At 38.8% G+C, this 69,997-nt stretch overlaps 1 protein-coding gene across 1 annotated transcript; it reads left to right on the forward strand.

Annotated features, from left to right (window-relative positions):
• The first annotated feature begins 25,996 nt into the window (after nucleotides 1–25,996).
• LOC126751069 (aspartate and glycine-rich protein-like) lies at nucleotides 25,997–37,625 on the forward strand. The gene is made up of 2 exons (XM_050460994.1): nucleotides 25,997–26,033; nucleotides 37,174–37,625. Exons 1-2 carry the CDS (start codon nucleotides 25,997–25,999, stop codon nucleotides 37,623–37,625), a joined length of 489 nt encoding a protein of 162 aa, XP_050316951.1.
• Nucleotides 37,626–69,997: the final 32,372 nt, after the last annotated feature.

A 69,997-nucleotide genomic window follows, 5' to 3' on the forward strand; every position in this document is an offset into this window, starting at 1 on the left:
TTGAGTAAGGGTTTTCTGATTGTTGTTGTATGTGGAAGCCATAAATTTCAAAGTTGAGCGTTTTTATGAGTTTCTCATGATTTTCAAATATTTTTTTTTGTATTTATTTATGTGCAAATTTGTTTCGTTTCATACATTCCATCAGCGCCGTTTATTTACCGTTTTCGAAATCGATTGACGCACTTTCAAAGGGGAAAGTAGCGCTCAGTAGCACGGAAAAGTGCTCATAAGAGGTTAATAAAAATCTAAAAAAAAAATTAAATGCGATTACTTGTTGTTTCTACAGCTACAATTTTGACGATTTGGCATCATTGCAGAAATCATTCGTTGAAATATCGTTAACGGACCCAAAAAGAGTTTTTCTGAATAAATTTTCCTTTTTTTTTTTGCCATGCAGTATGCAAATTAGCGTTCTGTTATTTCCTAAGTTGGTTTTTTTATTCTCAATGCCTAAAGCATTTAAGTTTTAGTTATTCAATTTATACATCAATTGCACTGGTTGGTTTGGTACCATGAGTCTAGAGCTGGCTGAGGAGAAAACAGAAGTCAGAAAGTTTATGCAAAGGATGGTGTACCCACTGACTGTTCCCAGACATATATTCGTGGATATATAGACAATATGGGGACCTGGATTTCCACCTAACCCAAATACTCAGTAAGCATGGGTGCTTTCGAAGCTACCTGTACAAATATTGTTATGACTTTAATATTGTCCGTTGTACAGAGTGTATAGATTTTCTAGTAAAGTAAAGTAAGGGAAAAGCTGTAAACCGCACTAGGAGGTAGTCTAACAGTGAAAAATTTGTATTTTGAAATTAACATTTGATGCATACAGTACACCATGTCGTATGAGCAACACAGAACTTATAAGGCACTTGTATGAAGACATAATTTGATGCATAAATTTCATGAATGGAATGTTTTACTGAAAAACTCAATCAGGACGCTTTGGTAAAAAAAATGTTGTATTAAAATATTCTGATTTCAAGGTCGAAAGTTTAAGTGCTTACAAGAAAAATTTATTACAAAGACCAAAAAATGCCGTGCAAAAAACATGGAAAAAGCAGTACGACTTAAGCACGGTACAAATGGAGAATAAAGCAGTTTTTCACATAAGATTATTTTTTGGAGCAAAACTGAAAATTTAATGGTATGTGCAAGAACTAAATATTGAGATAACGGACAGCCTAATAAGTATATATGAAACACATTTGTCACAACACCTGCGCTTAGAACTATATGTCTAACATGCAGACTACCGCAGACTACTGAAAGTTACTTTCATTTTTTTCTTATTCCCTAAGAGCTGCGAGCTTTAAAAGGCAACGAAAAAGCAAAATTAGGCATTCGAAATGAAGATGAAAAGCCAGAGCATATTTCTGTCAAGTGTCTATCAAGCTTTGACCTTTACTGCATATTTTCGCCTGCAAAAATTCATTGACACCACAAATGTCAGCGCAAGGAGACGCGAAAGACACATGCCGCAGATTTCATAGAACAAAGCGAAAGTTAGCTGTTTAAGCACTCTATCGCAAATGAAAACTGAGCGCTCATAAAAGTTCAGCAAAGAGAAGTGAATGAGACTTATACTTAGTGCCACGCCATACTTATTTTAGTTGCAAGCATTTACAGTTAATTTATATACACATACACGCCTGCATTTATTTGCATCTTGTGGATAAAGACTTGCAACACTATTTTGCAACTTTTTAATTAAATGCTGCCAAGTGCTGAGCACACCCCTACACATGTGTACCTTGGGTATACAAACCGAGGAATCTAATTACGAATAAACGCATCTGTTGCGCTAGTGCATGTGCTTACATTCTTTTTTTGAACTAACTTCGTCGCTTGCCGCGAGTAAGAGAGAGAAGCTCGCATTTGGTGTACTATTTGTGTGTTTGCTTTGCTTGTCTAATGGAAAAACTTGAAGTAGCTGCAAAGCTCATCAACACCACAAAGTGTGAATGCTTAAAAACTTGTCCAAAGTGTTTCGCATCTTGTTAAATAAATTAAGAGCGCACAGTCTGCGTGTAATGATTACTTTGCAGTAATTAAGCGTGGAATTTACGCATTTTTTTCACACTCTTATATAAAACCTTTGCGTGGACAGCGCGCAGATTAAAAATTCCTGAAAAGCTAAAAAATCAATATACAGGGTGCGGCATTTTTATGGCATATCGCTATGGGAATCTGAAATCGAAATTGAGATGAGATTAAAAATTCAGAAAAGCTAAAAATCAATATACAGGGTGCGGCATTTTTTATGGCATATCAGAGTGTTAAGAAAATATTACAACCGAATTTCATTGAAATCGGTCTATTGAACTTTAAAAATAAAATTTTTAAAAAAGCCTGGGTAAGTAAAATTTAGTGTTTCTGACGTTTTTTAAACGGTTTTTAGTGATTTTTCAACATAACCTTTGTATGGGAGGTGGGCGTGGTTATTATCCGATTTCTTCCATTTTTGAACTGTATATGGAAATGCCTGAAAAAAACGGCTCTGTAGAGTTTGGTTGACATAGCTATAGAAGTTTCTGAATATTACAAAAAATTATTTGGGCCATACTTTTCCAAAAAGACGTCCAAATATGCCCCTCCCTAATGCGATCCTTTGTGCCAAATTTCACTTTAATATCTTTATTTATGGCTTAGTTATGACACTTTATAGGTTTTCGGTTTCCGCCATTTTGTGGCCACGCCGAAGTGGGCCGATTTTGCCCATCTTCGAACTTAACCTTCTTGTGGGATTGGAAACGTGTACCAAGTTTCATCATGATATCTCAATTTTTGATTATGCCTTAACGGACAACAGACGGACGGAATCAGACATTTTAACTCTACTCGTCGCCCTGATCACTTTGGTATACATAACCCTATATCTGACTCTTTTAGCTTTAGGACTTACAAACAACCGTTATGTGAACAAAACTATAATACTCTCGTTAGCAACATTGTTGCGAGAGTATAAAAATTAAGAACTTGAAACAAACTTTTCAGGCATTCAAACTGCTGTAGAGATGACTACTGCACGAATACTGCTCACGAACTAATTAATTATTTGAGACTAGTGTTCCTTGTGCTTTTCAAATAAGCCGCCAGAAAGCGGTCAGGTGAAGGAAAATCTGTGGAATCGCATATTTTTGACAAATGAATTTTGTGTTCCAAGTAAGGTTCAGATCCTGTTTATGCCTAAACAACCCAACCAGTTTGTAAATAATGTGTTTTATTGTTACCCATATATGGACATAAAAATTTCGTTGTGAGAGATGCACCTCACTCTGGTCGAGCTAACGTTGAAAAGTCGATGAAGTTATGGAAAATATTGACCAGGACCGGCACATAAGCAGCCATGACATCGCAAATGAACTTAACAGTCATCATCAAATGGTTTTGAACTATTTAAAAAAAGCTGGCTACAACAAGAAGCTCGATGTTTGGGCACACATGAATTGTTTGTGAAAAATTTAACGGACCGAATTATCATCTGCGATTCTTTGCTGAAATGAAATGAAATCGATTCATTTCAGAAGCTAGTGGTAATAGGAGACAAAAACTGGATCAAATACAACAATCATGTGGGAAAAAGATCACGATCCAAGCGTGGTGAAGCTCAGAAAATGGTCGCAAAGCCACGATTGACGCCTTGAAGGGTTATGCTGAGTGTTTGGTGGGATTGGAAAGGAATCCTCCACTATGAGCTGCTCCTGCCTGGTCGAACGATTGATTCTACATTTTACTGTAAACAACTGATGAGATTGAAGCAAACAATCGAAAAAAAACGGCCACACACATTTTGACGACTCAACAAAAACTAGGAGAGCTTAGCTGGGAAGTTTTAATGCATCCGCCATATAGCCCTGATCTTACATCATCGGACTACCATTTGTTACGGTCAATGCAGAACTCCCTTAATGGAGTAAAAGTTGGCTTCAAGAGAAGCCAGAAAAGTTTTACACTGATTGAATAATGTCTCTAGCGGAAAAATGGCAAAAAGTGGTCAACCAAAATGGTATAGATTTGGTTCAATAAAGTTCATTGTAAAAAAAAAAATAAGTTGAAGTTTGATTAGAAATACGAAAAGACTTTTTCGACTACCCAATATTTTTTCCCAAACATTTTGATTTTACAACTTTTTCTACGAGCGGAATACGATTTACGAAGCGGAAGATACGATATTAATGACATCTGACAAAATACGAAAAAACTTTTTCGACTACCCAATATTTTAATTTTGCAACTTTTTCTCCTAGCGGAAAAGAGTCACACCAATTTACATATAAATTTACGTTTAATTTTCAAGCATATTTTTATAAAACAACTGACCTTCGCGTATCATACTTATCATCGCGAATGTGCTGTCTCGACTTATTTCGCTGTTGATGTAGTGAGACCTCACATATATATAGTGTATGCAAATATATTTAATATATGTAATTTGCATCAGGGCAAATATATGTAGTGTTAAAATCTTCGGTAATTTCATTTACATAATCAAATTGGCAACCTTTTGATTTCCCGGACGCCACGAGCCAGTTTCCCATTATTTCAATTAACTCAATTTCCCTTTCGAAATAAAACAAACGTACATATATTATTACATGTGTATATATATATATACCATATATATATAATAAAAAAATATATACATATATACTATGTATATTGTACAAATTATCTGTGAAAGCAAGATATACAAACCAGCTTTTAACACGCAATAGCTCTTACCAACATTCGTCAGGCCTTTCACGCTTATGTAATTAACCGAATTAATACCAAAGGTGCAAACAAAATATATTGAAATTATATGTAAATACTTCACACGGGTCCTGCGTCGCCATGTGCGCTAACAAGCCGGACAGCGAGTTCTGACCTTTTTAATGTAAAATTTCACAGCGACTCAAATTTTAAGCGGCTTAGATCAGGGAAGCGAGTTTTCAGAAATTTCCTTCCCAGTATTTCAACCTTTTCGCAATTCAGCAAATTGCATTAATATATTTACGCTAACAATTTAAGGCGCTTATGACTTTTTTTGAAGTATATGATACCACAATAATAACCTTGTAGCATTGACAGAACATTCGAGTTGCGGTGATCAGCCATTGAAGAGCACAAACAAATTTATGCCTTGATAACAAGCTTAAGTAGAATATGACTCCACACTACTTGCACACGAGCCGAATTTAATCGTGCTCTGAAGATGTAATTTGCGCCAATTTAGCATTTAGGAATTATCTTACGTATGGCTGCTACGCTTGAGAAGAAGCTGGAAACACAAGTCATTGCCGCTCAGGGTTAGCGGCTGCAAGCATGTAGCTCAGTATTCAGTTGAACGAACTAACTATCCTGTATTTGGTTGTAGATTTCCAGCTAAATATACTGAGCTAATTCTTCAAATTGTGATTGAGCTCCCACTTGACCATTCATAGCGCACATGGTATTATCGCTGCCTCGGCTGCGTCTTGAGAGACTCCTGACTTCGTTAACCCGCATGCTTTTTCGTTGATGAAAATGCTCCTAAGACCAAGAACCCAAAATATGGACAAGTGAATTTGACCTGTCTGTAAACTTAAAGCCTTCTTACATTTTTTTACTATGCTGGAATCGATCTTTGTCGACGACAAGGCCACTGGTTCTCGCTAACTGTGTAACCGTAGGTGACCGCCTTGTTTAACCTCCCGTAGTTGTTCAGTAGCGCTTCAGTTTGTTTAGAATTTCCGCATGAAAGTTTAGTATACAGAAAGATTGAGAAATATTAATATTCTGGCAGTAAACGCCTGTCTCTACACCGCAGTCCATTTTAGATACAACTGTATAGATTGATGATGCGTGATGAATTTGGAGGATTTTGCTTTATTGATGATACTCCGAATCTCGAAAGGAAATGATACGCAGTCTTTTGGCATTTTGCGCAACCGTCGGGTAACACATCGTTTGGCTTCGTCTAATGAAGGGTGCAGCAGCACTTCTTCGGTTTCGAAAAGGCATGGCCATTAAACTGAACTCGGCCATGACAAAGCCTTAACAGTATCGAAACCTTACTCACGCCGGTGGAAAGGTTGAAAGACTACAAGTACCCTATGCATTTGGTCTACTTGTGTTGATGTAGCATTTGCTGAGTCTCCAAATAAGATGCCTTATTCGGGAATCACAGGGATCTGCATGGCGTAAGGTGTCGCGCTCATTAGCTAAAACAGCTGCTTCGATTGGGAAATTGGTGTGAAGTTTCGCGATTCTTCCAGCCGGTATGAAGCGAAGGTACGGTTGTCCACAGAAATATAGGCGGGAAGTTTCTCGATCGAAATAATTATCGGCAGATGGTCTAATACTAGAGTTAACAATCGTCTATGCCGCCATGTGTGAGAGACAAGTAAAGTATATACTTCAAACATTTTTTTCTTTGATATGCAGCAGAAGCAGATACTAATATTCTTGGCTAAAAACCTCCATACGCGCTAGACATGGTTCCATGTGACGTTTCCTCATTTCCAAAATAAAAAGAATCTTAATGAGCCGCATTTTTCATGATAGACGAAAATCGCTGAAATGGCTAAGGCTATGCCAAAAATCGAGTTTAAGAAGAATTTCGGGCTGGTTTCTTTATGATCCATTACTTAAATATACTCTTTTCACCAGCAAGGCGTTGACTTTACTTAGTTTAGCATAAAAATAGCTGCACTCAAATATATTAATGGCAGCAATTTGCATTAAGCGCATCGGAATACATATGCATTGGAAAGTAATTAGCTCATTCATCAGCGGCGCCAAAGTAATCCATTACGATTAATTACATATATTACGAATCGCAACACGGTCCACAACTGCGACAATTTTATATGCAAACCATATATAATGCAGAACAGTAAATTAAAATTAGTCTGACAACGCCGTCTACAAGACAAACACTGCATATACATGCCGCATTAAGCCCACACATAAATCCTTTGAAAAATCGTCAAAGCCTTGCAACACGACACATTTTAATATTGACTTAGGCCGCATATGTGCCTGCTTAGGGGCAACCAATTTTACAGTTTGCGCTGTGTTAGTTCTGCCACTTTTTATACCCTGAACAGAGTAAATTAAGTTTGCAACAAAGTTTGTAATACACAGTAGGAAACGTTGCAGACTCTATAAAGAAAATATATATATATATATACCTATAAATGATCAGTATATCGAGCTGAATACATTTAGTTATTTTCGCCTGCCTCTCGGTATTTAATAGTGCTTCTAATTTTGAGATATCGATCTGCAATTTTGGACACATTCTTTTCTGTTCAAAGAGTTGTTTATTTGTTGAAACTGCGGATATCGGATCACTATAGCATATAACTGTCATACAAACTAAACGATCGGAATAAAGTGCTTGTATTGAAAGCAATTTTATTTAACGAGATATCGTCACGAAATTTGGCATATATTATTTTCTAAGGCAATACTGTGTTCTCCCAAGAAATTGTTCAGATCGCATGACAATAGCATATAGCTGTCATACAAACTGAACGATCAAAATCAAGTTGTTGTATGGAAAACTTTTTTATTTGACGATATATCTTCACAAGATTTAGCGCTGATTATTTTCTAAGGAAAGATTACAAACACCGAACATATTGTTCAGATCGCATGACCACAGCATATACATACATAGCTGCGTAGTAGCTATACAAAGTGACCGCACAAAATCAAGATACACTCATTTTATACATCTTTATTTTAAAAAACTGCGTAGGGTATTACAACTTAGATGTAACCGAAGTTGAGCTTTTTTCTTGTTTTATTATTATTCCCCTGTTTTCTTACCTATCCACTTAAGTATTCGCCTTCATTATGGCGTGTAGTCGCAGCGCTACGCTTTCCCAGCTTCATAAATTAAAATCATAAATTACAAAACACTTGCAAGTCAAACATGTAGTACATGTGGCACCGACACGACCGCCGCCGTGCATGTGTGCCCATATAAACAAAAACTTAAGCGGCAACAGAAACTTTATGCCCCTACCTGACTATATGCCACATTCCGTCGTGTACGTGTTTGCGGCTCACCTGGCAGCCTCCACTAGCGCCAGCGTTGCCTTGAGCATGTAAAGCCCCACATCAGTAAGTGACACCAAATGCTGGCTATAAAATAATTTATCATAATATTTGTGGTTTTCATTAACTAACCAAGTCAGCGAATTTTTGGCGTTCATGTGAGAAATTTAGCGCTTTTTATGAACTGATAAGATTGATATTCACTACAAGGTGCTGTTGTTTTTTAGTTTAGCCATACCAATCAGTTAATGTTAGTTGATTTATGAGCTTTGTTTGCTTAAATTTTCAGTGTGTCCAAAGTTTTAATAGTTTTAAGCTGGTGGCCAATAAAAGTAAACAAGAAATCAGTTGAGAAAACACGAAGTATTGTAAGAATATATATTCATGCAGCCATTATAATGGGTAGTCGAAAAAGTATTTTCGTATTATTTCTAATCAAACTTCAACTATTTTTTTTTTATATTTATAATGAACACTAATGAACAAGATATGTACCATTTTTGCCAACCATGATTTACTATTTTTCTGCTAGAGACATTATACCATCAGTTTAAAGTTTCATCAGTGCACATCGAAATTTCCAGAAGGTAAGCGAGGGAACCATTGTTGTGCTACACGAACTGATACAGCATCGTCTCCGTAAATTTTACAAATTTCATTGGTGGTTTGCGTGGCATTCTTCCTTTTTTTTATACAAAAATTTCGAAATTCAGCGAATTTCTTCAATATTTTCACTCATTTTTGAACAGCTGTAACTTGAACTTCCCAGAATTTAATTTTTTTTTATTAAATGAAGTTGAAAATCTCATCTTTCCAAAACCATATAGTATGACGCAATGTGATTGTTAGCACTGGAGATATACGACTACAACTTGCTCTATTAACAAAATACGAAAAGACTTTTTCGACTACCCAATATATTTATACATCTATAATACTTCAGCTGTAGGCCAAATGTATACTACATGTGCTCCAGGAAGGTTCTGCGACCCACTTAGGCTACTTCTACTATATGCGATTTTTATAGAACCCTATATTTTTTATAAGTAAGACCCTGGAGGACTTTGTGCTGAATCATTAAATATCCATGACACAAGCCCATCCATTTGTTTTCACATTTACAAATTCCATTGTTTATTGACTTGACACAACCAAATGGTTTGCAGAGAGAAAATTCGCCTGAATTTTAGCAGTTTTGCAGAAATCAAGAACTTTCATAAAAAAAGTAGTTCCAAAGTTTTTCTATGTAAATTCACGACAACTCTCTGCTTTTGTTCGTGCGGCTCTTTTATAAATTATTCCGTGCTAGTCAACAATGTTTACACCTCTTTTCGTGTCTAACCATGCTCATATACACCTACACATGCCTACGTATACTAGTTTTTGTACACAACCCTTTGCATAGGTCAACTTCAGACGAACAATAATTCTAAGAGAAAAGCAAGAAAATGTCTTAGAGTAAATTCCGTACACACACTTATACTTGTACTTACTCCTTGGCCTAAAAGCTGCTTTTTGTTGCGCCATATCAGGTCAATTGTAAAGTCCCCGGTCTCCTAAAGTTAAACACATTTTGTTTTTGAAAACTTATTTTTTTTTTGTATTGAGCGTAGTTCCCTTCCTAGGCTTTTGTTCCCATTTCATTGGTAGGGTTTTCTACGTGGCGGTTCCCAAGTCCAGCGCGCAACCCTGGGGAGGGTATGTTTCGTCTTCTCACTTTAGCCCGCTTTCAAACGGATGTTTTTTGGTTACCCAGAGGATACTTGGTCTAAGACCGAAAGTCATGAGCTGCCATTAAATAATCGTTTGGCAATAGAACCTGTTCACCTTGTTGTAATAATGCTGGAAAGGTACCGTCCATTCCCGCAGACTTGAATTTCTCTATAAAGCCATAGTCCACTTGATCAAGTCCGCAACGATTATGCAATGTAAGCGAGATGGCTTGTGTTTGACAATGGGAATTGTTTCCGGGAAGTTCGCCTTTAGAGGTGATGTATCTCTTTCTTCCGCGCTAATCGTATACGTCCCATAGTGTCTAATATGTTTTATGCAGTCTAGCTGCTTCTGGTGTGGAGGTGCCGTTTTCACACAATATCTTAAAGCTTGCCTGTTTTCCAGACCTAACTTCCTTGTTATATAAGTTTAGGTTGCTTTTATATTCCTCCCAGACCACCGTATGTTTCTCCTTATTAGGGAACCTGGTTAAGGGGGAAGGAGGAAACGGAGAAGAGTGAGCCAATTATCCATCTCCGTTTCCTCCTTCTGTTTTGAGCACCTTCAGTGTTCGCCCGAAATGACTGCCCCGAATACGAGCAGCTGAGCCTGAGCTGAGCCGGTGATACTTGCTACCTTCTCAGCGGCCGCAGTCGACTTCGTGAGGGTATATCATCATCGTTCTCCTTGGCATGCTCCTCAAACAGCGCCCGCTCGTCTGGCGAGAGAGCTTAAGAAAGCTAAGCTTCTGTTAAGTTCCTTTACATCCCTTAACTGCAGCTACGACCATAGTCGTTACATAGGCCCGTTGCTTTGTTGGAATCCTTTTTTGTTTTGTTGGGCTTGCTCAGTCATCTGCATCTTAAGACCCTTGGCGCACACGGTTAGCTGTCGGGTCTACGTCAAAAACAAAAGTTGCTTCACTCAAAATGGAATAATTCAAAGAAGTGATCCGTCAGCTGTCAGGTTTGCACACTTTTTAAAAGTTGGGGTTAACTAAAAATCATAATTCTAGTTGCATAATCTGACACAAAGATGATCGGGGACTTGTCAATTGACCTGTTAAGTCATTCTCTTCTAGGCACTTGCTTACCATGAAGAGGCGCAGTTCTTCGCTATGATTTTCTTTCGCTCCCTTTAGTTTTTGTCTATTATTCGAGCTTACTTTGCCAGCTTCTTAAGCTGTTTTCCGAAATTTTAATAAATACTACCAAAAAACTTTTGGCTTTACAGAAAAGCACATAACACATACACCTACACACGCGTTTGTAGAACACAACTTGCGGCAGGTAGCAATGAGCAGCGTCTATCTGCCACCTGAAAGTACGCCCGCCCGGCTCCGCACTGTTTATGCTTTACAACGCAATATTTGTAGCGCACACACGTGCTGTTACTTATCTACTGATTATGCGTGCGCCGCAGCAACGCCCCACTGCCAGAGCGCTCTATGACCGCCGCACGTAGCGGCTGGAGCAAGTTTGTTGGCTTTTGTGCGTGCTGGCGTGTTTACGGTATACGCAGACGATGCCATTCAGCATAGCACGGAAACCCTTTTGCGCATGGAGATGGCACTTGAGCTGCGACTATCCTAGACTTTACGAGCTAACTACATTTTCGGGTCGTCTGTTCATAATTTGGTCGTTGTGCCAGCAGCCAGAGGGTGTGCGTGTGTGTCTATACAGGTTGTTGATTGTTGCGGCTTATATGTGAGTGTGTGTGCGTGTTTAGGGAGAAGTTAAGATTTATAGCACATTATTTGCAGGAGCATTGTTTGCACGCAATTATGCAGGAGGTGGCCTGAGGTTACTTGCCATCAGCAAACAATGTCATCAGCGAACAGCCGCTTGTTTAATTAATAATAAGGGCAAGGTGTGAAAATACTGCTAATACCCTTTTGGCTGAAAATTTCGGCTTACAATATTGCGGTTTCTTTATGGAAATACTTTAAACATGATTTTGGTTTTTTGTTCTGCTTGCAGTAAATGTGAAATGTGGGGGTGTCATCGAAGTGGTTAAAGTGCAAATAATAAATAAAAAAAAGATAAATTAAAAAAATTGTAATCAAATTCTTCGTCATCAACCTTAAATCATTATTAATAGCATTCTTTCACACGTTGTATTTTAATTTATCGGCAGCAGCTCAGCTTGATATTCTATCGCCGAGTAGTTGCCTTTCCGCAATGACAAACCCGTGCAGCCATTAATTTGGCTCAGAGCTGATGCCTACTTTATGGTTATAATAAATGCGCTATATTTAGAAATTTATTACCAAAGGTCTGACAAAATAAACTAGCTGCCACAACAGAATTTGTCAGAAAAGTGGAAAATTTCTCAAATATTAATAAAGCTTTAGCAAATTGGCTAATAGAAAAATTTATGTAAATATATTTATCATAAGAGCTGTAAGTAAATAATAAGTACGGGATACATTGTTGGAAGCTTGAAAAGTGTATGGCACGTCCGCTTCAGACGCTTGTTAGTAATTTATTAGCGAAATACACGATAGACCGTCACTAAAGCAAAAAAATGCGCACGCAAAGACGCACAAAAAAAAACACGCACACACATACAAACACACAAAGAGACAGCCCTGTGGTCATATCTGCTTCATCATAAAAAATGTAAAACAAGCAGCGACAATAAACGGCCTTTGAGCGAGGAGGCGTATGCTACCACTACTTCAGACTATTGTCCTGCATGCCGACTCGCACGCTCAGAGACACACTCGGAAACCTTTAGCAGTTAAAAGCTGTGTAGATATTTCATATCCGTAAATAAATATGCCCTTAAAACAAATTGCTCCAGCATAAGCAAGGAATTTATTAACGCATATTAACATTGAGCACATCTACACACACACACACACGACAAGCAGCATGTAAACATCAGCGTCTGGCTCATCAGTAAGTTTCGGCTTTGCACACATTTTCGGACTAGCAACGCAAAGTAAATATTTCTTCTAAGCCCAAATCTGCTTACACTTACACTAGCATGCCATATACTGCATATACTCACCAGAATATATTCGTTTGTATATATATAAATATGTGAGCGTCTGATAAATCTAATTTATTGCATATAAACATGTTCATGTTTTCACTCGATTAGTTTGCCAGGGAACGAGATTGGTGCGTGCAGCAAAACTAAACATGGCGCAAGGCTAAAACTATAGTGAGTGTCGCATTGCTAATATTCAACTAACTGTACTGCATATATTAGAAAATAGTTTTCAACTGGCAGAGTTTAAATATTTGAAACTAAGATACCTACTCGTATAATACAATTGTGCAGACTAAAAATTGGAAAAGGTCTTATAGAGAAGAAATATAAAATGAGCGCATAGAGTAGAACTAAATCAATACAAGCGTATTTTCGAAATTACAAAAAAAAAAAAATTAGTTTTTTTCCATATTTTAAGAGTTTATGAACTATACTATGAAGAAAAATTAGTAAGACTTTGTTCATAATTTGAAAATTCTTAATTTATTCTTCAAAATCGACGTCGTCTTTCACAAAGAATCCGCCTTAGCTCCAACCCACTTCGCGCTTTCACTTTTCTAAGTTCTTAAGCTTTAAATAAACAGTTTTAACCCGCATTGAAATGTAGCTGTGGCACTTTGAAACTAAATTTATTATACAACAAGTAAGGAAGCGCTAAGTTCGGGTGTCACCGAACATTTTATACTCTCGCATGATAAAGTGATAATCGATATTTCATTATACGTCATTTACATATTTTTCAAATACCGTATTTGTGTAAAGTTTTATTCCGCTATCATCATTGGTTCCTAATGTATAGGTATTATACAGAGAAGGCATCAGATGGAATTCAAAATAGCGTTATATTGGAAGAAGGCGTGGTTTCCGATTTCACCCATATTTCGTACATGTCATCAGGGTGTTAAGGGAATATTATATACCGAATTTTATTGAAATCGGTCTTGTAGTTCCTGAGATATGGTTTTTGGTCCATAAGTGGGCGAGGCCACGCCTATTTTCAATTTTTAAAAAAAGCCTGTATGCAGCTTCCTTCTGCCATTTCTTCAGTAAAATTTAGTGTTTCTGACGTTCTTTGTTAGTCGGTTAACGCACTTTTAGTGATTTTCAACATAACCTTTGTATGGGAGGTGGGCGTGGTTATTATCCGATTTCTTCCATTTTCGAACTGTATATGGGAATGCCTGAAGAAAACGACTCTGTAGAGTTTGGTTGACATAGCTATAATATTTTCCGAGATATGTACAAAAAACCTAGTAGGGGGCGGGGCCACGCCCACTTTTCCAAAAAAAAATACTTCCAAATATGCCCCTCCCTAATGCGATCCTTTGTGTCAAATTTCACTTTAATATCTTTATTTATGGCTTAGTTATGACACTTTATAGGTTTTCGGTTTCCGCCATTTTGTGGGCGTGGCAGTAAGCCGATTTTGCCCATCTTCGAACTTAACCTTCTTATGGAGCCAAGAAATACGTGTACCAAGTTTCATCATGATATCTCAATTTTTACTCAAGTTACAGCTTGCACGGACGGACGGACAGACGGACGGATGGACAGCCAGACATTCGGATTTCAACTCTACTCGTCACCATGATCACTTTGGTATACATAACCCTATATCTGACTCTTTTAGTTTTAGGACTTACAAACAACCGTTATGTGAATAAAACTATAATACTCTCCTTAGCAACTTTGTTGCGAGAGTATAAAAATGTCAGCTTTTAGCAGGAAAGGCTTCAAATTTAATTACTATAAATTTTTAGTTGCGTATACGCAGCGTGGCACTTATTTGCAGCACATTAAATTACATTAAGCAACATCAAACAATAATTTCATTTATAATCAGATGCTTCTTGATGTTTTCCTCCCAAAACTAAAAACAAAGACAACAACTTAAAATCAGTCAATGAATTCAAAAGCTTTTTGGGTGCATAACAACACAATGAATTGTCTTCCTCAGCAGACGCCGTATTTCAAATAAGACGCTACGCCCATAATAACCTTCATTTCGAATATTTCTCTTTTACTTGGCGAAAAATTACAAATGACATACAAAACAACAAACAGAACAAAAGTATAGCTAAGAGGCGATTACATAAAAATGCTCTCTTCTGTGAAGGTTTCATATTATTTCTATAGTACAAGTTGTACGGATCACTACAATAGCACTTATTCGTATTTAATACTCCGTGTGGGGTATATTAAACATGTCACGAAGTTTTTAGTGCCCAGAAGAAAACTTCGGAGACCCTATAAAGGGTATGTATAAATGCTTAACGTTATATATAAATGGTGACGAGCTGAATCAAATTTTCTTATGTACGTCAGTTCGTTCATTTGTATATACTCGAACTGGCACATTCGTTTGCGATTTCCATCTGAAATTTCGCACACGTTCTTTCCTCCTTAAGAAGCCGATAATTTTGTTGGAACAGCCGACATCGGATCACTATAGCATATAGCTGCCATACAAGCTTATCGTTCAAAATCAGGTTTTGTATGGAAAACTTTTTAATTTGATAAAACATCTTGACGAAACGTAGCATGGATAATTGCCTAAGGCAGCTCTATAATCACCAAAGAAATTGTTGAGATCGGACCACTATAGCATATAGCTGTCATACAAATTGAACAATAAAAATCATGTCCTTATATGAAAAACTGTTTTATTTGACCAACTATTTTCACAAAATTTGGTTTGGATTATTGGCTTAGTTAATGTTATAATCTGCGAAAATATTTTACAAATCGGATCATTTTAGTATATAGCTGCCACACACTGTATTATAGCTTCATTGTCGCAGATAACTCGTTTTCATAGAAAAAGAGTTACCTGACATTTGAAGAAAAGAAAAAAGTCTTAGACAGACATGACATTTCGTAATCTCAAATAGCAGCGAATAATTACTAACTATCAAATTGAAGATTAATTGTGGTACAGCTTCTAAAGATATGCACGAATACTTGCTGAGTGCCATTGCACCCATTCCAAAGCGAATTCTTCACAACATTTCAATTAACTTCTGCTACGCTCTCAACCATTTTAATTTCAATTCAAAATATTTTGCGCGTATCTTGCCGAATCCCCCGCCGCGGACCGGGCGCCTAATGCACTTCAACGTCGAGAGGGAATTGCGCAGCTGTAATGCCGGCATGCGCGCTGATCAGCGCTGTTGTTTGCTTACTAATTACCAATGGTTTATGCTAATAAACAGTTATGCCGGTTTGAAAAACTGCAAACAATGCCAGGTTGAAAAAAAAAATCGCCACAGCGGAAAGGGAAGGGAAGTAAGAAAAAACGTAAACAGAGTCTACGTAAATATGGTCGATAGAATACGAGAGCACAGCAGCGGTGGAAGAAAACAGCAAACAAAGCATACTTCAGAATGTTTCAAACGTCCGGTCAGCAGGATTAATTTCCGGACCAACGGCTCAAGCGCACAATACGTTAGCTTTGGAGCCAGCCATAGAGGATTGTAGCATTGAAATTATTTGTACTAAACACAAGAACCTAGCGCGATGAGCCCCCAACAATGCTTATAATAATGGGAGCTGAAGAAGCCAGTGGAGTGAAGGTACTGATACTTAGACGTTTGTATGTCTCCACTTTATTATGTATTCACTTAAACTTTATTTAATACTTAGGATGAGCTGCGTGAGAAAGTTTTTTTAATATCATCAAATGTTTTGCATCTAATTTCACCGCCTTTGGCCCGCATGCGGAATGTGCCCGCATACGCTCGTACATACCCCTGCTCCGTTTCTCACTATCAACGCGATATCATTCTCCAGTAAGTGGAAGTGGAACAGCGCACTTAAGAAGCTTCTTTTTTATTTCCATTCCGTTGTTTAGCGCGGCTCGCGCTTAAGCATTTTAAATTGGTATAAAATGTTTTTATAAATTCCAATAAAACTTATTTGTAAGTTCGCTGCTGTGGACTTCGCATGTCTAGGGTGCCTAGGAGTCTCTGCGACGTCGCTTTAACCTCACTTTGAAATGCAAAATAAAGTTTTACGCAGTTTCACTTTTTGCTCGTTAGATTTATATGTTGTAGCGCGGAAAACACACTTGAGGGCGTGTGCTCAAGTTTTAAAGTTATTTTGTTTTGCATTTTCATGCTTTGCACACTTGAATTGGTTCGTTGTCTCTCAAATTACGTTAATTCTCACCGAGTGAGCTGTTGCAGTGCTTGCAATTTAGGAATTTAATAATAGATTACGGTATTTATAAATATATTCTTAGCTTACTCGGAGGGGCTTTCAGCAAAGCTTTAAGCCATGAACTTAGGTAGTAGTAAGCCTCACAAAAGCTTAGTTTCAGTGTCTGAAGTTTAGCCCAGATATGAAATACACTCTGAAAATTATTGTGTTCTACATATTTAGATTGCAACCAACTTGGCTGGAATGATTGGATTTAAATATCGCGAGAATATATCAGGAGTATATTGGGAAGGGATTTGCTATCTTAATGCAATATATTATCCATTGGTCGGCTGGAACTTTAGGTTAGGTTACCTTTAATGGCTGATCCTCAAAGTAACTGATCCTAGTACTAGTACCACTAAACACAATTCTTTGGGTATCCATAAAATAAAATAAAAAATAATAAAAAAAACTTCTGTACTAATTTTCGAATCGAAGCTTGAAAGAAGAATTGGTGGGGAAGTCTTTTTCAGACAGAAGTTGCTGCTATTAACGTAGCAGGTGATTTACTGCTCCGGAGCAGCTTCTTTCTGGGTGCTGAGCATTCATGCGGCAACAGAGCAGCGACTTAAGTATTAAGCTAGCAAACTCTGCGCACATAGTTGGTCAAGGAGCATCTATCCTCACTAGAAATAGCATGATACATTGTCATCAGACTCCTTTGGGTGCCTAATAGTAGCGAAATAGCTGAAAATTGCAATGCCAATCAGCTAGCAATATGGGGAACCCATATCTCGCTCACATCAAAGTGGAAAGTAGTCGGATCTCCTTTGTCATTTCGCAATCAAACACTGGAGCTGTGGATTTCGCATGCACCTAGCAGCCGTTGGTCGATGAGCTGATCTTATGCAACTGCGTGCCTCTTCTGGTATACTTTCATGCTGTAAGGTCCAGTCGAATGCAAGTTTTCAAAATTGTACCTTCGGAAACTGACTCGACACGAAATCGCTTTGTCGATGATGAGGGTCTTCACGACACATTTTTATACGTTTTCTAGGTACCACAACTACCTATAACGCCGGTCAGTACACTGTTCAGGTGAAATCCTTATTTAAAGATCGATCATTTAACCTAATCTAATCTAACCCCAGTATTCAGATCTTATAAAACGGCAATGCGACTTGACATCAATACAAATCCTCTACGGCGTCCTATTTCTAATCTCACCAGATCAACGTGATTTCCGAAAGTACGATCTCCCAAGGATTCAAGCCTTGATCTTGCAAAAGCTGGACAGTCAAAAAAACAGTGTTGCGCTGTTTCTACTTCGTCTTCTTCCATCTCGTAAACAACTTCTACAATTGGCATCCAGTGAAATTCTTATCCTTATCGCGTGAATACCGATAACCGGATAACTTATGTGGATCCCTACAACTAGACTAAGGCAAAACGTACAGAGGGCGAAGAGAAAAGAGAAGCATTAAATCTGGGATTAATAGACAGGTCCTGACAATATACATACTATTCCTAGCTTGAACCCATGCTAAAGAAGCTGACAGCCTCCCTCTTCCAGCAATTTTTTCCCACCCACAACTTCTTCGCTGATATGTAAGCAGAGAAAATAACACCCGATTCAGAAGATCCGGTATAAAGTCAAAGCGTGTGCGGAGCCTGCGGCTCATAGCAACTTTCCCTTTATATGTAAAAATTATATTAAGCGCCAGAAATATGATTACCCATAAAAGTGCAATTCAGACAATAAAAAATAAAAAAATATGTTTTCATAGTTCAACATATGAGTGGTATTAGTTTAAGTACTTGAAATTTTTCGCTCAAACTTTTCAGCCGCAGCTTTGCCAAAGTTTAATAGTATTTAATGGGCAGTGAAAGGGAGAGCTTGTGAACACAAGCATTCCAGGGCACACATACGCCCCACAAAAGAACGCAAACTTTCCCCACTTGAACTCACTAAACCCCATTAACCTGCCGCACAGCAATAAGGCACAAAAAAAAAAAAGGTTCATGAGTTTCCAAAAACACATTGTGCATAGGTGAATGGCAACGCCATGCAAGCTCAGCAGGTTTAAATTAAAACTCGAAAAAAATTGCCAGCAAATGAGTATTAAATTTGCGCCTAAACCCCAAATTGGTCGAAACTTTACTCGTTTTGAAGTTGACTAACCCAAAAAGTGTGTGCAGTTCGTCTCGGCTTTTGGTGATACACGACTGTTTCTTTTTTAATTGGAACGCAAATCCCACAACCATGCATGCAATTGCACACATACAATTACGCCTACACCAACACATACACACAGAGAGGAATAGAGAGAGAGAGCACTAAATGCAGACTGAATTTGTATGGCGATTGTGGCCAAATTAGCCACTTAACCCTTGCCACATGTAAAAGCAAATGTTTGCCTTAAGGCCACTGAACTTCAATACAAACACAAGCAAATTTCGGTTCATGCCGCACTCAATGCGGCTTGTGGTGGTGAAGTGATTCAAACGGCATTTGGACAGCCAGTCGCCGACTTATCATTAATGCAATCAACAAAGTTTGTATTCAATTCAAATAAGGCAGACACACGCACGCCAAAGCCGTTCACAAACAAATGAAATCACAGCAAATGCCCTTACGTTTCTTATTGGCATTAATTCTGTCTGCTATTCGAATTAGTTCGTTGCGACCGGCGGCCGTAGGCCGTCCATCGGATGAGACACTACTCCGCACCTGTGCTAGCTTTAGATGAAATTTTAAAGCACAGTCAGTCGCAATTAGCAAATTGTTTAATAAAGGTATAATAATCGGAGATAATTGCAGCGGCGACGGTGGAGTGTAGGCCAAACGTCTGGTTTTGTTTGGACTATTTTGAAAAAATATTCATTCAAATATTAATTTACTGTGTAAATTCATAAGCTATTCAGTCATTTGCTCTGGGCTATCCAGCTAATCGCAGAGTAAACGCCGCCGGCCCATATAAATATTATCTGATTGAGCCGTTTTTATGCCAGAGCTATTCGCAGACAAATTGTCCACACTATTTGAAATTCGCATAATAAATACGATATGATTTAAACAGGTTCACATTAGGCCCTTGCACGGCTCATAAATTTTGTTTATTCAACAAGGCTGCCACATACAATTTAACTACGTGTTTGCTCTCTGCTCTCCTATGTTTTTCGTGTGGACGCTTTTCTTATTCTATGCCCACTGTTGGGCCGAAATTGCCTGCCAGTGAGTGGAAAGCCACGCATATATCATCGGGTATCAGTACAAACATTGTGTGACAACAACGCCGTAAATAGCTTATGCCAAAGGTGGCGAGGTCACCACAATGGATTGGCCAAATTTGATGTAGCGCGGTTGATGCGGCCATAAATTTCAGAAATCGCTTATTTTGCTTTACAACCACTGCATGGCATAGACTTAGCGCGTCTCCCGCTGAGCTTCATAACATTTTGCTCGTGAGTCAAGCAACCCTTTATGTAACTGAAAATTTGAATAAAGCGAATTATTATGAGAACAATAAATCGCATGCGGTTATTGTACCAACAAATTTAGGTGTAATTTGATGCCAATAAAAAGGTTTTATTTTGCTGTGTTTGCTAAAACGGACGGCTCCTTTTTGTACACTTTGTAGTTAATTTAATTCAGAAGAACATAAAGGCAGGCATTATACTCAAACTTTTCATATAAGTATAGCATACGGGGCATGCCAAGTGTTCTGGTTCGGTACTCTAAGCCTTGGCCCACAGCAGAACCCAGAAAAGAGGAGTTGAGTCCATGAAATACTTAGCGCAAGTTCAATCGAATGGAAAAAGAGAGGAAAGGTTGGAGCATGCTACGGATCGCGACCGCAACTCTCATCTGAAATTCGCGACCCGGATCGAGGAAGTGATTGCGGCCAAAAGACAGTTGTCAACTAAAAGGACTGATGATGAAGCTTTAAGGTCTGGAAGTGGGCCGGAGCAGCATTCCGATCATTCTAAAACCGAAGGTACTCGCACAATGAAACCGACTTCTTCAAAGCCGATTGAAGATTTGAGAATGGTGAAGGTCACAAACTACGATAAGAAGGTTAGTAGCTAGAATGACATGCTCCAAACGGACAAGTCGATTGAGGACATTTTGTACGGAAGTTTTTGGAAAATGGCGTGGGACGTAGGTAGAATGTATTTTCGCTTCATACGTAAACACAGTGAAGAGCGAGATATTCGGTATAATCTAGGTGAGTTGTTAGAGGTCACCTTGAAGTTTCAAGAAGCCTGTTCTCAGTGAAGGTTCTTCAGATAAAACTGCATAAGGTTGCACCAAGGTTGTCTCTCCAGATACAGCATTTTATCAGGAACCATGGATTACTCGAGAAACCGTGGTGGTTATAAAGGAGAGAAAAGACTTCCTCCTTCTGTTACATGTCTCACAGCTCAGTCTGGCAAAAACTGTATTGTTCAAAAGAAAGTGTCTAGATGATAACACCATGCTCTTTTCCATACAGTTTTGCCAATTTGGGTCCGAGAAGATAAGTAACCTCACTACATGTAAGCCTTTTGAATATTGTCTAGTCAGAAAGTCTACCATGATGGCGATATCAGCCTTGATAATTGCAATAGCAGGCTCTTCCGTTCCAGTTTGGCCCAATAGGATCACGCAGCCACATAAATTCTGGTTGTTGACCAGCCTCTGCCAAGCTCACGAAAAGTCCATAGATCCAACTCTAGAACGCAGGAGGACATCAGAAGACCAACTCTTCGCCAATCTGATGAAATTGAGTTAGGTTGCCCCTCTAGCAAACTCATTGGTCTTGTAGTTTCCAGTGATTCTAAGCTAGCTAGTTTAATATTATTGATAAAGATCTCAAACACTCCACGACAAGTCTTAGGTACAATGGCAGCGAGTGTTCATCTAAAATTCTCCGAAGCCAAAAGTATAAATTGTTTTAGAATGGACTTCTAACTTACTGGAATGGACTTGATAGCAAAGTTCACCACACCACAGTAGCCACCCAAAAAATTGTAAACAATGCCTCAGGACATACGGCTCGGAAAAATTGATAGTTAACAATGTTTCGGCGGCATTGTCTATTCTGCGAACATATGCAGATTCCGAGCCCACTTGTGCCGAGCCGTTATAGAAAATACAGATATTCCTAAAAACGATATACAATGCAACTTCCGAAAGGACTGACAAACGGATCAAGGCGAAATGGAATGCCTTAAGGACACATTGGATCGCCGAGATCCCATGTAAGAATTCCGAAGAAAAACACGTATGGTTCTTACTCACATGGTCTCGAAAGGGCTGCAGGACGGTTGTTGGACTAATGACTGCTCATAATCTGGTAGCATCACAAGCGAGCCGTGTGGCAGAAGTAACGACAGTATATGCAGAAAGTGCTGGAAAATAGGCATGATAAAGACGCTGGAACACGTCCTCTGCTTCTGTCCAGCCTTATCTAGAACAATTCTTAGCTATTTAGGAGCTTTACAGTTAAAGGAACTAGATAAAGTCTCAAAATTAGTTATAAAGTAGCTCTTAAAGATCGCTAAAAACAAAGTTCAAATTAAAATGAATCTCCATTTGGCATTCTTAAGGATAAGACCATGCATGGTGTGACAACCGACCAGGTTATATCTAAAATAACCTAACCTCTGTTACATAATGGGCCTTGTGAAAAGAAAAACTACATTTCACTGACTTCTTCTTTCTTTTCAATCGCTTATCTAAGAAATGACTAGCAGTACATGAGTCATCATATACTAAAATGTAATTAGAACTTTGCTATGATATGGCAATATCATTTTCTACAAAGTTGCTTTCTTAGAAATTTACGAACGTTCCCATCGAAATTAAAAAAAAAAAACAAGAAAAAAGCTAACTTCGGTTGCACCGTTATTGTAATACCCTTCAGCCCAAAATACACTTTAGGTCACCTTGCAATCCTTATCTATTTATCTTAATACCCTTCACAAATACAAAAGATTCCTTACTTAAATTGGTTCTGATCGGGTAGTTTCTATGACAGCTGTATGTTATAGGGTTCCGATCTCAACAATTTCCTCGCACAATTGCAATATTCCATGCTTAATTTCTTGAAGATATCTTGTCAAATGAAAAGGCTTCCCTTAGAAGCACTTGATTCGATCGTTCAGTTCTTATGGCAGCTATATGCCACAGTGATCCGATCTAAACAATTTCTTCGGATATGTCATTACTGCCTTAGGCAATATTCATGATAAATTCCATTAAGAAATCTTATCAAACCCATACAAGTACTTGATACCAATCGTTCAGTTTGTAAGGCAGCTATATGCTATGGTCGTCCAATATCGGCAGTTTTGACAACTGAGCAGCTTCTTGGAGAAAAAAAGGACGTATGCAAAATTTCACAACGATATCTCAAGAACTGCGGGACTAGTGCGCTTATATAAAGACGGACAGACCAACATACGTAAGGACAGATAGACGGTTATATATAGTATATACTTTATAAGATCTCCGACGTTTCCTATTTGCTGTGGCAAACTTAATATACCCTGTTCAGGGTATAAAAAGTAATGCAATTCAAATTGCTCCCACCAAACACCTGGCCAAGTTTCAACTTGCAGTGTGACGTCTGTCACCACAAACATTAGCTCACGCCTTGTAGTAGACTTAATAACGGCAAGAACATTACAAAAACAAGAGCATATTATTCTCATTAAACTTTAAGTACTGCGACTTCACCACAACACCACCACATCCACATACATACATGTGCGGTTAGCACCCAACGCTGAACTCGCTTAAGCGATTATAAAGTTGCAGTGGCAAAAGTTGAAACATAAGATCGATATTATTTAAATAATGTCGTCTGTAAAGACTTTAGAACGCAAAACTTAAGTAACTGGGTGTGTGTGTGTGTGTGTGTGAGTATGTGTACACCTGTGTGTGACTTGCCGTCGTTTGCTACTTAGTTGTCATTGCTGTAAAATAATATTGTTGGTGTTGTTGTTGTTGTTGTTGTGGTTGTTGCTGCTGTTGTCGCGTTAACTTCATTTACCTTTTGCGCATCGCCTTTCACTTCGTCGTGATTTTACCGCAACGACTAAACTTAGCCAGCAGGTGCTTGATTATTTACACAAACACACACACACACACATTTACACAAACATACATGTATGCGAGGCAGCACGTCATTGCTGCTGCACACCGCTGGCAGGAACCCTAATGAAATTTACTGTTAGCAATTACTTTTTTCACTTTTCACTTAACCCTCACTCGACGGCATATTGTTCACACTGCTTTTTGTGTTGTTGCTGTTCTTGTTGCCTGCGGTGGTGTTACCTCGGTCTTTCAATGATTTTTATTTAACATCAGGATAAAGTTTTGCCGCAGGACGAATGTAGTGCGAAGTGAAAAAATTCCACACTGACAGCTATATACTGAGACAACAACAAGAACCGAGCCAACAACAACAAGAATGACAGATATGTGTTTGTAAAGCTATGGGAAGTCCAACACAAGTACTTAGCTTTGTAATAGCTACCGCATCAAACGTATCACAGCAAGAGTGATGGACACATTGGCAACTGCAAACGTGCATTTAAATGACTATAAACGACGGTGTCCTGGTGTCCTTCGGCTAACTCACAACGTCCACTGTGCCAGTGGCAGTCTCTGTGATAGGTGTGACCAGGAAATTGAGTGCGATGGTCGTTGTGGTGCTGCATGGAGTAGTCGTATTGTTGTTGCATTATTCAACGTAGAATGTTCTTATGGATGACAACTACGGAATTGACGCTCTTGTCATACTGCAGCGTGGACACTTCCGCGCTGTATAAGAAAGTTCCTTCAACCAATATTTTTTTAAGAAAACTTATTAACTATTTGGTGATGGCACCAGCAGTTAGTGGGTATCGATTTTTACTTATACAAAACATGATTAACTTAAAATTGAAATTTGTCACATACTTTTGGTTGTACGACAATGTCCTATTGCTTGACACATACTCGTACTTTGGCGTTTTTGAGTTTTATATGAAAATACCGTATTTTCTGACTATTAAGATACAACCTTAGCTTTCATATGAAGGTGCAATTTCATGATTGAGAAATTTACCAACATTTTCAGGACACCTGCTTCACCGGAATGCTTTTGTCGCTACTGACATTACGTTTCTACGCTAAGTTTCGAGCTGGTTTGCCCCAGTTTTAATTGGTCATCTGTGTTTCATTAGTCCATACCAAAACCATTCTAAACCACGGCATTATGCATTCATATAGAAACTCAAGTAGAAAAGTATTCAATTACCAACGCTGTCGGCTATTATGAGCACCAAGACTCGCCTCTGCCAAAACAGCAAAGCAAAGTCCGTCACGAACGCCAAGCGCTGGCAGCAACGAAGCATTAAATCACATCGTATGAAACTACACTTATTCACAATGTTGTAGAGAGCGCGCATGAGAGCCGAATTTTATTGGCTTTGATGGCATCGCTGTAGAAGTGTTATTGTTTACGATCACAGCACTTTTTTGCTCGCCTCTCGTCTAATTTTACGTCAACTCATCAACGAAATGGTCCGGCACGATTGCGCTGCATAAAGCGATGATGATGACAGCAAAGCGACAACAGCGGCACCATAAAACTGGCGGCAAGCAGCAGAACTAGCAGCATTGGCCATGGCAACCGAAGCACCATAAATATTAGCAAGCTCAAAATCATGCGCCACCACAGCAACAGAATACCTATAAATTTCATTGCGTACACTTTATGAGGCAATACACACAGACCCACAGTCGCACATCGACCAACTCATATACATACATAAGTATTTGTGGTATTTGCGCTAGAAATTGATGCAGCAGTGGCGCAGCGCGACAACAAAAGCCGGCAACAACAGAAATGCAGCTTGGCGCGAGCGGCAACAACTTATCGAGTTGAAGGGCAGACGAAAATTGCCATCAATTGATGGATATAGCTTGGTAGCGGCGCATAAATGACGCAGACGTATTCGAGGTGGCAACAACGAACAGCATGCGTGCCAGCAAACACTCTTGGGTGGCAATAAAAGTCGTCTGGGAATAATCAATTGCCGAAGCATGGTGCTTTTTAGCGCGCTTAAGCACAGAATGAATGTCGCAGTGCCTTGTGCGGAACGCATGGCGGGTAAGCAAAACGCGTTAGTTCACCCGCCTGAGCATCAGTGACATCGGCTGTAATTAAAAAGTTTTTAAACTGCATAATTGATGCGCTTAGAATGGTGGAAAGCAGAGGAACTTTGCAATGAGCTTACATTAGCTTAAAAACTACGAAACTTTAGTATTTAAGAGGTGTTTCGTCATAAGTTTTGAGCTGTGGAGTCATTAAAATAAATCAATTTTAGGAGGCTGCTAAATAAAAAAGTTTTTTTTTTTTGATAATCCATTCTATCAGCTCCAACAGTTAATCTTTAAACGCATCTTTCTCAAAACAACATTTTTTCAATGCTTGAGATAATCTCTCACAACACATTTTGTATACAGTTTTTCATGCTTGGATTACAAGCCTAGCCTTGAAGGTCGCTTTTTTGCTTCATTACCTTCGATAGAGGCAAGAGAGGGAAGGGCTCGTTGTGGAAGAGGTCGGTGAGCTTTTTTCCAGATGAGTGGAGGAGTACACTGTCGAAAACTTTCCATCAGCTCCAGTTTTAGACTTCCTGATCACTATAGCGTCTTCCAAGCGGAGATGGCTGTCATAAAGTTAGAAGTAGATATACTGCTTCGGAACGCAGCCTCCTTCAGCGTGATTACTCTCCACACTGATAATGTTTATCCTTGAGTCATTGCGCTCAAGACTGGTGAAAGTCCTTTGTCTCCAGCGTCGAACTGCGGAATGAGAAAGAATAGGAGCAGCGTTGTTGTTCACTTCTTGTTGTTCACTTCCGCATTGTTGGACCTCAGACCGACTCAGCAATCATTGGTCAGCTACAAGCAACTGCACAGTCGTAAGGCTCTTCTAACCCAAAGTAACTGCTTCAATGGTTGTAGGAGTTCTAACTGGACTGTCCGATCAAAATGAACATGCAGTAAGAATGAATATCTTACCGGTTGCCAGCTGATTAGATTAGACTAGATTATATTAGATTGGATTAGATTATATTATATTAGATTAGTTTAGATTAGATTACATCAGATTAGATTAGTTTAGATTAGATTATATTAGATTAGGTTAGATTAGATTAGATTAGATCACATACTGCTAAGTGCTATTAGGGCAATATATCCATATTTGAAAGCATGGGTCCAAGGATCTCTATCCTGCGCTTACAGATTGTTGTGCAGTCTCCTAGCAGGCGTTCTGGAGTTTCAAACCATGTTATACCGTATAAGCGCTTCTTGAGCTTACAATGACCTGAGTTTTTCCCTTGATAGGTTGATTACATATTTCAACTTTTTAAGGTTGTAGGCACATATTAACAACTTGGCATTGCGCATGCCTAGAAGTTGTTTACAATGCTTTTTCTATCCACTTTCCTTCTTGCGGAGCAGCTCCTTTATAGTATGAGGACCAACCGCAATCATATGTTCCGATCCTATCATGTTGGTGGATGCTGTAAAGCGGGCAAGCTCATCAACCAGTTCATTTCCGGCTGTACCTTTGTGACCTGGCACCCAATACACACTTAGCGATGTGATCTCATAGACAGAGATCATTTTCAGTGCCGCTTGATGAGATGGAATCATCTCAACACTTCCACGTCAAATGTCCTACTTTTACCACATGAAGGTGAAAACCCCTGGGACCTCAGATTATTAGACATCCAGATGAAATATCGGAAATAGAAGTAAAACACCTAAGCAGATTTTTGACAGGTTTAGGGTTAGGTTATCTAGTTAAGTAGAAGAACTTTTTCATTTGGCTTTACAGAGGACTGTACTTATATGGTATATAACAGTCGAAAAGGGATCCCCCGCTACGCTGAAGAATCAACCATCTTTCCCAAAGTCCATACAATGTGCCACCAATTTTTAGATCTGATAATACCTACATCGCATTTTGAAAGGCCAAAAAGAACTAAAATTATGAAAAAAATTAATATTTTTAAACACCGATTTTTGATTTTTTTTTTCAGCCGCCGGTCATTGAACGGGCATGTATCGAACACTCAGTCCATCTGGGAACTACCAACCAGGCTGTAGATCAGAACAAAAATAATAACATCATCGTATAATTCGATAGTTTTGAGAGCAAATCTTCATATGTTCTCTCTTCAGGGCTTCGACCATAAAAACATCCATCCGCAAATAATAACAATCGCGCGCACATAAATAGCAGAGCAAGTGCAACCACCAAATCATAAAATGTTTACTTCGTAATGGCAAAGATAAGAAAACAGTGTATTTCATACACAGAACAGAGGGAATTGAAACTAGTGAATGCATAACAAAAGCAACTATAATAATTCTAATTTCCTGCAGAAAATGTGGACTGTGCAGACTGCTGACTTATGTCATAGGCAAACACTTACATTTGTGCAAATAAATTAGCAAAAATATTATAGCTGCGTTAATGGCAACTGCAGCGGCGGTGTGGAGTGGAAGTGGTACCGGGAGCGCTATAATGCGCCGCTCTATGACAAGTACTATAATGACAACGACAAAACACGGAATCATCGGCAGTAGCCGCATCACTTACAGAACTAACGTTGGCAAAGAAGCAGAATAGCAGAGCAGGCCAACAAAAACAACCTACTTACAATAACACCGCAAACATTGGAAATGAAAATAAATACAAAGGGAGGAGAAGCAGAGATAACAACAGCAACGGAGAGGTCAGGCAGCCAACGGCGCAAAACGGCACACAGCACGCAGTGTCAACAGTATCACATCAACGCCGCATCATGGCCGCAGTATGTGTGGACGCGCTGGGAATTGAGAAGGGTCATGTGCCACAGCAGAGCGCTGTGATTTTTCATGGTCCAGCGCAAGTGTCACAATAGGCTCTTTGCCAGGGGCGAACGAGACAGGAAACTCGTCATGCGAACGTCAGAAGGCTGGCGTTGCGAAGCTGCTGCTACTGCCACGAGCAGTCAAAGATATATTGGGCGAAAATGAACAGCAAACCAGAAATAATGCCACAGTAATTGCCACACGAATATATGGCTAACCAAATGGGTATGTGTGCTATATATATATGTGTGTGTGTGTGTGTGGCACACGAAATTGTTGCTGAAAGGTCATGTGTGATGTGGCCAATGGGTAAGTGGAACAGGCTGAAACTGCCAGCTTGAAAACGAGGCTGGGTTGAGCGTTGCTGAATACATGAATAGACGAGGCCTTGAATGCCGCAGTGACAGCGGTGGGCACTAGGCGGATGGCAAGGCAACCACTGTCTGTCACATTTATTTGCATGCGAGTGCGCTTTGTTGCTGGCGCTGGTGCTGTTATAATGAACATTTTTCTTCATTAAATCGTTGGCATATTTTAATGAAGAATTTTGTTTTTAATTTTCAGAGACATAAAACTTCACAACGGGTCACAATGTGTGCAATTAAAACGAAAGTCGAAAGTTTTACGTATAAAAATAAATCGCAAACAAAAGGGCAGAGTTGTGCGGCATACAAGTACATATATATTTTTACAACAACAAGCTGAGCGCGTACGCTGTTAAACTGTCACTGATTTAATTATGTGGATGGTTAGATCTGTTGCACGTAGGCATATAATTTGGTAAACTCGGAAGAGTATATGCGCTTATGCGCGCTGTCGATCCGCTTGACTTAATAAACGCGCAGCATATGTAGCTGTCAGGAGGATAAAGCCCTGTATTAATACCATGTTTGCTGTTTGTCAAAGTCGGCGGATTTGTAAACGGAAATGTTGCTAATTTGTAAGCAACGCTTGTCACGTAACAACAGGGTGGTTCATATGTTTTCACTTCGCATACTTCAATACACCGAAATGTGAAGGAAGAGGGTAGTGATAGCCTCTCCTTAAAAATCGATTTGCACCATAATTGCACCGTTGAAGAGTTTTTCGCATGAAATAGATGCTAAGTCAATGATTTATATATATGAGATTGTAAGAAACGCACAACATATGAACTACCTACATTTCGTGAATGTATGAAATTTTCCCACTGGTTTGCAAATGCAAATGTTTGCTCATTTGTTGTCCGGACGCTGAGATTTACGGGCTTGCTGACAAACCGTTTTTATTGCTGTTGTAGCGACAGCGAACATTCTTGCAATAATTTGAAGGAATGGTGCCAAGTTGACGGTACTTGGACGGTTAAAAATCCGGTTCCTTTCCAGTTACTTAGAACCGACTGTCTTCGGAACGACATAACGTCTTGTTCAGCGGATCGTAGCAAACTCAAATATTGTGGAACCCACCGTTTTTTACGCTAGTCAACAAATCTGAAGGAAAAATTGCATCTAAGAGGTCCAGTTTTGATGCTTAGCGATGCCAATTAGAGTGGTGTTTCGTAGTCCTTGAGAAGTAATCGTCCTTTAGGATGCCAGCGCTTGACGCGAATTTCAATAAGTTCTGTGACCCCGGTATCGATACCAAATTTAAAATCTTACTTTGCATCCCTATAGATCATTCCATCAAATTTTAACCTGCCTTGCCATGCTCTTGTTCGGATCGACATAAAAACAACGCATAGGTTTACCAACGACGGCCCCATTATCGGTTAACAGCCGTACAGCACTCTTGGCAATATCGTCTACTGTCTCATTACTAACGATGCCTTTGTGACCTGACACCGAGTAAAAGCAAGGTCGCTTATTCCTGGCAACACGCCGCACAACTCCTAAGCTTTCCAAGCCACTTCTGGCGGTGTTTTCAGCGGAAAGATCTATATGTGGCGAGTTTAGCACTAGTTTAAGAGCCAGCGTCTGAGTGGTTCTTAAAGCTCCCGTTATGCATAGTGCAGCGAGTCTCTGAGCCCTCTCCATTAGCTTCCGGTAGTTCGATTAATCATGGTCACCACTCTACAGCACCGTAAAGTACAATTGGTCGCTGTGAAGCTTCAGTGAATGAGAGAAAGAGAAAACCAGAAAGGGACGCCGAGCGTTTCTCTTCTCGCAAATAAAGCAAAAAGCCTTTCTTTCTCTTATTCCGCTTCCAGAGCAGCTTGCTCTCCAAAACTACATAGAGAGGTTTCTCTCTGCCATTCGGTGTTTTTAGTGGGCAGGAGATCTCCAGTGCAGTTTTACATGCTGAGCTGAAAACTTCGACCCACCCGTTCATCTTATCAGTGGTGACCAACGAGTCTAACACCCGGACGGCTGTGCGAGAGGTTGCCGAAGCCTCTTGCGATACATTTCGGTTTGTATTCCGAGGATTTTCAAAGTCTTTTTATGCGGACATTCTCCCACTAGGCTGAACCCGATATACCTATGATCAAAAAAGAAATGATCGTCAAGAACCCTCCAGTTTGAGATCAATGGGGTAATTCCGTTTGAGATCAGGGTGAGGCTAGGAACTCTCACGAGTTCCCCAAATGCAAATGAACAGGTTTTCTTATTCAAAAAGAGACTCAGGACTCACCTATGTTATTGGCGGCCCCAAATTGAATGCCGTGAGTTGGCGTCGGAACCAATGATGACGCCGGTTCCTCTTCGTAACGCTTCAGCCAAGGTCTTAATCAACAATAAAGGAGTTTGTTCCACCTCACCGTCGTGCAGAGATTAACCGGACATTTCCGGTGTCGCACTCTAGCCTAGCATGGTGAAGGCTGAAGGCTTCAGCAACGCAAAGGTAAAAAAAATACCGTAAATTAATTTCATGCCTCATACAGGCTCTGGTTCTACCTGTATCTTTGGTGGCCAGCAGCATATTACCATTCATCCTCAGTCCGGAGATGCTGTTACTTATCTACCACGGTCAACCCGTATCTCCTGAGTGCCATCTGTCAGAAGTATCCTAAGGACCACCTACGCCATAACATCTTTTTCCATAGCTCCTTTCGAAAATCGCTCCGAGATCAAAGCAATCCACAAATTTTTAAAATTATTATAATTATAATTACTTTTTTCAAATTTGTACGGTACATTAAAGTCTGTAATTTTTTCTTTATTTACTTACTAAATAAAAGGCCTCCTCAAAAAAGCATCTCCAAAAACTTATTTTTCCTGAGTTGCTGATGGATATAAAGATCATGTCCAATTTCTTTGACCGATACACTTCTATTTAAGTAATTCACTTTAATAAACATTTTCTCAATTTAGAATATTTTCCTTTTTGCATTTATTCATTGAGTTGATTTCGAAATGGCGCGCTTCATCTGCCGCGCAAATTAAATGCCGATTGATGATTAACATAAATGGGCATTGAATGCCATTGTATAATAGGTGTTGCCGTGGTTTCAGTGTACGTTTGCATGGAAACGCAAGCACACGAACAACAACAAATAGCGGGAGTTTGTATTATCATGAACCGCACGGGTCGCTTACAGCACTGCCTTAATTGCATGCAAATTAAGTCAATTAAAGTCGAATGACACTTCACAACGCCACCCACACACTCACACACACAGAGACACATACCCACATACATATATGCTAAGAGTTGAGTCAAGTGTAAAACGACACTGTCAATTAAGTCAAAACGTTTCTTAATGCCTGCAGCGTTTACAATTCCATAATTGGCCAATTCAATATGTCGTCGACGTTAAGTGGAAGGCGCTTCTCAAACGCGAATCTCAATTACACACAACCGTTATAAAAGGGTTTAGTGGAGAATACTGCTTTCCTATAAGGCTTTTAACTGGAATATGAATATACATGTAAAAGAAATTAGTAATAATTTTTTACTACTATTATGGTGGGCTCAGGTACTCTCATCGTAAGTGATATACATTGTGACAAAAAAGTTCTCGAAAATTTTAAATAAAATGTAAAATATTCATTAATATTTATTTCGTCGCTTTCAAAGTAATCCCCAATAGATGTAATACACTTATGCCAGCGATTTTTTCAGTCTTCAAAACACTTTTCATAAGCACTTTTTGGGATGGCCTTCAGCTATTTCAGCGAATTTTGTTTAATCTCTTAGACCGATTGAAAACGGTTTCCAGGGAGCGCCAATTTCAGTTTGGGGAATAAAAAAAAATTACACAAGGATAAATCTGGTGTTTCGGCTTTTCGGCTTTAAAGTAAAAACACGATTGGTTCCAAAATCACTCAATTTGTTTGGAAAACTGCGTTGCGTTAACGTCTGCGAAACAATGGTTTCCATAAAACAGGATGGCGGTAGACGATCAATTGGCCGAATATCGTGGCAAAGGCGAGCCGAAACCGAAAAAACATTGTCAAGACAGGTCAAAAATCAAGGTAATGTTGATCATTTCGTTCAATTATCGAGGTGTGGTGCAACGCGAATTCCTTCCGACCAGCCAAACTGTCAACAGGGAGTATCATGGGCCGACAACTTTTGATTTTTGCACCACGATAATGCACCGCCTCATACTGCATTGATTCTTCGTGAGCTTTTTGCCATATTTTCAATCAATATCGTGCCGCAACCACATTTTTCGCCTGATTTAGCTCCGTGTGACTTCTCTTCTGGCTATTCAGCAAACCCAAACGACTGCTTCAGGGAAAGCGGTTTTAGTCAAGAGAGATTACTTTGAAGGAGACGACATAGATTTTGAAGAATAAACTCAGAGTTGTAAAATTGTGAATCAAGACCTATTATATATCATAGTAGTATATGTTTTGATGTCACATGATAACGTGACGTGTCAATTTCCTACATATATTAATGCTTAGAGGTCCTTTTATATTCAAAACTTTATGTGAGTTTTCATGTGAAAAAAAGTTAAAATTTTGTTAACCAGTGTAATATTTCTGCTTTCTAAAATCACGTCAGCTATCTAAAAATTGCAATAAAAAAGGTGGCAACGCTTTATCACTTTTTTTTATTCTTTTTATTATAGTCAATTTCATTCATAATTGACTTATATTTATAGCATAACAACTGCCTAGTTTGCTGAACGTCAACATGAAATAAAAGCATGTGTTTGAAAATAACCTTATGTTGAAATAGAAAAATTCATAAAAATGCCCAAAACTACTGGAAATATAACAAACGTTGTCGCATCGCAGCAGCAAATGCATTTCAGGTAGACAATGCGTATGAGTAACATGGCATTCAATTAGCAATTGAATGGCGTAGAATTATTTTTGAAAACAAACCAAAAAAAAAAAAATGTAAATGCCAGTGTTATTGCCAAAACTAACGTTTTTTAGTATTTTTAAAATGTTTGCAATAACTGTGCGCCGCCTGCTGGTTTTCCACTTAAAATTCTGGTCATTGTGTTTCTCTCATTTGTTCTTTTGATGGCTGCCCGTCTGCATACTAGATAACAAAAAGTTGATATTGCCACTTTTCACGGCACGCCAGTGACAGAGTTTCAATTCTTTGCTGGCTTTTAGCTTAGAAGCGAAGAAAGAAAATTTTGCAGTCACAAACTTGAATAGACCAGAATAAATATGCTGCTAACGAGTTTTCGAATTTAGCGTCAAATGAAAATCATATAGTGACACTAAAGTTTAGCTCCTTCTCCAACTGCTTACTACACCCCTGTCCGGTTCTGTTGGTATTCATGTCACCGCACAAGCAAATAAGAGAAAAAACTCTTAAAACAGACATAACCTAATGTAACGGTTATGAAAAAACGGAATACAATGACATTAATGCACGAATCTATTTTACGTTTCCACATCATTTGCTCGCTTTTATTGTAACGGAAACAGATGTTCATGTCGATTTGGGGCACTTTTATCATTTCGTGTAACCTTTTTGCCCCACAACAACTGGTGCACTGGTGTGCACCGCTCGCAACCCTTTGCGACTACTTCATATGCTTAATTTTCCCAAGATCCTACATGCCCTCCAAAATTAGGGTAGTGAGTGTGCGCCAGCTGATGGGCAGCTGGACAACGACCATCCAATTTATACCTCAACCATTGTTAGGAACGTCGTTAAGTACACTTCGGTATGTGTAGCAATGTTCGTGCACCACTCCCCACAATTAAGTGCTGTTTTCTATGCGACTTGCCTGACCACGCTCATTGTGTGCCGCTGGCGTACGCTGATTTGTCCTATTTCTATTTCTTATTGCTTTATTTCTTACTTTATCTTTACATTGCCACAATTTCTCAATTACTTTTTAAACATTTCTCGTTAACTGCTTCATCTGCCTACTCGTTCTTTGAATGTTTTTATCTCCCTCATCAACGGTTTATTTTTACTTATGCCATTACAGCTCATAATTTTTGATGATGGCCATCATTGGCTAACTTGTGGTACAATAATATTTGTGTTCTTTCATTCTTTCCAAAAAACAAAAAATGGAAAATTGTGATTTTCAATATAAGTGCAAATTAAAACCAGAAACAATTTTATTTTCCATTGCACAGAAGCTATAATACATTTGACAAATACAAAAACTTTCCATTAAATTCAGTTTTATCGCTTAGTTTGTATGGCAGCTATATGCTATAGTGGTCTGACCTCAATAATTTCTTCGGAGAATGTAGAATTACTTTAGGCAATTAACCATGCTAGCTTTCATGAAAATATTTTGTGAAATAAAAAAGTTTTTCATATAAAAACTTCATTTCTATCGCTCAGTTTGTATGGCAGCTATATGCTATAGTGGTCCGATCTGAATAATTTCTTTCAATATTATAAAGCTACTTTATGCAATTATCCACACCAAATTTCGTAAAAATATTTTGTCAAATAAAAAAGTTTTTTCATACAACAACTTCATTATTATCACTCAGTTTGTATGGCAGCTATACGATATAGTGGTCCGATCTCAATAATTTCTTCGAAGAATGTAGAGCTACTTTAGGCAATTATTCACGCTAACTTTCATGAAAATATTTAGTCAAGTAAAAAGGTTCCCCACACAAGCACTTCATACCGATTATTCAATTTCTATGACAGCTATATGCTGAAGGGGTCTGATATCTCTAGTTCCGACGAATGAGCAGCTTCTTGTGGAGAAAAGGACGTGTGCAAAATTTCTGAGTATTTTCTCAAAATAGTTCACATATATTTCATTGCTTGACGGGCGCGTCCCATTTTGCCTCCACCTTACAATAATTATTAATTCGACGCCATTATCATATACACACGTGCAGATATATCTAAGTAATATTCATCATACAAACTCTTATCAGCAAATGCAAATACAGCAGCAGAGACCTACGGACGACTATAGCAAAATACATCGAAAGACATAATCCATGTTAGCTAAAAATAATGAAGAAGAATATGAAAGTTGGAAAAGGAGTAAAGATAGAACCGCACCATAAAAATGTCCTTATGGCCATATATTACGAGCTGGCGTCAACTTGAATTTTATTACCCCATAATACTAAAGCTAGCATATAACTCACGTATTTAAACCGACACACATACTCGCCTCTGCTCTCAAGTGTATGCGTGTATGCATATGCATATGTGTGTGTGAAGGCAGTGAGCACACAAACGCTCTCAAAACCAGCTCAATAATTATCGACTTCTGTCGCCAAGTACGACTTTGTCGCCTTAAGCTCTGCTTTTATTACTCGCCACTTTTCGTGCTTTTGCCTCACTAAATTTGCGACATTTAGTTGCGGCCCTCAGTGTAAACTTAGTATAGTTGCTTAAGCACTTTTGCAAATGGTTTAAGGGCATCACATCATGATTACCGCAACCTCAGCTGAGTCACTTCGAAAATACCGTAAAAGTGCAGAACTCAGTGCCGTTGGGTTTCTTGGCACACCATTAAATGAAATAAATTGTTTCTTTATGAAGTTGCTCACACATTCGCTTGAGTGGTCGTGTGTGCAGCATTGCTACAAGCAGTTATATTTACGTATGTGTATCTGTATATAGGTATATGTGTAAGCAGGCGATGCTTTGCAACTGAGCTTTTTACGACCGAGAGTAGCGCGTTTTTATGCACTACTAGCTTTGACGCATTCATTGCAGGAGTTGTGGAAATGATCGTTTGAACGGCAAGCGCGCTCGTACGCCTTCTTACGAGCTATACTTGTAGTATAACGAATTGGAATCATACGAGTATAAACGTACAAACTTTATTTTGATGTAGGGAATGCTGTTGAGAATACCTAAATTGACATTGGCGCTTTTTTAAAAATTTTAATTAATGGTTCTTTTAATATCAATAGTTACGCAACAGCTGACGGTATTGATATTTGCAGGAGGAAATACTGTATGATGAGAACCAATATATAGAGATATTAGATATGATGCCAGCTGATGTAAGAGCGATTATAATGGTAATTGTAATGATAAAGCTCATTATAATCGTATTGATGATGGTAATGGTAATGGTGATGACATTGGTAATTACAAGGGTAATGGTAATCCTAATGATAATGGCAGTGGTAATGGTTATAATAATAGTATTGGTAATGGTAATCATAATAGTAATGGTAATGATAACAGTAATGTTGGTGGTAATGGTAATGGTAATAATAACAGTAACGGTTATGGTAATAATAATAGTAATGGTAATAGTAATGGCTATTGCGCTGGTAATGATAATGAAACTTATAAAGGTAAAGGTAATGGTAATGGTAATTATAATGGTAATGGAAGACAAATTATTGGTTCTATTGAAATAAAGAGGAATGCTGCCATATTTGTGGGAGAGTCTAACAGCAACATTGATAAACTCAAAGTATTGGTAATGCCAATACTATATAAATATGTTATTTCTCATGGTGGTTTTTTTCTACAAACGTAAAAAAAAAACGCTCATAGCTATCGTAATGGTAATGGTAATAATAATGATAATGAAAATGGTAATTATAATAATGATGATATTGGTATTGGTAATTAAAATGGTGCTGGTAACTATAATATTTAGTAATGGTATTGTTAATTTAAATTGTAATGACATTGATATTACTTATGGTAGTTTCAAATATAATTGTAATTGTAATAATAATGGTAATGATAACGGTATTGATAATGGTAGTTATAATAGTAATGGTGATGCTTATAATAATTGTAATGATAATAGTAATGGTAATGATGATGGTAAAAATATTGGTAAAGGATGACAAATTAGCGGTAATACTGAAAGAAATATTAAAGAAACGTTGCTGTATTTCTGTAAAACGCAATACTGGTAAAGTTAAAAGTAATGGTAATTCTAGTATTTTTTACAGTAATAGCAATAAAATATAATATAAATATGTATATTGCGGGGCTCGTTATTTCTCAAGTTGTTTTTCGAACGGCCCTTGAAATAACAGTTTTCGTCAAAAAAAAAATTTTTTATGTAAAATTTTTATATTTGTCCAACGTTGTCTAAATCGTATAATTTCTCCTGTATTTTTATCTCCAAAGTGGTAGGCCTATAACTTTGATATACTGATATTCTAGTACAAAATATTCTGTTCTATAAAAGTTGTCTGAACGACTTTTTTCGTAATACCATTCCTCATCAAACTTACTGTATTCGTATGGTACAAGATGCCGTATGAGTAACACAGATTTTGTAATTCACTTCTTTGTTATGAATACTCAGTACAATTGGTGCATAACTTTAATTGGAAAACATCCTAAGGCATACAATAGTATTTATCATAAACCACCGAGCTTACACAGGGTCCTAAAAGTCAGATTGCAGGATTTTTGCTAAAAACAAATGACAAAAGTATATCAGAACAAAATATTAAGGTATTGTTAATAAACAGTCTTAAAGATATTTGATGAATATTATCATCATAAATATTTAATATCAATTAAATTTCATTGTCTACATTCATTTTAGGCTTAATTTGCTTTGCTGCTACGTTCGAATATCTCCACATTTACCTACTTAGACAGATATAAGATATGTGTACATAAGCAAATATATGTATACATATATATACATACATATATCATGTGTTTAGATATTATCTTGATTGTCTCACTCAGCTCCACAAACAAACACTTGGACTAAGAACCGATGATGTAACGTAAGCTCATGCATAGTATAACAAAGGACTAATGAGAAGCGTAACGAAGGGCGGCTAACTGAGCGTATTTGGACTGCATTTGGGGATTGGGAAGGTGTCGTTAGCCGCAAGTGTACATAATAAGATAGTTGCGCTTGTCACATAAATTTAATCAATAAATGATGATATTATGCCACCGCAGGGACACATTCAGCGCACATGTACAGCATACTTACAGCGACGATTTACCCGTTATATACCCTATATAATATACCTTTAAGAATGTGCATAAGCCCACCATGGCATATATTAGGAAACGACAAACGCAAACAGTCGAGCAAACAAAGCGTCAAATATACAAATGAGCAAAAGAGGCGTGCACGTGTGCATTTGAAGACATGAGTACACACAAAGCCTGCATGTCCACACTCAAGGCATGGCAAGGAGCCCGAAGTGGGTTGACCTAAAATGCTCTGAACAACAAATCGACGTTGACTGTTAGTGCTTGTTAGGTCTAAAGGGTAAATATAAACTTAAATACCTAAAGACTTCTGTGTAGATATAAATATAATGCTTCTGTGTGTATGTGTGTGCGTTTGTTTATGTGTAAGCAGGAAGTCAGTCAATGAAACACCAGCACACAGCGCTCAATGTGAAGTTCAAACAAACAAGTATTCTCCAAACAAACTCTAACACGCCAAAAGGGAATAGGAACTCCCCAGCGGGTGCTTTCGTTTGAAGCGGAACATCATTGTCATTGTCGCTGTAGGTGGCCACTTATTAAGTAAAGGATAACACGCCCCACAAAGGCAACCGCCACCACACACACGACACAATCAAATATACAAGGTCTGTCGCAAAAGAAACAGAACTTTTAAATATAACTGTTTCTGGTGGCGCCACCTATTGGTGGGTACATGAAATAAAAAGCTTGATCTCTTGTTGACATTTCGTAAAAATTTTAAGACAATTGGATAATGGCAGGGTCCTGGCGCCTGTTGCACGATAATGCGCCATGTCATCGGTCGACGCTTGTCACTGATTTTTTGATAAAAAAAACTCCGTATTAACCATTAATCACTCACCCTACTCACTTGATCTGGCACCCTATGATTTTACCTATTTGGAAAACTTCATTTGCCCATGAAAGGACACTGGTTTCAGGACATTTCAGCTATACAAAAGGCGGCGATCGATATTCTCAAGAGCATTCCGAAGAGTGACCTTAAACACCCATTTGAAATCCTAATTGACCGGGCTAAACGCTGCATCGAAGCACAAGGAAACTACTTTGAATAAAAAAATATAACTTTTGAAAAATATAAGGTTTTGTTGTTTTTTTAACAGTCCTGTTTCTTTGCGATAGACCGATTTATGCTAGGATAAGGCAGTTGTAGGTGGAATATGTGGCTCGTATAAAGATTGCATCAACAGAAGCGACTTGAAGGATAGCAGCAGCGTTCCAGCAAAGAACGGTAACTAAATATTCATAGAACTAAATGGTTTCAGCACGGCCATGTGTGCTTTCGAACTTACACAAATTGAGGGAGAAAGTCCAATGCTTTAAGCTGTTACGCTAGTGTACGTACCGCTCCTTAAGCCCACTTAAGCGTTAGTTTACCACAATAGCCGCCGCTGTCACTGATTACAAAGGACGCGAAGATGTTAAAACTTAATATTTATAATCGGTCGGCTATATACATACACTCGTATTTCACACAAAAGCCTTGCATTTTTGATGGATTGTTAATATATTAACGTTCGCTGGGGTGAAACTGGAACAAAAACTATTTAGAGCCCGATTCTCGAACAATCGCCGATTCTGGTGGCCAAGCGGTTTCAGTTCTTGCGTCAATTTGATCTTGCAAGGATGTAGGCCAAGATCTTTTCGCAAAATTCGCCAAAACAACGTCACAGAGCTGTTCAACGCTTGAGAACAACGAGGAGAGACTGATTTGAGTCTTCCTCAATTGATGCGCTAACGGCAGCAATATTCTCGACACTACGGGCATTTCTTTGTTTCACTGGGACAGGAATATTTTGTACTTTGTCTGTGGATACAAATTTTTTCACTAGACGCGCAATTGCTGATCTGACAGCATGATTATGATTACCATAAATAACTTAAAGTTGAGGCCACTGACTCCGAATTTCGGTAGTCAATTTAAATAATTTCGACTAGTTGTTGGATCGTATATCTGTCCGTGATGAAATGGCAAACCTTACTGAAGAGAAATGTCAAAAGTGCGGGAAAATATATGACATCGTAGCGTCATAACTTAAAGTTGTAGCGTCCCTATTGAAAAGCCAGTTATATGTATATAAACAATAAGCATATTGCGCTGAATCTATTTAGTCATGTCCATCTTTCTATCTGTAGATACACAAAGTAGTCTCTAAGTTTTTGAGGTACCGAACTGAAAGTTTACATACGACCTTTACTTGCCAAGGAGCTGCCCATTTGTCGGAACCTTCAAAATCTGACCACTATAGCAGATAGCTGCCTGACGAACTGAACGATGTTCTACAAACACTTGTCTATATTCTATCTAATATTATAAGTTTTTTTTTTGTTTTCTACTCTTTCTATTAAATAATAATTATTGTTATTATTCTTTAAATTGAGCTGAAATTAAGTACAAAAGGTATATTACCATCAATTATATATACTTTTCACATCAAATTTTAACTTGAGTTTCTTCAAAGACAGGTAATTAAAGTAAGCATGTTCTTGTGCAACTCATCGCTTGGTTACAAGGCTAAAAATTCCATTATCAATCAACACATAATAACACAAGACAATGCACTTGCAGTCAAGTACACAATCCAGCGCTTATGCAAGCCTATTCACTTGAAGTCTAAGGTTATTATACGAATCGCGCTATAACAATATCTAACCGACCGAACCAGCAGTCAATCAAAGATTCATGCAACCAACAGGTCAATTGAAAAGCCCTCGGCCTACCAAAATAAAACACATTTTTTGGGCAAAACTCGTTTCTTTTATTCAACATTGTTCCCTTTAAGGGTAATACACTGATTATAGCAAGCCCTTAGCTTTCCGATACTATTTTTGCAGCACGATTTGTTCTTTTCTTTCTCAGTTACGGCGATCAGCTTTTCATTCGACGAAAATTTCTTTGCATCGGGCGTTTATTTGAGGATCTGAGAACAGGAGGTAGTCACATTTTTGGGATCTGAGCACAGTAGAGAGTCACTAGGCGTCAGATCTGGGGAATAAAGTGAGCTCACGCGGCACCCACTCTATCCAGAGTTTTCTCATACTGAAATATTCGTGCAAGATATATAGTATGTACATATCTTTAGAGTGCTTGCTATTGCGCACAACTTCACTTTACTAGCATCCAAAATTATTTTGTGGACTTTTTTGATGTTTTCGTCGGCAACAACATGTTTTGAGCGTCCGCTGAGTTCACCATCTTCGGTGCTCATTTCACCACGTCTAAACTTAGCATAGGATTGGCCTTGTTGATTGATTTCCATCGTGTAGTATTTTGTATGGCTATGAGAGCTGTCTATATCGGGGGGCGTGGCAAAAACATGGGTTTAAAATGTATTCTTAGAGACAGAGGGTTAATTCAGAGCTATATTTAAACAGAACTAATAAATGTGAAAATCGTTCGCATTCAACTGTATGTTAGGACCTCGGAGCGTACACACGTCTAAAAAATTGGAGAGTGTCTTTCGTTTATCACAACATGATTGATTTGGTTGGTGGCTTGCGATCCAGAGACTGGCAGGTAGCTTGGTGAATTGGAATATACCATATTTCGGGCACCGGCGAAGTCGAAAACGGAAGTCAAACGAATGATTTTCGGCTACCCAGAGGATACTTGGCCTAGAACCGGAAGTGGTGAGCTGCTTGAGCTCTATGAAAGAATCGTTTCGCACCACTCCCAAGTAAATGGCTTGATTCTCCATTGTGTATTATTCTTAAAAAACTTTCCCAAAACTCCACAAATGAATAAGAATTAAAAAAACGAGAAAAACAAGTTGCACATAATATTATTAACACATTTTATGAAATCTTATCTATTTATCTGAGATAATTTTAACGAAATACATATTCGAAAATAATGTTTTGGCCGGTCATTGGAACTTTCACCCGTCCGGTTGTGGGAATTGGTTTTGTATGAAATCGTTGTATTCATGAAAATTGTTCAGTCATGGAAGTTGTCGGGTTAAGCGAACCGTGCCTAATAGAACATTTCACTGTAAAATCACAAACTAATGATCCGGCAGCTGGGTACAGGCAGCTCAATGTCAGGCCAGGGACTTTACAATTGACGTGTTATATTCACTTGAAGTCCGAAATGATTCTACGAGCATTATTTCGACAGCGACCGAAGCAACGTGTGCCCGCCAAGGGCCGCAGATGGCTAACTCCCCTTATTATTAACTCCTCGTATTATTAAACATTCATCGTTTAAATGAAGATTGCTCGTGATGCGAGGCATCTGTATATACTGCAGAAGCAAATTACTGTTATCGCAACGTCGACAGAGACATGCAACAGAAATGGGAAAATGAATGTCTTTATTAGCGGCAGTGTAATTATAATCAAAGTGCAATAATCTGCAACTGTAGTCGGTATATGCTGCAACGCGTTGGTGAAGCTCAGCTTACTCCCCAGCTCGCGCCTACCTATTATGCGTTGCTTTACTCCTCGCCGTCATCGAAAGCCACTCCGCAGCCATTACCGCAAAACTGCTGCTTACTCAACTCCACACATACATATGCACACACTGCTGCATAAATAGCGTGTACTGAAGCTGTGCAGCGTGAGCAGTCATTAAGCATTCGCCCAAATCCACACGCCGATCGGTGGATTCTATAAGCCATGTGACTTAAAGTGCCTTGACATCACCGAACGAGTGTAATTAAAGGAGTAGAATGTGGATGTATATATATAATACGTTATGGGTATATATTTCGGTATATACTATGTACATATATACTCTGTATAATGCAGACACACATAAAAATCTCTTTAACTTTCCATATTTTTTATGAAAAAGTAATGAATCTCAATGAGTACGCAGCCAAGCAACTATCTGATATCTGATGTTATACACGCGCACTAAAGTATATTCGTAAGCAACTTTGCTCGGCTTTTGTTTGGAGCATTAAAATATATCCTACGAATCTTCAGACGATATTTTAAATATGACTTTTGTATATTTTCTTGATAAAAACTTCAAAACTGCTTTTCACATTAAATATATTTGAATAAATTCGAGCGCTCCTTCTATGCCTTTTGCTGAGCTAATACGGATATTTGTTGTAATTTATTTTCAATTAAGCCACATGCTGCGAATTTAATTCACAAAGTCAGCTGCAGTGCTCACTTCCTTCCTTCGCGCCGCACTGCCATATTTACCTCTATCAAAGTTCCATTCAATTACATATCAAAGTATTTAGCTTGGAAATTAATTGAAATTTGAGGCAAAAAAGCGGCCAAATAAAAGCCTACGCTACAACACTGACGCGAGTAAACAGGGGGAAAGGCTTATGGCTGACAGGAATGTGCTTGTTAGAGCGTCGACAGGATTAAAGTTTGATTGAAACAGGTATTTGCAGTTATTGGTGATGAAATGGAAAAGTTTTCCTCCGCTAAATGTTTACTTATGGAACTGACGTCAAGTTGGCGTGTGGGAAGCTTGCTATTCGCGCGCAATATTTTTTGCGATATTTACTTATATTTTATAGTAGCTATGCAGTGTTATTGTATATGTGAGAATATGCAAGAATCTCACTCTATAACCTCAAATATTGACAAAATAATTTGCGTAAACTGTTGAGTATCTGTACAGGAACAGGTACACATATCAAGTATTTATGAATTCAGCTGCAAAATAGTAAGCTTAAATCTATATGATAAATCAACTATCAGTTTCGTATAGAAATTTTACGAGGTGCGAAGTTTTTCTAAGCCTAAACAAAAACAAGTTAATTACGAAAAAGATCAGTCCACAAATTATAATAAGTGCTGCTGCAATACGTTTGGTTAAGAGGCTTTATTCACGCACGAATATAAAAAAAAAATGTCTTTCATTTTTATATCGGATGTTTATAAATATCTGAAAATGTACTCCAAAAACTTGAAGTTGATCGGTCAAATAGTTTCGCTAATTCGAACGTATTTGAAAAAAATCTTCTTTTTTACTGGCTTACTGGTAATAACCGAGTTAACAACAGCACGCCAGTCCTTTCTTCTCTTCGCTATAAGTGTTCTCTTCCATCGCGACAACATGACCTAGCCAGCGCAGCCTATGTCTTTTGATTCGCTGAACTACATACTATATGTCAATGTTGCCGTATATTTTGTACATTTCATCGACTGCAGTATTCACCGTTGTCAATGCGGAAAGGGTCATAAAACTTCCTCTTAGCCTTTTTCTCGAACACTTGTAACGCTGACTCACCAGATATTATCATTGTCAATGCCTCCGCACCATAGCAAGACGGAAAAGATAAGGGACTTGTAGAGTTTGGTCTTTGTTCTTAGAGAGAGGACTTTAGTTTTCGCTTGCCTACTCAGTCCGAAGTAGCTCCGATTGTCGAAAGTGATTCTGTTTTTATGGATGTTAAGGCTGATATTGTTGTTGGTGTTAATGCTGGTTCCAAGAGAGACGAAATTATCTACAACCTCGAAGTTACAGGAAAGTAATAGGACTGGATCGATTTAAAAATCGCTGCTAGCGCGCTAGCATTGAAGGCGTCACGGAAGGCATTCTCCGGAATAGCCTTGAGAGCCAAGGTGCATGCTATTTGGATCCGCTATGTCGTCTCAAAATGCTTGCCTTTCATCGGCCTTTTCAGGCAGGAAAGAAAAGTTCGAGGGGGTCACATCTGGGCTGTGGGGCGGCTGCGGAAGCGTTGGGATGCCGGCCTTGGTTAGGTAGCTGTGCACAAGAAAGTCGATGTCTTGTGGGACCCGATTGACCTTTCGTTTGAGTCTCTTGAGGACTTCCACGTAAAACTTGGCGTTGACGGTTTGTCCAAAAGACAGGATGGCAGGACATCTATACCGTCCTTTGAAGTTGCGCAACTACATATAATGCCATCAGGTCCCGAAGACTTGATTAGTTTGAACGAATTTAATATCCATGCGAGGTGGCGCTGGTCCAGAAATCTAATAAGGCCTCCCTGATGCTCTCCGAGGGACACTTCCTTTTTGGATTTGTTCCTTGGAATGTGAGCTTCTAGGAGAAGTTTTAACGACTCCTCGCTGCTCTTAGTCCGATCACCATTCTCGTTTCAAGGGTAATTCTTAAATAACAATTTGTATCTTATGCAGTAGCCAACCACCGCTGGAATTGCTTTTGAAGGCTTTGTTGAACTGGAAGATCTGATCTGTAATAGTTCCGATGACCAGCAAAGGAGTTTTCCTTTGCCTTTCTGAGTGTTCAGAGTACACGAGCTTTCAAGAGAGTTTCAGCAAGCAGCACTAAAGGTCTCGAAATATTTGTGTTGTTGTTGTTGTTATAGCGGCAGAAATCTGCCAAGTTGACAGCCTCTGGCTAGATAAAAGTCCAGGTCCGTTCCGGTTACGTAGACCCGACTATTGAGGGAACGTTCGACATATTCATCTATTGCGACAGTGGTGATTACTGCATCCGAACCTGCCAAGACCGGAAGATTTAAACGAAGTTTCCTGCAGTAAAGATCCCAAACCGTGTTTCTAAATATAAGACTGAACATACTCCATCCAAACTGAAGCTAATATAACTATGATCAGGGAAGGAGTGATCGCTTAGGACTCTGCAGTCCAAGAACAAGTGTACCAGCGAAAGGTCAGGAAGTTCCCCACTGCCTACAGTTACAAAAGTGGTCTTCGCTATAAATTAAATGAAAAAGCGACTCACCGCTGGCATTTATATCCGAGCTCCTCCAGACTGAGTGCCTCAAATTTGCATCCGAGCCAATTTATTCGTTGGCTCTCCCTCGCCGGGCCTTTGCAAGACCTCTCTTTAGCAACTCTGTAGGTGATTCTACCTCGTCATCATGAGGCATATAGGCCGTTACAATATCCAGATTATTCTTAAACTATTACGAAAAAATATGTTTAAGTTAGAAACAACAAAAATTGTGTATTTTTTACCATTTCACAGTTCATTAACTACCGCCTTTGTGTCTCTAAATATTTATGTACACTATACTTTGCACGTGCCTGAATTTTTTGTAAATATATACTTATGTATAGGTACACTTACTCCCATTAAAGTAAAAGTATTGATTTCTGAAATGTTTTACTTCCACTTAAGCTTTCATAGCATACTTATACAAAACGAGAACAAAACACGTAACTACGACGTACATTTTAACAGACAAAAAGTCTCAATTGAAAATATATACTGCCAGAAAGCAATTGCTGCTGTTAATTTACTGCCCTACCGTCCAGCGGCACGTAATCAGAACGCCACGCTCCCGAAATCAAACCAACCGACAAACAGAAAGTGGACGCACGAAAGTGGTGCTCGCCGCCGCAGCTAGAGCTTGCGCTGTCAGACGGCTACGGAAAGTGAAATAAAAGTCAGCTACAAAGGCGAATTGAATGATTCAGAGGTCTAGAGGAAATACCGGAAATGGTTAAAGCCATAAATCACTTTTGAATTGAAATTCGCACGAATCATACTATATATACATATATGTATGTATATATGGTGTATATTTGCACCAATCTCACTTATCAAACATTTATGTATATATGAATCATTGTACATAAATACAGTATATGCGAAAAATGAATACATACACTCATATATAGGCAACTGAGAGCTAGCAGTAAAGCGATAGTATTGAGGAACTACCACCACAACGTAGAGTGCCTGAGCGTACTCAACCGGCACCCAATTGAGCAGCCATGAATTCCTCGGCAGTGCATTGAAGGGCAACGAGCGTAAGTGCTTTGGTAGCGTGCTCATTTATCACAGGTAATGCTTAAGTGGTTGCCCAAGGTGTGCGCAAACGGCAAAAGCAAAAGCACATAAGTACTAAGGCACTTCGCTAATTCTTTGCTTTGTACACAGGAGCGCTTTAAATTCAAAACTCAAAAATCGAAATTGAACAGAAAATTGAAGCCTGCAGCTGTTGTTGTATCGATTGGCTATCGATTCGCATAAAATAGTTTTCTATTTTCTCTGCTCACCACTTTCAGCAGGCTTCAGCTAGCCTCAATCAGCACACACGCACTTGCCGCACTGGCTGTAGCTGTGCTCCAGCGGATACTTCTTGCACGCAGTTACAAAATTGCAAATTACATTCAATTACCCTACTCATGCACCCCTCTTAACACCACTCTTAATCCGTCGCGTGTGCAGTCTAGTAATGCAATTACACGCATCATTTATTAACTTAGCGAAACAGCAAACAAACACCGAAACGAACACTGTACCACACTGACACACAGCATTTACTACAATGATTGCATGGAGAGCAACTACAAATTGCCGACAACTATTGAGTTTGTTGTAGTGGAAAAGGCAAACATTGGCCAACATTTTCACACCATCAAGATTGGCATCGAACCATTTTTTCATTCGCCCTCTTACTTTCCACTCATACTGCTCAGGGCTAACGCCGAGAAACTTGCGTTGGACTGGCAGTGGTGCAGCGGAGGGTTTAGAAAAGATTTATTCCGTGCAAGGATAAACACAAATACCCACATCAAGCCGGCGCTGACCGACGAAGCACGACAACAAAGTAAAGAAAAAAGGTTTCTTCCAAATGCAAATTTGTTGAGAAAGAAAATTAAAGTCAATTTTTACGTGATTTACATTGAAATGGGAGAGATTAGTGAACCTTCCGCATGCACTTGGATCTGAAGGGTTCATTAAAAGCTTTCTGCTATTATAAGCTGTGCAAAGTGATTTAGCTTTATATTATCATAATGGTCTAATTTGGCAATCGATGGCTCATCTTCGGTTGGCTAGAAATATTTGAAGAGAGTTGGTAATTATTTAAATGGCAGCCACAAATTTAAGGACAATTTTGAACCATTAGAAAGTAATTTTCAATGCGTAACTGACAAACCTTGACTCAGGCCTACTTACACATAGTAAATTGCTGCACACTTGCGAATATTGGGTTTTTCAATAGAACACTACAAAAGTAGACCAATAGGGACAGCAAACGACGCCATATTTTTCCCGTTCTTTTTACAATTCTCTTCAATAATGTTTGCCGGGTCATTACAGAAAGTTATACGATCCAACAACTAATCGAAATTATTAAAATTTATTACCGAAATTCGGAGTTCCTCAACTTTAAGACTCTAATTTTCTAAGTTTAGAAGCAGTATATGCGTGGCAAATTCGATTTCAGAAAGATATTTGTGGAGCTGTATCGATTAAGTGGCATTGTGGTCGTAGCTTTGGGGAATGCTACCGACTTGACAGACCGTAGCCTGATTACAAAGACAGTCTTTTTCGGAAACGCTCGGATTGCGAAAGTGTTGTGGGAACGATTCTTCTCTGGTTGTTGTTACATTGGTTATCTAATTCCCAATTGTTTGGTTAAGGTTCAAAATTCTCATCGATGTCGTGAACTTAGACCCAGGAAACGTGTAGTTCCGACGGAAGCGGGAGTTAAATTTGTAGGATTTGTTGGGCATGCAAAAAAGTTGTTAGAGTCACCCGGGAATTCATTGCGCACTAGACGTCGATTCTGGATAAGTAGATGCTTAACCTGCTACAATATCAAGAACGAACTTGCGCAAGGATCACTCTAAGTTCTCGGATGAACTCAAGCTCATCGTCTGCAATGGTTGTTGCTGTGACTCCAAGTACACCATTCACTGAGAGGGTGTCGGTTAAGTGCCTGATGGCTCTATTATGAATGTCGGTGAGTGCGTGTCTGAAGTTTGTTAAGACCGAAGTCTGATCGGCATATTGTTCGTCGTCGTCGACGTAAAGAAGCAAAGACCATCTTTGTTCCATTATGACGATTTCGCATCAAGACAGTTCCCACAATAGTCATTCTACGTTACTGGCATTAACCCAGTTTTTGTCCAACCAAAACTGCTATTTCAGGTTTACGTATCTGTCAAAACTTTTGGTGTACTTATAAGGGACTAATACCTTATCTTCTGTAGATTATACTACCGCGTTAAGCTGAAATTTTCTTTACAAAAAGATAGTAACTTTCTTTCACCAATTGACCTCTTTGGCTTATAAATAAAGTATATATTTTTTTTTGTTTTTCATTCCACAATTTTTCTGCGAAAACATAAAGTAATCAGTCACATGGCCGATTAAGCATAAATGCCTGAAATCGAGATACAAATACAATGAAAAAACGGGAGAAACTTACAAAGCGATTGCGAAAACATTAAATCCGCGCTGCAAAAAAATCAGAGAAGTCATTAAATAAGATAACGCGATAATAAAAACGTTGGAAAGTATTGCTTACGTATTTTTAAGTATTAAATACATGTGGGTAGCAACATAATACACATGTGTTTGTGCATTCATAATTCCGTTGACAACACCAACAACATCAATATTTACAATTGCTGTCCGCACTCAACCGCAAGCGATTTTTATTTTGCTAAAAAACAACAATCAAAGTCCACTTCACTCTTTCCACTCAGCCACAACAAGAAAAGCTGACGGTTGTCTGTGACGCCCGTACCCCATTTCGCACTCACTCATACCAGTGCATGCACATTTGGTGCTAATTCTTCCCCTCAATACACCCACGCTGCGGTTTTGCTTTCTTTTATTCGCAGCGCTATGATCCCTACATAATTCTTCGTCTATTTTTCTGGCACGCGCTTATCAATAAATAATCAGATTTACGGACATTACTCACTACCACATTGCGGCACACATACACACACACACACTTACATTTACCATAGGTATGCGCGTGCACATGCCTCTGGATAGAAAGGTTAATGCCACACACAAAGGTGTGATATTGTATGTGTGCGCTGACCCTTTCCATTTAACCCAAAATTGGTCAAGCTTGCCGCTGTTGGCGCCGCCTTTGTACATTCAAAGAACGCAACGCATACCCTATCAACAGCTGGTCGAATTTAGACGCGTGTTGTGTGTAACATAGCAATATCGGACATAATAATACTAACAGCTGCGCATATTTACTCTGAGGCGTGACGAAACGCCAACGACGCATTGTGAAGGATTTTCTTTCACACTTCGGTTAACCGCACATTTTGGTTTTTCAATGTTTTAGTGGCACATGGCGGAATTCCCTTATAATGCGAACACTATGCTGTGCGGTTTAGCGGATTAGAAATCAAGTGAATGGAAAAAGTCGAAAAAATCGCAATTTTAGCGATAGAACGAACGATGTAAACACTAAATGTGTAAACTAGAAAAGGTGTTTATCAAAATCATTCACAATGACACGACAACAAAGCATATTCCACACCGTTTCATAAGTTCAAATCCACAAATAAACATTGTATATTTCACACCGTTTCATAAGTTCATATATTCATAAGCTCAGATTAACTACACATGAGATAGTTTATACCGTTTCATAAGTTCAAGTAGCATATTCACCGTTTCATAAGTTCAAATCCACAAATAAACATTGTATATTTCACATCGTTTCATAAGTTCAGATTTGCAACGACACATAGCATATTCCATGCCGTTTCATAAGTTCAAATCTACAACTAAACAAAGCATATTCCATACCGTTTCATAAGTACGGATTTTTTTTATAAATTCCCTTCGACGTAGCGGAATTCGAAGACAATATTAGATGCAATATTCGTTTTCCTATTGGGTGTTAGCTTGTATTATGCGTATTTGTACACTTTTCACACACAATACTATTAATATTGATAAATTGGAAGACGGCAGTAAATATCTCTGGAAGGCATATCAATAATTGATTTATTAGTTTGAGTTTGACATTAAGTGGCATGACTTTTCCGGTAACACACAAACAAGAAAACAAATAGTAACGTAATGATTGAAAATGCTTCATAGATTTTTTAGTTTTCGGTGAATGCAGAGTTGGGAAATAAATTTAACATTCTACAAAGTTTTAGTGACGTAATCTTGGAATTCAAAGCACATAGCTAAAAGATATATGCGTTTGGATCATTATATTCGTAAGACCTCATCAGTTGTTGTTCTCTGAAACAAATCTGACGATTGTGAGATCAATTTTTGCTCTACGGTGCTACAGCGTGCTGGACAGACTTACGGAAAAATATCTATCGGAGGCCAGTGGAAAAAGTTCAGAGGCCGTGCTTAACGGAGTTCTAAGAACCACACCAACCGTGGTTCTTGAACTAGTGCTAAACTTGCCACCTATAGACCTTCTCGCTAGGCGGCCAAATCGGTGAGATGTCTACTGGCTGCAGGAGAATTAATAGATAGAACATTCAGATATATGGCGGTGGGTAAAGGCGGTTGAGAAAAGAAGGTTCGGAGGACAATTTATAGGGATGGCTTGAAAATAGGGGTGGAGTTTTACACCATAGAGTTTGGCACAAGGTAGTATTTTAAGCCGCATCACTGCATCATATTTTAAGCAGAGGTTTTTGCTATTGGGAAAGCAGCAGAGCTATACTCCAATGCTTCAGCAGGCAACTCCAAAGCCAAAATCTAGTTGGGCATCCAAGCAGTAAACAAGACTTTAACCTCGTTTCATTTATCTGACAGAAGTGTCTTGGAAAGCGGGGCAGTAGTGAAGAGTGTGGCCAGAACCAAACGACTTTACTGCTACTGCGTGCGATGTCACAAGGACATCGATCGTAATGAGATAAGTAGTGGACGAGATTGCGAAACCCATGCATTGACTATACGACGATCTGGACAGAATTGGTAAGGCTACGCTTTAAGGATTTGGAATATGAGACCCTAAAGGAACCATAATTAGTAAGTCGGATGAAAAGGGTGTCTACTCCTCATGGACTTCGTAACGCAACTCCATCTGACATGGCAAGAACAAAAACTGGTCTATGATTGCCCATTGGCCTAAAAGACTCACGTAATCTAACCAAGCTCTGAAAAGTAGGGAATTTTAGAGCCAACAACCAACAGTTTTTCCAAAAGTAGACACAATTATTTAAAGTAAACAACATTGCTTGCGGATCGAAGTTTTTTCTAATTATACCCCATCTGAGCTCAATCTCTTCGGTAGTCTCGTGCTCAAAAACAGAAGTGTTTCTGAGATATAAATAATGTATATTAAATAACTTAGTTATTGTTATGGATGACTTTTTCATTTGAAAATAAGAAAATACCAAAGCTTAAGCTTTTGGCACTGATTCGAATGATATACAAGTAGCACCGCTCTTATGAGTTACAAATAAAAAGTAGAGAAAGGTTATTAATTCATTTCTGTTAGCATCAATCAACTTACGTTCGCACACACTCAGCCAAATGTAACTTTTCATCTTTTTCCAAGTGGAAAATCTCGCCTTAAGCACCTCCAAGCCGCTTGCATATTTTCGCACACGTAGACACACACACACAAACACACTCCTAAGCCTACTCGAGCATAAAGCGACAATCACACAGCATGTTGCCGAATTTAATAAATCGCTATTATGAAATCGTTAAACGTTTATTATCATTTTTCTAAATTTTTGGCAACTTTCAGATTTTCACCGGATTTTTCCACGATTTTTCACTTTTGATCTCTGTATATTCCCCGCTGATTATTGTGCTTGCACATACAAAATTACATATGTAAGTATATAAAATTATCCACACCTACAGTTGTGTTCGCGCGCAAGGAATAGCGAAGCGTCTACGCTTTTGTATGCGACTTTTGTATTGGCTTGGCTTATATTAATACGCGTAGGAGATAATAAAAATGATGCGGCTGCTAGCAGCGGCTACAACAACAACAGTAGCCATAAAATCCAAAGCAGAGCGCTCCCAAGATGGAGTGTGTGCGTGTGTTGCAGTTTTCGTACACATACGAGGCGAGTCCAATCAGCACTTATCCACACCCAGCCGGCTGGCATCACAAACGCAAAATAAATTTTATATCGCCGCCTTCTTTTTGTTGTGGTTGTTGTAGCCGCAGAACTCTGCCGAGTTGGCAGTCTTCGATCGTATCCCTGCCAGTTACATAGACCCGACTGTCGTGGGAACGGTCTTCTTGTAGTCGTCTACTGTCACAGTTTCAGCCAAATCGGGCTCGCAGGTTTGTTTTGAATGCGTAGGAAAGTGGTTTTTTCCGCGAATTTTAGAAAATTTGGTAAAATAGGTATATCGGTCGGTGATTTGTTTCTTGTTTTTTGGAACAGCAATTTCAAAAGTCCAAGAACGCTTGGCTGTTACATACGGCAAGTTTTCTCCTGCGCTGGCAAGTGTCAAAAATTGCTTTGACAAGTTTCACGAGTTTCAATGTAATATTCAGTGATATACTGTGCCCAAAAAATAAGGTGACATTGTATTTCATCTGAAAATTCTTTATTTATTCTTCCAAAACAATTTCATCACCTTCAAAGTAATCCTCTCCCGATGCAATGCACTTATGCCAACGGATTTTCTAATCTTCGTAACACTGGTTGAAGTCACTTTCCGGGATGGCCTTCAGTTCCGTCTTCGCTGCGGCTTGAATCTCCTCTATCGTATGAAAACGGTGTCCCCGGAGCGGTCTTTTGAACTTGGTGAACAGCCAGAAGTCGCACGGCGCCAGATCAGGTGAATACGGTGGTTGCGGAACGATATGGGTTGAGTTTTTGGCGAAATGATCACGAATTACGAGGGCAGTATGGGATGGTGCATTATCGTGGTGTAAAAACCAAGAATTGTCTTTCCATAATTCCGGCCTTTTTGGGCGCATAGCGTTACGCAAACGACGTATAACGTTCAAATAATGTTCCTTGTTGACTTTTTGACCGGTTGGAAGGAATTCATAATGCACGACACCACGATAATCGAAGAAAACAGTCAACATGACCTTGATTTTTGAGCGACTTTGGCGCGATTTTTTTTTTGTCTCGGCTCTCTTTTGTCTCGATATTCGCTCGATTGATCGGTTGTTTTGGCACGATATTCGCTCGAGTTTGATCGGTTGTTTCATGGGTCGTAAGCATAGATCCTTCAACGCGATTGCCAGTTATAATGCATTTTTCATGATTTACCCTGGTAGTCGGAAAGCATCGTCAAAATGGTATTCGCCAACTTCATCAGCAAGGTCTTTAATTGTTAATCGATGGTTTTTCGATACCAAATCTTTGATTTGTTGAACGTGAGCTTCGTCGGTTGAGGTTGATGGCCGCCCTGGACGCTCTTCGTCTTCAACACGTTCACGGCCGGCTTGGAACTCACTATACCACTTGTAAACATTTTTTTTTTAGACATAGCCAAAGGCTTTCTGCACAATCCTCAACGTATCCGCAGCAGAAAATTGATTCCGTAAACAAAATTTAATGCAATTTCTTTGCTCAACAAATTTCGACATCGCAAAAAACGAAAAACTCACTTTTAGCAGCTCACAAAACGACACGTATCTCAAACACTAATGAATATTTTGACATGAAATTTGACATAAATGTGACTGACAGCACTACCAACCTAAAAAAAAATAATTCTCCAAATCCTTCGACGCGCGCAGTTTAAATTCAAATGTTATTTTTTGGGCACAGTATACCAAATCTGCTCCGAAGTGGACAACACGGTCCAACAGCCTGAAAAGTTGTTAATCAGCGTTTCCTGGGATTCCTCTACTTTGCAGATGCGCCTGCGAAAAAAAAGGTTGAGTAATATGCTGCGAAAAAGACGAAGACTCCAGATCCAGTGATATACTTTTTAAGCAAAGAAACAGTGTAAGCAGTGGACCTCCTCTGGAAAATATGCTGCGAAAAATACGAAGACTCCAGATCCACTAGTATACACTTCAGGCAAAGAAACATTGGAACAGTGGACTTCATCTTGCAAATCTGCTGCGAAAAAGACGCAGACTGTCCTACCGACCGCAGAGCTGATAGTCACCGTTTTCTTGAACTCCTCTACTTTCCAGACCTACAAACGTATGTTTGAGATGCGCTTAGGAAGTCGATGCTCCGACTGGGTTCTTTGCATCGCGCTAAAGGTTGAGAAATAAATTGCCATTTTTTTCCTAAATTTTCTTTATTCCTCTGTAGGCCAGGTACTTAACGAACCACACTCGTACATAAATATGCATGCAAGCTTTATTTTTTTTATGCTTTTATGCTTTTGCGATAAAACCTTCAAAAAAACAATAAAATTTCTTTGATACTGTATTGCTGCAACCAAGGGAATTCAATTGGGTGTACGCCTTCTTCTTCTGAAACGGCGTTTGACTGGCTTGGCACGATATGCGTTATAGACAAATGTACACACGCCTATGCTCACGAGCATGTGCACCATTACGTGCTGAATTTGAAGTGAGCTCGCATTGTGGATTTTCTTTGAAATTTCGCATTGCTCGCAGTTTTATGACGGCAGACAAAAATGTCGGTATAAATTTGATATTTCCAATACGAGCACACGCTTGTTCGTTTATACGCACATATCGCTGGAGCGCATCTCCGGCATAAGTTCCATGCAACGGACTGAGCGCACAGCTGATGGCAAAGGAAATTTAAATGCAACGGGATACAAGTGGAAACGAATCGTATTTCTATATTTTGAATTTAAATGACAACAGAGTATTGAATTGCCGATTAACTGTGTATAGAGCAGGGACGCGGATGCACTTGTGACACTATATTGTAGATGGTGGCTTGAATTAAAGATGGAAATTGTCTCTCGGCGCATATTGCTTTCAAGATTGCATTTCTTTCTTGGTGTTTTCTTTTACAGCACTTCTTTCATCCAATATTTTTTGATCAGTTTTATACGCATTTCATTCGTCGCTTTATTATAATTGGCAAACCTACTTGTGTATGTCGATATGTAAGTAGAATTTCAACGAGTGCGCAGTCACTCGACATTTTTTGGAACTATTCTTAGAGTAACTTTTTGCTTAACCAAGCGCTAAAATATAATTTTAAACAATCATTATTTAATTAACTGATTTTACATATATTCAAGTTCATGTAATAGATTGTAAGTAACATTAATTTATTTCTCATAAAAAAAAAAAAAATTATCGCCTTAGAAATGTGAGCGTGTTTCGTTCTACCTTTTTGCGCTCTACACAATAAAATACAACATGTTGCCGCAACAAGGTGTCTGCAACACGAAAACAAGCACTTGAATTTATGCTCAGCGCATAACGGCGCGCTCTGCGCTCACAGAACGCAAGAGATAAATCATAAGTTGGTTTGAAAGTCCTACTCACATTTTGCTCTCTCTTTCGCTCTGTGCGCTCACTTTATCATAGTCAGGAAGCAAAACACGTGTTATACGCCCGAAATGGTGCCACAGAAACGAACTGCTAGCCATTGTCTGGCACACGAAGTATAAAATTGCGCTGCTTACGCTCTGCTCTACATACTCTCATGCCGTCACGCCACATGTACATAAGTTTCTGTTAACACGGTTAACAGTAAAATCAGTTAGTAAGTCAGTGGGTCAGTGTACGCGTGTTTGTTGATGGTAACCGGTACACTCGGCAACTCTCTGAATTCAGCAATATGAAATTGAGTTTCGGCGACGGCCTACCACAAATGTAGTGGAATGTCTAAGGCACCAGGCATCGTTAATTACGTGCCCTTAGCCCCAAGCGTGCTTTCCTAATATTCCGTTTATTATTTTATTTTAATTAAATTTCGTTAAGGAATGAGTGTAATAGCTGTCTCTTATGCGCAGTATTTCGCATTATTGAATGCAAAATTTTTTTACTAAAGTTTTGATTTTGAAATTATTAATTTTAATTGGTAAGTTTGCCGACCATTCTTTTACTGTATTGAAGATGATAACTCTGTGCAAGCTCTAGTTTGAAGAAGTAGAAACAGCGCGAAAACATCTTGATTCTAAAATAATTTCATTTTTAATTATTTTTAACAAGTCAATTGGAAAGCTCCTTCCTGACCTGTGATAATACAACACAATTTCGTGTATGGAATCATTGCGTATGTTGGAAAAGGCTTACAGTGATTCAGTTTTAAACACAAGAAAGACTGTCGAGAGATCGTTGACGACATGCCTCGTTCTGGACGATCTTCGACCTCTTCAACTAATGAAGATATTAAAAGAAAAGGATATGGTGTTTGTAAATCGTCAGGCAAGTGGTATAGAGATTGCAAGATAACTCGACATCTCTCGCGAAGATGTTTGGGTGTGAAAGGCGTTTTTGCTCTACTCGTCCCAATAAAGCTGAATTTTTTTCAAAAAGTGTACCGAAAATAGGTCACCTTGGACATGTTGATAGTGCGAATTTCGTTCCAAAATTCATGGAGAGCATTATAACCACCGACGAGTTATGAGTTTAATGGGTTTACGAATTTAACATGCACCAAGTCAACAATCACCGAAAAGGGGGAAAGAATTAGCCGAAGCCAAACTGATGCTGATTGTTTTTTTTTTTTTTGATATTCGTGGCTTGGTTCATCATGTATTTGTTCGAGAGGGACCATGGTCAATAAAGAGTTCCATTTAGCCACAGTGAGACGTTGGCGTGAGAACATCCGTCGAAAAAGATCGGAATAGTGAAAGATTAATTCATAAAGTTTACGCGATGATAATGTACCAACGCATCGAGCCACGATTGTAACCGAATTTATGCCACTTTAGGACGTCCACTGCTTTCGTCGTCTTCGGTGATCATTTCGCCTCAGTCAAACTTAGCAAAATACTTTCATATGATTTATTTTCCATAGTTGAAATAATGTTGATCAATCCAAGCTTTGGTTTCAACAGATTTTTATCCTCAAAAAGCAATTATTTTTTAACACACGAAATTCCTCTTCCTCCATTTTTTGTAAAGTAACACAAGTTGCTTCAGCCAGAATTATTTAGCTCAGAGACTAATAGTTTAACAGCTATCAAATTTAGGCGCACGCCTCTTGAAAGTTATGGCTATGCTAAAAATTATGTGGATTTAATTTTAGTTGCTTTATGTATGTGTCAGGCCAGGCATTTTTTAGTTGACCTGTTATATGCTTAGAACTAAAATGTTTTTTTTTTTTATTTTTCGATTCAATATTTGGCATTTTTAATTAAAAATTTATTTTTAATCCGCTTTATGGAATAAATTTTTTTTATTTTTTCAACCTGTACTTGTTATTATTATTATTTTTTTTTTCATTTATCAAAGTGGTATGTGAGATGATTTTTTCATTATAATCCCTTATTTGGGATTACAAAATAAATAAAAATAAAATAATAACCGAGTTAATTAGTTAATGCATTATTTGCAGCCCTGATCGCGTCCTTACCTGTTTGGAATATATAGCCTCTCTAATATAGGTATTATTTCCAAAGTATTTTCTCGCGTGATGAGGTGGATATAGCGTATCAGTGTTGTGCTTTTGGTTATGGGTGATTGGTGTGTTTTGGTGTGGTGAAGTGATGTGAATGTGTTTTGACGTATATTTTACAAAGTTTATTTTTAAATTTCAGTTTTCGTATGTTTTAGTTTTTTATAATATTAACTTTTAAACACCTTCGTATATTATAATTTTTAACAATCTTAGCTTTTAAACGTTAAGTCTTGCTCGCGGCTCTCTTCAACTTCTTCTGTGTCGTTGTCGTTCTGTTCTTGTCCGTGTTAGGGTCCGTTTCGTTAGTTTCGTCAAATTCGGTCAATCCGTCAGGGATGTAACTATTAGTTTTTCTGTCCGCTTCTGTGTTCCCTTCCTACATGTATATGCAGTATATGAGTAAAATAATGAGAAGTGTCACTTGTAGTTTATTCACCCTCGCTTTATATATTCATAATGATATCTTGAGAAATCCAAAACCTGTTTTGTGCTCTTCCAAGCTCTATTTCAATTCATTCTACTTTCAACTGCATTGCTTTATTTAAACAACATTCATTTAAGATATTTATTTGCTGGCTGATACAAAACACATTTAATCTCTTAACTACTTAAGGTCCCCTAATTATGCCTCCATTTTCATACGTCGGTAAGCGTCGGTGACCCAAAAGCTCTTAAGCATACATACGAACATAAATGTATTATGTTTTGGTTGCAATATTTTAACCAAACAGCGCCCGGAGTGGCAACCCCGGCCAACCACTACCAAGCAAATGTCTTATTGTTGTACTTCATTTGCGGAGCTGCCAGTAATTCCACTAAGCACAACCGCATTACCACAAAACAACTATTCCTTTCTGAGCGGATTGGATTCTGAACAATGCGTCGTTAGCAGCGAGTTATGTGTGCGATGGTGTTCCCCCGTAGCACATTCTATCGCCCATGTGGCACGAGGCAAACAAGCAGTTGCAAGTTGACCCAAGTATTGTGTGATTATTTTGCCATGAATGCGCAAACAAGCTGAGCACACACACACAGACCCCTCGCCCCCACCGAAGTACTTATGTAACTGCATAATGCTAGTAGCCAAGATGCAACAATAACAAACACCGCAAGTGTGCGGCACAGCTGTCACAAGGTACGAACTACTTTTCGGTAAGCGCTTGCGGTTTTGTCACATAATTCTAGAGCGGCCATAGAACAGTGTGCTGATGTGTACCCAGTAATTAAAATGTCAAACCGGCTGTCCAACGGGCTACGCGCACTGAATGGTGAGAGGGCAAACAAAAACACTCTTCAACTTAAGCTAAGCAGCCAGCTCGTAGCCACACTCACACACACGAAAACGAAAATCCAAATGGTGCGGCCTGTATACTACTCACGACGCTGCAAGTGCTAATGCGAATTAGATTGCTGCATGCAACATGCGGTAGGTGGAGTTGGAGTAGGTCCAGCCGCAGCGGTACGACAGTCACTGTGCTGTGGGTGGTGTACGCTTGTGCCGCTTCTGCGGAATAATTTCACTTTCATGTGCCGGAATGCAGTTGCACAACTTTTACTGCTTTCGTTTTTGCTGGTGCTTTGTGTGCTGCTGAAATCCAGTTGAGTTGAATGGCTTAGACGGCAGACTTGACACTTCACTTCTCTGGGCAAAATGTGTGGCTAGTCATGCTTGCTTGGAGGAGATACATGACAGCATTAACCCAAATTGATCGCGCACACAAACACACACACACACACACACATAGAAATATGTGGTGGCGGTGGACAGCCGTGCGAAAGATATATGTACATATATCTGAATTAGGGTGTCCGTTAGTTCTCAAGTTGTTCTTTTTTTTTTTGGAGAAAAAGTCCGTGATTCGTGACGTTACGGTTTTTTTCCTAATAATAAGTATCAAAAGTAAGCAAGCAGCTCATTTTCAATTTAAATTATATTTTTTTCCATGTTGGTATTTAACGTAGGCTTTTTCGATATTTTTTAATAATTCTGTAAATCTACAACTTTCGAAAACGATTTGATAATTTAGAATTAGCCGCTTAATAAAAAAGATTTGGAGATTTTATCCAAAAACATTTTTTTAAGTTATATGCAGTTACTGTTATACATCAAATGCGTGAGCATTCACACAGTCGTACAGGCATTCTGTGTTGCTCATACGACATGGTGTACTGTATGAATACAGCGTATTGGATGCATAGGTTTAAGCGCTTATAACTTTTAAAGGTATACATTTATGAAAAAATATATTAAAACCTGTTTTGTAAAGCAGAAAATTTCTTTTCGAAAGTTAAAGATTTATTTGTTGTGAAGATAAAAATTTATTGCAAAAGAACAAAAAGTCGCATGTTAAATGTATGGGAAAAGTAAAATGATTTCGGCGCTATTTAACTTTAAAGTAAGAAAAAAAAAAACGTTAACCTTGGCTGCTCTGAAGATATAATACCCTTCGTAAATGTTTTTTCTATAGCGTAAAAGTGCATAAAAAGATAGTTATCTTGATTGGTCAGTTTATATAGCAGCTATGTGCTATAGTCGTCCGATGTGAACAATATTTTCGTTGATAGTAGCTAGTTCTGAGACAATAACTTGTACCATATTTCGCGAATATATTATTTATTGCCAAACAAACTACTTTTCCAAACATGGACTCCAGTTTGACCGATCAGTCTGTATGACAGCTATATGAAATAGTTTTCTGATCTAAAAACTTTCCTTGCATATTATAGCACTATCTTTAGTTATCATCCATGCAAAATTTCGTTAAGATATTTTTAATATAGTGAAGTTTTCCATACAAGCACTTGGCTCCGATCGTTCAATTTGTATGACAACTCTAAGATATAGTACTCCGATATCGGTGGTTCCGACAGATGAGCAGCTCCTTGCTGAGAAAAAAACGAGTGCAAAATTTCAGCTCGATATCTCGAAATATACCCTATTCTGGGCATAATAAGCAGCTCGTTCATGTTGGAACCTAAGTTTAGGGCAAAAGCTGAAACATCTGGGGACCTTCGAAAAAAGCAAAAAAAAAAAAACAAATAAAATCCGAAAATAATGGACACCCTAATACACACTGGACACACACATATATATATACAAATATAAAAACTGCAGTTTCAGTTCGTCCTTTTTTTGTGGACGATGCCATAGCCTTTTGGTTGCAAGTTTGTTACTTTCCGCTTGAATGATATGCAACTTTTTACTTTACGCTCTGCAACATGTTGACATGTATTTGTTGTGGCCGTTTTTGTATGCCTCATACCGCAATGCAATCGATAACCAAAACACACAAAAACGCCACGTCGAGATCAATACACAGGCAGTGTTGCATGGACTAGTAGTTGCAAAATTAAAAATCACTTTGCCGTAGAGAAAAAAGCGGGTGAAAAGCAAAATCGGTTAAGCGAAACCCGTGGAAACAGCAATAATTTTTTGTCAGGAATTTACGGTATGAAATCCAAATAAAAAAAAATATAAATATATATATCATGAAAATGCGCATGGAGGCAGTTTCATAAGAAATAAAAATATTCTAAGGTTTTATCCCCTTTAAGCCGTGGTGAGGCATTCCATATTCATTATACCGGTTTATATTCGTTTATGTTAGATATATTATATTATATTATATTAAACATGCCATATAAAGCACTGGATTCTTCAATTTATTAACTGAATGAAAGAAATGAAGGATGGGAGTTGGCTGGCCAAAGGTAACAAAAGAACACGCAACAAACAAGGAATTCCATAGCTTACCCAACATGCTGCAAAGCGACATCAGTGAATAAAAGGAAGAGCGCAATTTGACCTGGTTAAAGAACGGCAAAGCAACAGGTGATGATGTCAAAGCTAAAAGTGCCACGTTGAGGAGCTTACCTGAAAAACGCACAGAAAGGCACATAGCTTGCAAATATTCGAATGAATGTGCTTAATACTCTCAATTAGAGATGAAGTTTGAAAAAGTACAATGCCACCATGGGACCAACTGTTGTTATAACGTTTTAAAAAAATGGCGTTTAAGTTCCTCCAGTAAGCAGAGCGATAAACGTCGCCGTAAAGTTCGCAGTATCGATGCTATTTTTATATGCTGAACAAAGTATATTAAGTTTGCCACAAGGTTTGTAGTACCCAGAAGAAAATGCCGGAGATCCTAAAAAAGATATATACTTTACATATATAAACAGCGCGATGAGCTGAATCGATTTGGTCATGTCCGTTTGTCTGTATGTATGAACTAGTAATTCTTAAATTTTCAAGATATCGTTACGAAATTTTGCTCACGTCTTTTTCTACCCGAGAAGCTGTTAATTTGTCGATACGTGAGATAACCGACCACTGTCACAAAAACTGGACGATCGGTTCGATACTTGTATGGAAAACTTTTTCATTTGACGAGATATCTTCGCGAAATTTGCCATAGTCTCTGAAGGTATATTTGATATCTTCACGAGACTTTTTAGCATGGATTGCTATTCGAAGAAATATTATAAACTGTGAAAAAAATTGTGCAGATCGGATCACTTTAGCATATAGCTGCCATACAAAGTGACCAATAAAAATCACGTTCCTGTAAGCAATCTCTTGTATAACTTGCCCTTTATTCTTTGTTCATTAATCATTCAATTTGGTTAATCATTCAATTTGGTTTCGCTTGAAGCAGTTTTCAGTACTTTGTGCCGTTCTGTTTGTGCTTCGATGTTCGCGTTGTCGTACCACGCACTGCGTCGAATACTTTCAGAGCTGGAGTGTTTCCGTCCATTCGGACAAGATGACCTAGCCAGCGTAGCCGCTGTGTTTTAACTCACTGAACTATGTCAATGTCGTCGTATATCTCATACAGCTCATCGTTCTATCGAATGCGATATTCGCCGTAGCCAACGCGCAAAGGACCATAAATCTTTCGCAGAACTTTTCTCTCGAAAACTCGCAACGTCGACTCATCAGTTGTTGTCATCGTCCATGCCTCTGCACCATATATCAGGACAGAAATAATGAGTGACTTGAAGAATTTTGTGTTTGTTCGTCGAGAGAGGACTTTACTTCTCTATTGCCTACTCAGACCGAAATAGCACCTGTAGGCAAGAGTTATCCTACGTTGGATTTCCAGGCTGACATTGTTGGTGGTGTTTACACTGATACCAAGATAGACGAAATTATCTAGAACTTCGATGTTATGTCTGTCAACAGTGACGTGAGAGCCAAGTCGCGAGTGCGACGACTGTTTGTTTGATGACTGGAGATATTTTGTCTTGCCCTCGTTCAGTGCCAGACCGATTTGCTTTGTTTCCTTGTCCAGTCTGGAGAAAGCAGAACTAACGGCGCGGGTGTTGAGGCCGATGATATCAATATCATCGACTTAACTAATGTATGGAAATAATTCTCTCATATTGTTCAGGAATGGCCTTTACGCGGCAGTTGTTCGATGCGTTTTTAGCCATAAGTCATGTATTGGATATATTTCTGTCCTATATATCGTATATGGAAGGGCTAATTGAGTTTTAATTATTAAAGAACTTAGTTCGAACTGCAAAACAATTAAGTGAGGCTCACTTGCAAATGTGTAGAAGTATTCAGGCTTGCCATACCAAGAAAAATCTCCAATGCTTAAGCGACTCAAACGCATGAAAGCAAATGTCGCGCTTGGAGGTCGCAGTAACTGAATTTCGCAAATCAAATAAAAGATATAATCATAAAAATGTACCTAATCATGTTAGCATGTAGGCAAATGTAACATGTAGAGCACTAAAACTGTGCTCGAACTGATTTGTTTTAAGGATTCGACTGAGAACCTTTATTGTTAGCTGTTCTACTTAATGCCATATATGTATGTACTGTCATTAAGGGCGTTGCTTGGCATATGCACAAATACTCATAAAATAGTCAACAATGAAAACGCCAACCAATAAGCTTTAATAGGCGCCGAGCCAAATGAAAATAATACAGGCATTACCGCACTTTACACACACATCTTGTGCAAAACTCCACATTCAAAAGCACAATAAGAAGACGCTCCAGTTTAGAAACTTGCCATGCAAACGAGCATTTCGGTAACTTTTCATAAAAGAATTTTTTTTCTATTATTTACAAACGTATTCACTTCATCATTTAGCCATTCAAGCATGACTACACTGGACAACGATATAAATAATTCAACGCTTCATCGCTGACCAGCGGCGCTCAACTTGGCAAGCGAAGCAAAAGTACGAAGGCAAAGTAAGAGGAGTGCAATAAAAAATGCACGAATGTGGAAGGAACTCGAGGCCAACAAACACATATGTATGTTTGCCTATAAAGAGGCAATATTTGCTTAGCCAAATCAGCTGCAATTTTTGGCCAAACCGCAGACCAATCACGCCTCGACTAGACTCACTTAAATGACTGACTTGCGTGTGCATAATATTTAAATAAATAAACTTAACTATAGTTGGCAACGACAAGAACATTGTATGGCGAGATCATTATGTGAGAACAACGAGTATTTAATAGAGCAGCCCAAATCACAACCAGAAAAACTTTATTCAACGGAACAATCCTTACTAATGATTGCAAAAGAACATCCCAACAAAGCTACCGGAGCTTCGGAATAGTAACTAGATAGATAGGTAGGTAGGTAGAGCGGCTGTCTAACGAAACCTTTAGGAGCCTCATTGTAATACCACCCGCACTCTATTGTCTCTTCTCTGAGTCCCGTGCTTCATTAGTACGAAAAGTTTTATCTGTACGATCCCAGAAAAGTCATCGAGCAACCCACGACCGAGAGTTGCTATTCAACTCCTACACAAAGCCTTGCTTTCGCATATTTATTGTTTTATAGTGTCCTCTTCTTCTACCCCCTTACAGCTTCTTCAACAGTCATAGAGCGTTCTAGTCTGCTGGTATATCTTCTATTTAGACAGTGACCTGTAAGCACCTCTACAAGAGTTCCTATATCATTACTTTTCAATTTTAATAGTAGGCATGGCTGACCTATATTGCATGCACGCCCCGTTTGACTGGCTGTTGAGCAAGTCAGGGATTGACTCCACCGAGACTCAGTTATATTTATAACATGCTTGTTGATTACATGTGAACAACTAGCCAGAAGCACAGCAAATCACTCTTTTCCGGAGGCTAATTGAATGTTGGTGTCTGCTCAATTGGCAGCAATGTCACTATGTGCTGGATCCATTGCAGGTTTATTGTTAAAAGTGATGTTAGATCCATTAAGAACATTCTTTTACCACCTTTGACGAAATCTCAAGAGACTGTATTGATCTCAAAGCCGAAACTTTTCTGAACAGGATGACTTTCTTTAATTGCTGTGATCTCTGCTTGGAGGACACTGTAGTGGACTGGTAGACGGAATGCGATTTAAGTGTATAATTTTGCTGAAAAGACCCCACCTCCCTTTCGATTATCTAGTTTGGACCCATTCGTATAGATACTTATACCTGCACCCTTGTGCACCTCGCCCCTTTAGCACTATTATCTGTCAAGCAAGGGAATTTGGGCTCTGAATTTAAATTCAATTTTCAAAAGTCTGTGGAATTTGGTATATACCGAAACCTATCATAGAATGTCCTCTGTTACTGGTGACTATTGCAAAGGATTCCCTCAGACTTTCTGCTAACAAAACAAGTCTATTGGCAGTAGGTGTAAATTGACGAGTCCCAACTATGTGTTTAGCCGTTGTCATCATGGTACCCAATTCCTTGCCTATTCGGCAAAGCTCGATTATTTACTTCAGATGATCAAGCTGACAGTAAAGGTTCGAATAAATAGTTTTAGCGTTAAGGAGAAATTTATAGTAGATGCTGTCCTAGCTACGGACCAAACATCCAACAAACCTAACCTGACAGTCATTCCTGGCTTAACCACCATTTTTGTCGGTTACCCAAGGTTCTATCACGACCGTTTTCGCTTGAGGTTGTCTTAAATAACCCACCTTTTATCATCTATGACCAGCCGCTTCACAAAAATATCAATTTTGTTGCGGTTCATCTAGCCCCCAGATAGAATTTCGGTTCAAGAGATTATTTTGTATTAGAACATGTGACGTCCACCGGGCTTCTTTCTTTTTCTTCTTATTAAACTTAGTCTAATTGAAACGGTTCTAAATGTTTTTTTTTTTACCCGAACTCGACAAATTTCATTATTTTATCGGTACTTTCCATCTTTGGAATCAATATTTTCTGAATGAAATCGACCAAAACAAACTTGCGTCTTCAACGGCATCAACACATCATAACCTCCAGTTAAATCATACATTTAAGCCGTCCATCTTGCGTTGTCGCTTTATTGATGAAACACTGCAAAATGTTGCGCATTTTTTCTTGACTGATGTCCAGTTTTTGACGCGTCTTCAAACATAACTGAGTCAAGGGATCACAAAACTTCCTAAAAAGCTTTTTTAGTACGAAATCTAACCTTTCTAACGCCATATTGCGTAACCGAACTGCACTTATGCAAGGCAAGATACATATTACTAAAGTCACCTTTAATAAAAAACTTGGATATTTCTTCTCAAGAGTTCATTAAGAGTTTATTAAGAGTGGACTAACTTTGGCACATTCTCGGAAAAATCCCTCAAAAGCAGCGTTTTCGGCATTTAACCGATCAGACAGTGGACTCTCTTAACTCTTAGTTATGGAGCATAAGTCCACGTGTTCCAGGATAAATGATTACGGGCCGTTTTTTCAATGTTTGGCTTACAGTTATCTGTCAGTTAAGTTCTGGTAAAAGAAGAAGACTTTGTAAAGTTAACCAGAACTTAACTCGCAGATGGCTGCTAGCCAAACATTGAGAAAACGGCACTAAGCCAATCGCATAACTTTTTTCTACAATAATAACTGGCGGCCCCTATTTAACAGTCTATATCAAAATACTTAGCACGAAAGGGTTTATATTTTCTTATTTTCATAATGATTGATATTGAATTCCAGAGGTGTGGCATATTTTACTTCTAGTTTAGCTGAAGCGCAAACATTTTTCTCATGCCACTTTACTATATATCCTTCATACCATTCCAACCAATCAACCGACGACCACACTTTACCATATATGTATGTATTCCACAGCGATTCCCACATTCGCACACATTTCAAATGCAAAACTATGCAGAAAATATATGCCGGGTTTCCAAGACATCGTTTAATAGAAGCAATGCCGAGAATTTGTCTTAATTTAATTTGGTCGCCAACACGCCTGCCGCCCTCAGCTCAATGCCTCAGTGTGTTATTACCATAAAAGTGACATTTATGCAGATCTGCTACCACAAATCGTTGAATAAATGAATGATATTAAGGAACAACAACAGCAAACAAAAACCAACGAAAGGACTAAGCAAACGAAAGTAACTTATCGCGTGAATATTTTGTGAAAAGCGAAAGGAAGAATTCCAAAGTACTCTCTGGCGTTCACCTAATGGCGTCGATAACAATCAACAGGCTTCCTACCTGTGCCTGACGAGTCACCGCAAAGTATAGGAATCACCCAGTGAAGAAGTCAACCGACGAAGCGGCGGTGGCAGGCGACTTCTAAGCAAGGCAACGGGGTATAGGCGTGTGTGCGTGTGTTAAGGAAGCGAGGCAAGTGTTCTTAATGGAGCGCACGTGAAACGGAATGGCGACCCGGTAAACGCGTTTCATTGCGTCAAGTTTTGTGCTTGTCAACTGCAGCGCATAGTGATGGAGCGCATAAATGAACGAATGAGCGGAAAAGGAAATGCTGCACGCACACACATTTATATATATAGTATATATATATACAAACGTGTACATACGCAACAGTCATTCAGCGGAAAAAGTGGAGGAGCAACGCACGGGCGCGCGCGCGCATTGTAACTAAAGCATTGTGCCAAACTAACCGCCCAGAAGGATGCGCGCCGGCAGAAAGCTTATGCGTTTGTATTGTATGATGTCGCTTTGGTATAAACTGGGCTCGGTCTGCGCTAAAATAAGCAATAGCGGGAACGGCGCTGCGCATCAGGTGGAGAATATGCAAATCAACGTCAACACTGAAACGGCAATTTCGTTAAGGATATGAGCAATAAAGGATTCCAATTGTTTACCGACATGAAATGTCAGCACAATCAACTCAAGCCCAAGCGCGTTCCGCTAGTGCTGCCACTGCGACAGCACCTCAACTATTCACGATGACAGCGCGCTATAAAAAGTGTGGCATTACAAATAACAACAACAACAAACACTAAGCATTACACATTCCTAAGCCTTAAGCCGCAGTCGCGGCAGATGAGCGGAATATGCCGGTAAACTGAATGTCTAAGCCCGGATGAGCGCCAATGCTATGTACGTACGCGTATGTTTATGTGTGTATGTGGGCCAAAAGACATTTTGCATAACGTGGCGACTTTTCTCAATATGCTGCGCTTTAGTTTCTCAGGCATTTGCAGCCATCGCACCAGTGCACCGACGTAAGGCCTAAGCACGCCAGCTGCACACGGCGAAGCGCGTCCTTTGAGTCAGACCTCTAAGAGCGCACGCCTTCTTTGGTACGAGCAGTGGGGTATGCATAAAAATTCAAAGTGAACTCTCAACGCTCGGCATACCATTATGTTTTGTTAATGCAAATATGCTGGGAACTATGATGGGATGGCGCTACAAAAACATGGATATCCTAGATTGTGTGCTGCAGCTGCTGATGGGAGTCACAAAAGTGCGCATAATCATGGCTGTTGCAAAAATAAAAGACAAACTTCACGACGGCGATCGCAACGCCAGCAACACAAAGAACTTTAAAGCGCTTTTAATGCCGGCTCGCCCTAATAACAGCTGCCAGTGTTCCTTATATTACTTACGATTTTTTCTTTTCAATTT

Source organism: Bactrocera neohumeralis, chromosome 2 (genome assembly GCF_024586455.1).
Source record: "Bactrocera neohumeralis isolate Rockhampton chromosome 2, APGP_CSIRO_Bneo_wtdbg2-racon-allhic-juicebox.fasta_v2, whole genome shotgun sequence".
Taxonomy (NCBI): domain Eukaryota; kingdom Metazoa; phylum Arthropoda; class Insecta; order Diptera; family Tephritidae; genus Bactrocera; species Bactrocera neohumeralis.

Bases quoted from the DNA above. Each gene is read 5' to 3' on its own strand.
- LOC126751069 (XM_050460994.1), top strand. From the start codon at position 25,997: ATGAATGTCGCAGTGCCTTGTGCGGAACGCATGGCGG. The intron at 26,034-37,173 runs GTAAGCAAAACG...GTAATGATAAAG, and splicing joins TTGTGCGGAACGCATGGCGG to CTCATTATAATCGTATTGAT.